Source organism: Phyllostomus hastatus, unplaced genomic scaffold (assembly GCF_019186645.2).
Source record: "Phyllostomus hastatus isolate PE091 unplaced genomic scaffold, TTU_PhHast_1.1 phas_contig_244, whole genome shotgun sequence".
In the NCBI taxonomy this organism is placed as follows: domain Eukaryota; kingdom Metazoa; phylum Chordata; class Mammalia; order Chiroptera; family Phyllostomidae; genus Phyllostomus; species Phyllostomus hastatus.
The window spans coordinates 2,227,123-2,295,880 of NW_025333796.1; the positions used below are offsets into that span (position 1 = coordinate 2,227,123).

The window sequence follows — 68,758 nt, forward strand, 5'->3', positions numbered from 1 at the left end:
GAGCGCAGACGCTGCTCCGCCCGCAGCCCCCACGCCCGCCCGCGCGGACGGGGCCGACCCCCCCCCCACGGCGGCCAGCGCAGCGCTGGGCGCCCGGATTCCTGGAAGGCATCTTCCCCGGAAGCGCGTCTCCTGGCTCGGGACAGGCTCGGGGCGGATCCATAACGCGAGCAAACACTCGCTCTGACGCAGGGAGAGCCGCAGGGGGCAGGGGGCAGGAGAGGTCGCGCCTGCTGGACACACGCGCACACACGCACGCACACGCGCGCGCGGCGCCGCCCTGCAGGCGGCCTGGGACCGGGCCGGAGCCCGCGGAGCAGTGGGCCTCCGGGGAGTCCCGCGCTCTGCTGTGGCGCATGCCCCTGGGAGAGAACGCAGATCGAGGCGGGGGGGGCGCTGCAGAGGGGAGAAAGGAGGGGCTTTGGGGGACACCGAGCTTGCCCCAGGGCTCCGCCAGCCGCCCCCTCCCCCCATGCTGCACGCCGCCCCCCCCCCGCCCCGGGCTCAGGACCGTTCCGAGAGCTGACGAGTTCGCTGGGGGCTGCACGGTGCACCGCGGGCCGCAGGTGCGCCCCTGCATGTGCACCTGGGCCGGTTTAATACCGGACGGCACTCCCAAGCTGAGAGTGGGCAGTGGACAGCGGCACGGCCCGGGTCGGCACCTGGACGTCAAGGCCAGCGCAGGCAGACTTCCGCACACTCACTGCTCAGGCCCTGGGTCAAAAAGTAGTTCCGGCCCTGGCGGGCGGCGCTCAGTGGATTGAGCACGGGCTGCGAACCAAAGTGTCGCAGGTTCGATTCCCAGTCAGGGCACATGCCTGGGTTGCAGGCCACGGCCCCCAGCAACCGCACATTGATGTTTCTCTCTCTCTCTCTCTCTCTCTCCCTCCCTTCCCTCTCTGAAAATAAATAAAATCTTTTTTAAAAAGTAGTTCTGACTTAAACACTTTTAATTTAAATATATAAAGATATCTATCTATACCTCCATCTGTGTACACACGTGGAACTCCTTCAAAGCCAAGAAGCGGGGTGGGGAGGAAGGGAAACAGATCTGTGGGGCCTCCCGATGTTTGAGGAAGCGGAAACTCGAAGGACGTGGTGAGTCAGGACCGGAACTCGGAGCCCCAGGACCTCGGGGCCCACCCGCCCGATGCCACACCCTTCGAAGGTCCCATATGCACACCCACTCTTAGTTCTGGACATGGAGAATGTTCCAGCAAGTGAGAGTCATACACGCGCTGCCTCGTGGACACGTTCAAGTGGGCGCCTGAGTGGGGGGGAGTGTGACCTTGCTCGTTTTCCGCTCTGTTAACAGAGGGGGGTGGATTCTAAGTGAATCAGGATGCCACTTCCTGGGCAGTAAGTTCACGCCTGACACTTATGAACAGAAAGGCTTAGAGCTTTTTGAGAGATGCTACGAGAAAGGACTATACTCAAGGAGCTGCCCAAGCCATGTCCCACAGGGGTGTCCGATCCGCGACACTACAGGGGTGCGCCAGGAGCTGCAGCCGCGGGGGGGGGGCGTGGCCCCGTATTGAGTAGACACAGGTACGGGCACAGGTACGCACTCGCTGGGGGCTGGCCAGGAATGCAGCACCCCAGGCCCCGCCTTCCCCCCCCCCCCGCCGCCCCCGGGGGAACCTGGGCATCAGAATCTGCATTTTCACAGGAAAAACCAGCTGCTGTTGGAGGCGCCGGGTCACCCTCGGCGCCCATCCTGAGCGAGCACTCAGGGCCGTCCGCCCGGTGCAGGCTGCTTAGACAAAGGAAGAATCCGCTTTTCCTTCTTGTATAGACCGAGGTCAGTCACAATGACCAGTGGCCGCCTGGCCACGCACGGGAGGAGGGAGAAAAGTCCTTCTCTGGAAAAGTCTCCGGAAGCTGCGGGGAATTTGAAGCTGAGGACAAGGGAGCTGTGGAAGGCGCACGTTGGCGGGGGGGAGGGGGGGTCCCTGGGAAACGTGCTCTCCCGGGAGAGGTGAGCTGTCACCCACGGGCCTCTGCACTCAGACGGGAGCGACGGGGAAGCTCGGAGGAGGGAAGTGAGGGGGCTGGGACCCCCCCTCGTGGGTCACCGGGCCTCCTCCGTCGGGTCAAGTCCAGGACGCAGTCGCCGGCCCAGGAAACGGAAACCGCTCCCGCAGTTGATTCCGCGGACCCCGAGGGGTTTGCTGCGCGAGGTCTGGAGAGAGGGCTCCCCCGCCCGCGTGGGGGCTGGGCTGGCGGGGGTCCGCCACCTGCGGGCCCGCCCCGGCCCTGGGCCGAAGAGCTGAGCCAGCAGTTTCTCGGGGATGCGGACCCACGGATCTTGTCGAGAGGACCCAGAGCAGCCGTGCGGAGCAGGAACCCACTTCACAGTAAACGCACCTAAGACACTCTCTTCAGCGAGAAAAACGCCCGCGCGCGTCTGTTCTATTATTCATGGCTTTCCCGGGGGCGGGCCCGGGACCCCCGCGTCTCTGAGAGCCCCCTCTCTCCGTTTGTGCGCGCACAGCGCTCTGGGCTTGTCTTCCGACAGACAAAAGTCGCTCCGAGGACTCCGCCGTCTGCCCGGCGCCGCGCCGGCGACTCAAAGGCCCGTGCGCCCCGGTTTACAAATAAAACGCGCCGACAGCAAGGATCTGGAAGCAGCCGGCAGCCTCATGAATAATGTTCCCAGTCACGTGCTCCTCTTCCGGCACGTGTTTCGGCGGCAGCTCGGGTCGATCGCGGCCCTTTCGGAGACGAGCCTGGCGGGCGGCTCCCTGGCGGGGCGGCAGCCGTGCCCTGACTGTGCGCTCGGGCATCCCCGGTTCAGTAAGAGGCACCAGCCCTGGCCGCAGCCTCCGGGACACCGGCGACACCATGCTGGAGCCACCTACGGACGGCAGGGCGGGGTGCCACCGGGCGAGGCACAGGCAAAACCCAGAGAGGGAAGCCCTGGCTGGCGTAGCTCAGTGGATTGAGCGCAGGCTGCGAACCAAAGCGTCGCAGGTTCGATTCCCAGTCAGGGCACATGCCTGGGTTGCAGGCCATGACCCCCAGCAACCGCACATTGATGTTTCTCTCTCTCTCTCTCTCTCTCTCCCTCCCTTCCCTCTCTAAAAATAAATAAATAAAATATTTTAAAAAAAAAGAGAGAGGGGCTGCGCATGCCTTCCTGTGTCCAGCAAGAAGCTGCAGACCCCGGCCAGCCCAGCCCCCACGGCGGGCGGGGGAGCCCTCCCTCCAGACGTCAGGCGGCGCGAATAAAAACGCTGCAACCCGTTCTGGGGCTCAGGCCTGTGCCGACCGAACACACGTAACAAGCAGCAGAGGCAAGGCGGGGGGGGGCGGGGGGTGAGTGGATATATCTTTTTTACAGTTGCGAAGTGTTCACATTTGCGTGAAATGATACAGTCATAACTCCAGACAGGGACAAGGGAAGGGTAGAGATTGCAACCCACGGGGCAAGCACTACAAGAAGGCAAAAAAAAAATAATAATAACAGCTATAGCTCCAAAAGACCATGGACAAATGAAATGGGAATTTGAAAAATGGACGAGCTCCAACCACAGGAAAGGAAGACAATAAGAAGACAAACAGGAGACAAAGAGCAACACTGTATCAGTGACTACGGTTAGTGCAGAGGGTCAGACTCCCCAGGGCAGGGCACAGTGGGTTTCAAAGAGCAGGACCCGGCCATGCGCTGCCAACAGGAGGCGCTCTTTAAACAGAAGAACACAGGGAAGCCACAGGCCCAGGTGGGTGGTGAGGAGGCGGGAGCCGCTGCCTTTACCTCGGATCAGAGACACCTGAAGACCAAGAATGTTACCAGAAATAAAGAGGGACATTTCCCAATAATCAAGAGGATCCATTTCTCCCGAAGCTGAGCAGTAATAAATCTGTACGCGCCTAATAACAGAGCTTCAAAATACGAGCGGCAACAGGGCCGCAGCCAAAGGGAACAGCTGCCCCGGCACACGCGTGTGCACCGTGTCACGCAGCTCGGAGCTCCGCGCTCCACGCCCCAGGCCAGCCAGGCCCTCTGCAGCGGGTCGCGCCCAGGCCCAGAGGAAACTCACAGGCAGGTTAGCGTTGTGGTTTGGGTTGGGCGAGGTTTTCCTGTTGTCAGCTGCTGCGTGGGTCGTGCAAGTGAGCCCACACCGACCCCGGTACGATGACGGGTCCCTCTGGAGACGGACGGTTCAGTGTCCCTCGGAGGAGAGGTCACCCGCTTCTCTGGTGGGGTCAGAGGGCATCGCAGGCCCAGACTCCTCACGGCTGCCTCCCTGTTGGGTGTGGCCCTCCGCCCAGAGGGGAGCGCAGGCCCTGGGTGTGGGCAAGGCCCACGCCCTTCTGTGTCCCCGACTCTGCGCACAGGGTCCCCTCTGCCGGCTGATGCCCCCTCTGCACGTCCAGCGCGGCGGACACGGCGGACACTCCCCGAGGGTTTGTGCTGTTTGGTTGCTTTTCACGGGGCTATGGGAGTGACGGGGGGCGGGGGGGCTTTGGTTAATACAATTACAGGGGCCTCGGGCGTTCAGTTCCGTGACACCCCATCCACTTGTTGCGCTGTGTTCTCCGCCACCCAAGTTCACGGCGGGTTCGTGGAGCTAAAACGAGGGAGGGAGGGAGGGTGGGGAAGTGGGCAGCGGCCTGAGGCTCAGCCAACAGAACTGGGGGGGCCGCTCTGACGCCCACTCTGTGCAAATCCCCTACCTCAGGGCCCGACGTCTCGGCCCGCTGACGCCTCTCTCGCAGGTGCTCTGGAGGACTGGACGACAGAGGCGGGTTGGGCGTTTCTGTTTTGCAGGGTAACCAGGGACAAGAGGGCTGGGAGGTGTCCCCCCTCCCCCGCCTGCACCCCGCCCCCCTCCCCCACTCTACACCCCACCCGCTAGAAATGCCGCGGCCCGAGGCGAGTGGGCCCACCGCCACCACCCCTCCCCGCGGGCTCCCACACGCCAGCCCGGGTGAAACCTGGCCCCCGTGCACACGGGGGCCCCGGCGGAGGCGGGAACCCTCCTTCTCCTGGGGCCTCAGTCCACCCCTCTGGAGGGTGCCCTGGGGCTGCTTCCAACCCACAGACACTCATTGTCTCAGCCGGAGTCTGCGACCCACGGCCGGGAAGTCAGCCTCACGCCCCCTCTGAGGGCTCCGGGGGGGTCAGCCTCACGCCCCCCTCCAGCTTCCGCGGGCTCCTGGACGTCCCTGACACCCCTCGGCTTGGGGACGGCCACTCCAATCTCTGTGTGCGTCATCGCGTGGCCTCTCCTGTGTCTCTGCCTCTTCTCCTGAAGTGACACAAGTCACACTGAAGGAAGGGCCGGTCCCACCCCACGGGGACCTCGTCCCGACTCATCACTGCGACAAAGACCCAGCGTCCGAATAAGGCTGGATTCTGAGGTTCCAGAATGTCTTGGACCTGGGGGAGGGGACACCATCCGACCTAGTGGACCCTGCTTGCCAAGGCCATCTGCTGTCCTCCCAGTCCCGCCTGCACTCCCTGGGGACACGGGCACCTGACACACAGCTCCTCCACACCCCGGCCCAGCCCAGACATGCCCTCCGGCAGCCCGGCCCCTGTGCCCCCTGACCCCACAGCCCTGGAGACGCCCCACGCCACTCCTGCCACCCAATCCCAGGGCCACTCCGTGGACTTTGTCACAGGCATCTGCTCTTGCCAGAAACCACGTGCCGATGAGTCCCCCCGGGTGACGCGAGTCTCCTCTCCGCCCCGTCACGCACCCAGGGACAAGTCTGTAGGGGCTGGGTTCCGCCACCGAGAGGGGCGCCGTGCCCTGTGTCCCCACAGGGGCACCTGGGTCCACTCCCTGCTGCACCCCCTCACCCCTGCGTGTCCTCGCCCACCAGCCATCGGCCCGTTCTCCTTCCCGTCCCTCTGGAACGCCGGCTCCCGAGGCCCCCGGACGTGGGCCTTCCCTGCCCGGGGCGCAGCACGAAGCCCCGCCCTGTGGGATCACGTCACCCACCACCACCAGGCCCTCAGCCCCGAGACACAAGCTGCCGTCCCTTCTGCTCAGCTTCGCCGTGGCCACACCCCTCCTCCTCCTGCAGCAGACTCGGAAACTCCCCGAGGGCCGACGCCGGGAGCCGGCCACCCGCCCGCCTGTCCCGGACAGGGGCAGCACCCTGGTCACCAGAAGCCCGCCGCTGGCCCCGGACCCCTGCCCTGAGCTGTCCTTTCTCAGTCTCTCTCCTTCCCCTGGAATCTCCCCTCGGGGCTTAAATGGGGCCTGCCCCTTCCATTTCAAGAACAGAAACTCCCTCCACGTCACATTGGCCCCCCCCAGTTTCCTATTTCTGTCCCCTTTGGTCTCCGTGTCCCATAGGCTGCAGACGCCCGGCTGCTTCCGGTCCGCAGGGCCCCATGGCCCCTGTCACCTGGGCCCTCAGCTGCCAACTCTCCTTTGGGGACGCACCTCTCTGGGTGCCGAGACCTGTACCTCTCCCCCCTTGGACCTTCCATCGGCTGCCCTTCCCCCTCAGGGCTCTCAGGGGCTCACGGGCCAGTCACCCCTGGACCTGGCCGTCGTCCAGCGGCTCTGGTCGCCACCTGCAGAGGTCTGTGCCCCTGAAATACAGAGCCACTCGGCACACAATCTCGCACAGCAAAAGGCTCACCTCTCAGCTAATTGTCACTCTCCTACACGCTTCCAGGGGTGGGCGTAGAAATGGACCACGTGACCCAGCGGGACCTGCAGGGCAGCCCGGGGCTCCTCCGCCCCGGGTTCTGATGTGCACTGGCTGCCAGCCGCACCAGGGTCAGCAGCGGGGTTAGGGCCTCAGGGAGAACCCAGACCAGCTGGAAACGAAAGGCATATCTCTCTTTTTCTTTCCCTGAAAGGGCCTGTCCTTTTTTCTTTCTATTTCCTTTTCTTTTAAGGTTTTATTTATTTTTAGACAGAGGGGAAGGGAGGGAGAAAGAAAGAGGGAGAGAAACATCCATGTGTGGTTGCCTCTTGTGCGCCCCCTACTGGGGACCTGGCCTGCAGCCCAGGCATGTGCCCTGACCGGGAATTGAACCAGTGGCCCTTTGCTTCGCAGGCCAGCGCTGGATCCACTGAGCCAAGCCAGCCGGGGCTGAAAGAACTGCTCTTGCAAGACGTGGTGGGTGCCCCTCCGCAGTCTGTCCGGAAGGCAGCCCCTGTGACCGGGCCACTGGGCATGTTTCCGTGAGCTGCCGTGGCCAGCTAGACGAGGCACGGCTCACATTCTCTTTTCCTCCTTCACCTCTTCCCTTCGATAGGGGGCTTAAGAGTTGGAAAGTTTTAGTTTAAGTAACAGCTAATCAGCGCAGTAATCTGGGCGAGTAAAAGCTTTGTTCCAGGAACTGAAGGTGGGACTCGCCCCGACTCCAGGAGACCACAAGCAGTCCCACCTTTGTCCCTCAGGAGGGCGGCCAGCAACTCGAGATGACATCTGAGCCGTTGTGTTCCGGGGGGGGGGGGGATGACCGCCACCTGGGGCTGCGCAGTGTAAGGCCACCTCCCAGGCCAGAACGCTGAAGTTGAGTTTTTTTTAATCCAATTAACTTTTCCCTGAATTCCGACCCCCTCACTTACACTTTATTCTCCTTTTAAAAGGGACCATTTTAAAGTGGAATTTCAGGCGGTCTGTTAGGGTATGGACCCCCATCTTCTCAGACCGCCGGCCCTCTGAATGAAGCGTCCCTAAAGACTCAGTTGCTGTCTCTGCTTGTTGGGCTTGGCAGTGACAGGCAGCCCCGAGTCACCTTTACTCTCACAGGGTGACAGTCACCAGCGAGTGAGGGAGCTCAGCCACGCCCCGAGGCACAGGAGCAGCACCCTGGAGCAAGCGGGGCGATGACCTAACCTCTCCACACCCCCGGGCTGACAGCGGTAAACAAACGGTAGCAGGTGTCGGTGAGGATCCGGGGAAACCCAAGCCTCCGCCGGTGGGAATGTCGACGGGGCGGCTGCCGGGACGACGGCCAGCGTCCGCGGAAGGTTAAGGACGGACTGGCGTGGCCCAGAGGGTTGAGTGTCGTCCCACAAGCCGAAAGGTCACCCGTTTCATTCCCCGTCAGGGCACAGGCCTGGGTCGCCAGCCAGGTCCCCTGGCTGGGGGCGTGCGAGGGACAACCTACCCATGTTTCTCTCTCCCTTCCCCCCAAATAAATACATTAAATCTTTAAAAAAAAAAGATTAAGGACTGAGCCACCACATTGGCTACCGAGTCCTCTCCTAGCCCCTCACCCAGAGGAGGGAAAACGTGTGTCCAGGCAGGGACTGACCGGTGAAGGTTCACAGAGACACGACTCATCACAGACCAAGGGCAAAACAAGGCGCTGAGCCAGGGGGCAGGGAGAAGCAAAGCGTGGCATTTCCTGGTGGCGAGACGCTATTCGTCCATGAACAGCGGTGAATGCTGACACCGGCTGCTGCGACGTGGATGAACTTTGAAACACTCTGCAAAATGAAAGGAGGAAGGAGGAAACCACACAGCCCTCATATTATAGGGTCCCGCTCCTGTGAAATTCCAGAGCAGGAGACGTGGATTAGTGTTGCTCAGTCCTGGGGCCCGGAGGCCCGGCGGGGCCGGGCGGGGGCCGGGCGGGGGCGGCTGGGGGGCGGCTGGGGGGATGGGGAGTGACAGCCAAGGCAGTTTCTTTGGGCCCGCTGATGAAAACGTTCTGGAACTGACCGGGGCCCTGGCCGCACAACTCCGAGGGCTGCTACACTTTCAGTGGGTGGCTGGCAAGGGTTGTGGATTGTGTCTCCATAAAACTGTTACAACGTGATGAGACCTCCACAGGGACTGACTTCAGAGGGTGGGCGAGGTCTGCGAAGATCCAGTCCCTCTCCGTGGGGAGTGTGACCCCACTTGCGTTTCTTGAACCACACCCACACTTAATGCCAAGGAAAACTGGTGGGAAACACACACCCCAAATGTTACAGAGAGTATCCGTGTCTAGGTGGTGGGGTTATGGGTGCTTGAATTTTTAAAAATTTATTGGTTTTTAGAGAGAGAAGGAAAGGGAGAGAAACATCAATTTGTTGTTGTAGTCATTCATACATTCATTGGGCAATCCTTGCATGTGCCCTGACCGGGGATCGAACCTGCAACCTTGGTGTACTGGGATGACCATCTAACCCCCTGAGCGACCCTGCCAGGGCTGGATTATGGATTTTCTAGAATATAATTTTCCCCACTTCCTGAATGCTTTACAACCAGCAAGCGATGTGTCAACTAAAAACAATATACACAGTCATCTACCCTATTTTTACAAATACTTACAGTAAATGGTTATTAATGTTTTCATAAAAGAGTAGCAGGGGCACAGACCAAGGGCAGTAGATTACTCACGACAGCAGGTCTCAAAGTCCTTAGGATTCCCCGCCCCCCCGAGCTCCCACCCCCACCCCCCACCACAACCCAGGATTCTTCTTGGCCCAAAGGAGCTACAGATATTTTTTGCTTTGGTTAGTGATCTGGGAGAAAGTATGGCGTCATGTCACTTTGTAACCAATGGTGAACGTTCCTTGAGGCCCTTGTGTAAGAGCGTGTCTACATGGACGAGTATAAAGTGGTGCCCGTAAGAACCAAATGGGCCCTGGCCAGGTGGCTCAGTGGGTTGGAGTGTCATCCCGTGCACCAAAAGGTTGGGGGTCCGATCCCTGGTCAGGGCACGTACCTGGGTTGCAGGTTTGATTCAGTCCTTGGTTGGAGTGCGTATGGGAGGCAACTGATGGATGCTTCTCTTTCTCCCTCTCTCTCCCCCCTTCTCTCTCTCTAAAGTCAATAATAATAGGCCCTGGCTGGTGTGGCTCAGTGGACTGTGCGTGGGCTTCAAGTCAAAGGGTCCCCGGTTCGGTTCCCAGTCAGGGCACATACTTGGGTTTCGGGCCAGGTCCCCAGTGGGGGCCATGTAAGAAGCAACCACACAGTGACGTTTCTCTCCCTTTCTTTCTCCCTCCCTTCCGTTCTGTCTAAAAATAAATATAAAAAATAAAATCTTTAACGTCAACAACAATAATAATAAAATATCCTCAAGTGTAGATTAAAAGAACTAAATGGTACCCTCGTGAATACATCCCCCAAATATTGAAGCCAGAGTAACTGGTGGGGCTGGTGGGGCTGGTGGGGCTGGGAGAACAGACCCCGGCGTGACTCAGCCGTGCGAGCCAGCACTGGGGAGAGAAACTACACCCACAACAGCGCCCCAGGAAACAGAGGTCAAAGTCTCAGAGTCTTTGAATGTGGTTTCTGATCCTGAGGTTGCAGTTTCCAAAACAGTACATTCAAGTTCCTCCGCCGTCCCCCCCCACCCCAGACTGGCTTTATTCACGGGACCAGACTCCACAGGGCAAACCACAGACCAAGTGCCGGGGAGTGGGGGCGGGCAGTGCAGGGACCCTAAGACCGAAGCCAGCTGACAGCCCACAGGTGTCCCTCCCAGTTCCCACAGGTCGACAGGGCCTCCCCCTGGCTCTCGAAGTCCGGAGCTGGTGCCACGGGGATGGGGAGTCGGAGAGGCGGGGCCGGAAAACGTGCGCAGACCCTAAGGCACCAACTAGCTAACAGAGCTCATGGAGCCTCCCAACCCGGGAGCCAGATAACTCGGGTCCCATCAAGTGTTTTCCCAACGTGCGCGCCTGGGCAGAAGCGTTACGACTGGAAGAGGGGCGGGGCCCGTCTGCGTGGCCAGGCAGCGCAGCGGCAGACAAAGGACCGGAGCTCCGCCTTAGATGCTGGGAGACAGGGGCACCAACCTCTGGGCCGCTGAGAGCCCCTGGACACAGCGGCTCAGGGGCTGAGCCGAGGGCTCGCACCTCTGCTCATTGGGCCTCCTGGACCCGAATCAACCTGTCTGTGCTGAAGAGAAGCCTCTTGTGGTTGCTGGTGTCTGCCTTATCTCAGGGTCACGGCCGAGATGTACACACCTCTCCGTGAGGTTCACAGCTTGACTTGTATACGTGCTTCTCAACCTGGGGGCGGGGTGTGGGGGGAGGGGGGAGTCCCAGCAGAGGCTTCTGAGGGCTGAAAAACCAAAGACTCTCGGCTACGAGGCCTTCCTTTGTAAGGACCTGCCATTGTTTATCCAGCTAGTTTCCCATCTGTTGACAGGTGAGCAGCCTTCTGTTTATTTTTTTTTTGCTATTACAAAGTTCCCGTGTTACAGTGACAGCAGATAGACAGATGGACACTCCGGGATCTACCTACGTACCTCCAGGCACTTACGCAAAGTGGAGCGGAGATAATGACCGAGATCCAGAGTACAATGTTTCTTCAGTCAAAACCGCTCTGAACCTTTGGGAACAGAGGATGTCGTCGTGGTGACCAAGGACTTAGAGAGGAGCCGAGAGAGAGAGGCTTGATTCTGCGAGAGCCTCCGGGGACAGGGGAGGGCAGTGGCCCTCCATCCCAGCCACGCCCACAGTCTGGCCTGAGCTCCAGACGTGGAAACAAGCCACATTATTAGACACACCGTACCTTGCTCGAACATAAGGGCTCGGGGGCAATTTTCAGTTACCGAGGACGGCGACGACACAGAGGCAGAAAAGACTGGGTCAGGTTCACGCCGGCGTGGCATCATGCGCTGGGCGTCAGAGACACACACAGCACCGACCCACGGCGTCCTGCCCGGGAGTTGGAGGTGGCAGCAGAGGGAAGCTGGGACTGAGGCTGGGCGGCAGTGACAAGGCACTGGGCGGCAAGTGTCTTCACACAGTCAGTGCTTTTCAAGTTCCCTCCGCTGCCGCATAGTCAGGAGCGCGGACACAGCCAGGTCCGCTTTCCTTTCCCTCGAAGCGTCCTGCCTTATCATGACACATGCACGTGAGCCCTGTGCCCCAGACAAATGACGTCTGAGAAAACCCAATATACCAGGAAGACCTTTTTTTTTATTTTAATCCTCACCTGAGGATATATTTATTGATTTTAGAGAGAACAGAAGGGGGGCGGTGGAGACAGAGAGAGAAACGTGGACATGAGGGAGAAACATCCATCGGTTGTCTCTCACGCGCACCCTCACTGGGGATTGAACCTGCAACCTGGGTTTGCACCTTGCTCTGGAATCCAACCAAGTGACTTTCCGGTCTATGGGACGACGCTGCAACCAACTGAGTCACCTGGCCAGGGCTTGTTTTGTGGGTTGTTTTTTTTTTTTCACCCTTAGCCACAGACCCGGATGCTTTAGACGAAACACACACGGCGTTGCATGCTGCCTGAGCTCCCGGTTGTCTGGGCTGAGGCGCTCTCTCTACCTCTGCTTATCTGGGGACAGCACATAGGACCAAAACCCTTTAAAAAAAAAAGATTTTATTTATTTATTTTTAGAGGGGAAGGGAGAAAGAGGGGGAGAGAAACATCCATGTGCGGTTGCCTCTTGTGTGCCCCCTGCTGGGGACCTGGCCCGCAACCCAGACATGTGCCCTGACTGGGAATTGAACCTGTGACCACCAACATGATCTTGCGGAACAAGAGATGGGTTCCAGACTGGGATGGGCCTGCCCCCCTATGTGGACGGTGCGGCCCACACAGCAAGCAAGATTCGTGGCCCACCAAGATGCAATCACGGGGCCCACCAACAAGACCGAACAGCATTTCACTCCTCCCTGAGAGGTGTCGTTGGTTTGCGCCCCAAACCTGAGGACAGGCAAGTGGAAACTGGAAGAGATCACTGTGTGCGAGGCATGTTCCCCATCTACACTTTCATAAAGGACGTCACCAAAGGCCTCTGAGCCACTCTGGTCGCCTGCAAACGGAAAGCACCTTGAACACTACGTGCATCCCCGCACGCATTCGCTTTCCAGGAGCAGGTGTGGTGGCCATCAGGAGCCTCAGGGCCTGCCGAAGAATCCAGGTCGAAGCACCATCAGCTGACCCAGCAGGTGCATTGACCACCTGTTAACAACAGAGTGGAGGACACAAGGTCAGAAAGAATGCTCATCCATGGGCCAAGTGTGGGTCACGGTCACGCTCTAGATTCCAGGGGTTGAGCCCTGGAGAACCGCGGCGGCGCGTTTCTCCAAGTGGTTCCCGCCCTGGAATCCGCGTGGCACCGCCTCCCACCGCGGGCGAGGGATGCGGCAGCACCGGGGCCGGGCGAGGGAGGCCCGCGGCGCCCGCGCTCCGCCAGCCCCTCGGTGCCCCGCGCCGCGCTTGTCGGTGCCCCCCCAGCCCGGTGAGGCCCCCCAGCCCGCGCGCCTGCTCGCGTCCGTCCGCGCTCCCGAGCCAGCTGGCCGGGGGTGGCGTGTGCCTACGTCATATGGGCCGCCCGCCTCCGATTGGCCGCGACCGCCTCACCAGACCGCGAGCGCTCGGGCGCGCGGGCGGGGCGGGGCGCGCGGAGGCCACGCCCCCAGGCACGCGAGCGGGGCGGCGGGCCGCTCTCGGGTCACGTGACCCAGGGCTCGTCTGCTTTCCTTATAAGCCTCGCGCCTCGCGCTGGGCGCCGCGGGCCCAATTCCTCGCGGTCCGGGCTGGGACCTTTCCGTGTCGCCTCCTCCGACACCTCCTCGGTCCGCGAGCCCGCGGGCGGGCGCCCCTCTGCCAGGTAGGCGGGGCGCGGTGGGGTCCTAGGAATGGGACCGCCGGCCTCTCCCCGGGTCTGTGACCCCGACCCCAGCCGGGGCAGGGGCTGCACCCCTGACCCCCGTGGGCCGGGCCACTGGTCCCCTCCTCCCGCGGGGACGCCAGTACCCTGTGCTGGCCGGCCTGCGAAAGCGCGGGGTCTCGGAAACTTTGGGGCCGGACGGGGCGTGCACGGGCTGCGTTCGGGCGGGAACGGAGCCGACTGTGCAGCCCGCGCCTGCGCCCCCACCCTCCGTCGTGCGCCCTGCGCCCTGGGCTCCGGGAGGGACAGTTTTCCTGGACATGACGGCGGGAAATGAGAGCACAGACTCCCCAGCGGGCCTCGCTGCCCCTGCCCTGCTCCGTGGAAATGAACTTGGTCGCGACTCCGCCTTCCCGATCCTCTTTTTCCCTCCAGGACAGCCCGTCAGTCCGGTGACTGATGCCCAGGCTGGACGACCACTTCTGGAGTTGTCCCTGTGCTCGCGGCGCCAGGCACCGAAGCTACTCGACAGCCCGCGCCGGCGCGCTGGCGGCCAAAGTCGGGGGCATGGTCACCTCCTCCGTGTCCGGCTCCGCGCTGCGGGCGGCCGGCGGGGCCCGGGACCCAGAGCCGGCTCGCAGGCCTGGGAGCCCTGGCGTGAGGGGTCAGGCCACCCTCTGGCACCCCCATCTGCTGCAGAGGGGCCTGGTGCTCTTCTCGGTCGGGGTGGTCCTCGCCCTGGTGCTCAACCTGCTGCAGGTGCAGAGGAATGTGACCCTATTCCCCGATGAGGTGATCGCCACCGTCTTCTCCTCCGCCTGGTGGGTGCCTCCCTGCTGTGGGACCGCGGCCGGTGAGTAGGAGTTTCAAACATTTTTTTTTTTTAAGTGTTTGGTGCACAACGTTTTGCAGACTCCGGGAAACACGGGTTTGAAAGGGGAGCCGTGCGGGGCGCGAGTGAGCCTCTCCAGGGCTGGCGGTCGGGGGTCTGCACCCCAGCCCCGGGCGCAGGGTGGTGGTGATGGAGACGAGACCTGGCGTGTGCACCGCCCGGGCACCTCCACCGGGCTGCCTGGTCCGGTCGCGGTTCTCGCGGTTTGGGACGCGGGCCGACACTCGGTCCGCCGCTGTGATTGGTCGCCGGAGAACTGGTGAGCGGAGGCCGCGGGCTGCCATTGGCTGCCGCGGCCACCACGCTACGGGCTGGGGGACTGAAAACAAACCGTCACGTGGGCGGCGGGCGGAGGCGGAGCCTGAGAGAGGCCTCCCCGCTTCCTTTTAGGGCCACCGGGGGCAGAGCCCGGCCCTGCCCCTGACCTAGGGAGGGTGACCCTGCGTCCAGAGGGTGGGTACCTGGCCGGAAACCACACGGGCTCAGTCCAGACTGTCGATGGGCAGCGGCCTCTGCGCAGATTTCTACTAGCTGCTTGGATGGGGAGGCTGAGTCGCCCCCTGTCCGGGCCACATGGTACTTCTGAGAAGTCACAGGGCATGCCTGGCAGCTGCTTCCCGTGGCCTCAACTCCGCCACGTGGAGACACGGAGGCGCAGGCGGGCCCTGTTCTGGGCTCCCACAAACTCCGGGCGCGGGCCCCGAGGAGGCGGCGGGCCCTGCTGCGTGTTTTGGCCGGCCCCTCCGGCCGCCGCCCTCGGCGCCAGCGCCACTCGCTTGGATGCCTCATTATGGGGCGCTTGGCTCCGCCCCACTGTGCAGAGGTGGACACCCAGTCTCGGGCTCAGCAGCCAGGTCCAGACGGGTGTCCTTAGCTGCATGCCGTCCCCCTGCAGTCTGGTGGGTCACACACTCCCTGAGGACAGCGGGAAGGCAGGAGGCTTGGAGTGGCCGTGGGGTGCGGGTGGGGGAAGCGGTAGTTTCTGAGCAGGGGCGGGGTGTGTTTGTCTTGGTCCTCAAAGGTAGGGTCCGGCCTTTAAATATACAACTGGGCTGGAGAAATGTCGCGTGAGAGTAGAGATTTCTACCTCAATAGGTGCGAATTCTGTTGTCCACACACATTTGGTGCAACGGCTTCATTCTTTGAATCCAAAACTTGATTTTAAAAGGGTTAGTTTAGGCTGTCTTTGTCAGGAAATACCAGGCATACTTGAAACAGTTCCTCATACCTTTTTTTTTTTTTTTTTCTGGTCTCAGCCAAGAGCATGCGAGCAACACCCCACAGCACATTTTCCCACTTGGCCTCTGACTTTGGAGGGTGAGGTCAAGTTCTAGTGCAGTGAGTTGCAGAGCTTCAGTTCTGTTTTTCAAAGCTCCAGAGTCGGGTGTGATAGAATTGAGCACGAAATTGAAACCAGAAACCGAAAGCCTTTGGCGTGAGCATTTGGCTAGAACTGCGTTTCTTGGTTTTCTGTCCCAGACCCTAAAGCAGTTTTCTGTCTTCCCTGGGACGCGAGGCAGAGCCTCTGCCTGGCTCTCGGGTCCCCCCCAGGGGGCCCCGGGCTGCACCCCAGCGGTCACCAGGCCCCTCACACCTTGCACCGGCTTCCCTCCTGGAATGCCACGCCTTCTCTTGTCCAAAGTCTCTCTCCCGTTCATGCTGTGCGGCTGTGTCTGCGAAGGTTCCTCGCTGCTCACATCCCAGCCAGCTCCTCCTCCTGTCTCTTTGTTACGTGATGTCACCCGCATCTTACACGGGAGGGCACGGACACGGGAGCAGGCCCACCAGCAAGCTGGGAATGGAGACCCAGTTCTGCGCCTGGACCACGGGCCTCTGCAGCTCAGGGCCTGGGCCCCGGGGACAGGAGCGTGCTTGGCCGGTGGCAGTGCGGCCCGGCCCAGCATGGTGCTCGGGGTGCCCGGGGTCTCCTAGAGTTCTGTCCCTGCTCACCAGCAAGTCCGGTGCCGCCACCTGGGCGTGGGTACGACCCACACATCAGCGTGGGAGCAGCACCAAGGTGCGGGCCGGGAGGACGTCAGAACCGGCGAGGGGACTCGTGTCTCAAGTACTCATGGGAGCTGCCCTGTCAGTGGCAGGACAGAAGTCCCATGGTGACTCGGGGAGAGAAAGCTGCCTCTGCAGGCTGCTCGGTGGTCTGCGCCCCAGGCCCCTGCGGCTACGTCTCTGCTCAGTTCATGCCTGTGTTGAGCTGAACCGAAGAGCAGTGGTTTTGCTTTCAGCTCCTCAAAACTGACGCACACGCGCGCGTGCGTGTGTGTGTGTGTGTGTACACTCCAGGAAATCGAAAACACAACGAGTCTGAACTTCCGTGATGTGTGCGAGCAGGCGCTTCCCGGAAAAGGGCTGGTTCGCGGAGCAGTTCGGTGCCGCGCCGCGCAGAAAGCGCGCGGTGCCGGGCTGCTGTCAATCATTACGCCGGGTACGTCGCTCAGCGCGCACTGACTCTGTTCTCTCCTCTCTCCCCACAGCGGTGGTCGGCCTCCTGTACCCCTGCATCGACAGCCACCTGGGCGAGCCCCACAAGTTTAAGCGGGAGTGGGCCAGCGTGATGCGCTGCGTGGCCGTGTTCGTGGGCATCAACCACGCCAGCGCTGTATCCTTCTGTGGGCGCCCCGAGCCCAGAGCGTGGTCCTGGGTCTCGGGTGGAAGCACTGGGTTACTTTGAATGAGGATGTGCTGCCTGGTGGGTGGGCAGGACGGTGCCCTTCCGGGTGCTTGACCTCTTGACCTGGTGCTTAGTTTCCACACAGCAGGAGTTTCGAACAGGGACAGTGCAGAATCCTTAAGTTCATTTCCGGAGACGGTGGAAAGGCCCCCCCGAGACCCAGGGGGCTGTTTTCCCTCCTCTGTCGGGCCGTATCTTGCTTCCTCGGGGCCCATTCTGTAAATTCTCGTTTTGACCCGACGGCCTTGGGTCGTGAGGACCTGGTTCCTGGGGCTCGGTGATGAGCAGTGCCAGGGCCGCTCCTCCTCGGGCGTCTCCCAGGAGGCTGGTGGTGACCACGCCGGTCCCCGAGCTGGTCCGAGCTCAGGGTCCTTAGCACCAGCTCCCTGATCTCCAGCGTCCCCGGGTGGGGCGCATCGCGCGGAACAGAAATGCATTTTGGGGAAGAAGGTCCATGTGTCCCGGGTCTAACTACACTCCTTCGGCGGCAGCAGACCCCATTTTCAAACCGCAGAGAAAGATAATCTCAGGGTGACCGGTTCCGGCACCTGCTCTGCCCCTGCCCGAACGGCGAGGAGGTCACGGAAGGACACAGCAGGCCATCTTGCCCCCACTCGGCCCGTGTCCCCCAGCTGACAAGCTGCGCTGTGGTGGAAGCCAGCCGGTGCCCACGTGGATTTGGGGGCGGCAGCAAGCACCGCCTGAGGAGGGCCTCACGCCAGCGCGGAGAGGGCCCCCGAGAGCAGGCTGCGGGTGACTTACAGCAGCACAGGCTGTTCTGTGGCCAACCTGCCCGCCGGACTCCATACGCGGCTGTCAGAGGTTGGCTCGTTGAGTCCAGTTTTTACCCAGGGACCCCAGAGAAGCTTCTGGATTGCGGGGCCCTTGTATCCGACCATCTCTGCTGCTCGCCGGCCGCTGTCCTGGGTGGAGGTTCACGTGCACGAGAGGAAAAGCGGTGCAGGTTCTGGGGTTCTCTGTGTTTTCACCTTTTTAAAAATCGCTGACTTTTCCTTAACTTCCGCCTCACCAGAAACTGGATTTTGCCAATAACGTCCAGCTCTCCTTGACACTGGCGGCCCTGTCCTTGGGCCTGTGGTGGACGTTTGACCGGTCGAGAAGCGGCCTCGGGCTGGGCATCACCATCGCCTTCCTCGCCACGCTGATCACGCAGCTGCTGGTGTACAACGGCGTCTACCAGTAAGCCGCGCCCGCGTGTGGCAGCCTGCCCACGGCCGCCGCTGCCGATTAAAAACACGCACGTAGCTGAGGGGGCCGAGTTCGATTTACACAGGCACACCATAGACTTAGGCATGGAATTCTCAGAGACGCTGCCTGTTGCTGATGGGCATGCTGAAGACACACCCCCACAATGCCATGTAAAGTGGGGTCCCGACCCCTGGGCCGCAGACCAGTACGAGTCCGTGGCCTGTGAGAACCAGGCCCGCCCAGCAGGAGGGGAGTGGCCAGGGGTCACTGCCTGCTTGCTGCCTCCTGTCCCCCAGCCCCCTGGTTGGTGAAAATACTGTTTTCCATGAAACTGGTCCCTGGTACCAAAAAGGTTGGGGACCCCTGGTGTAAAGGGAAGCCAGGCAGGAACAGGGACATCACGTTCCCGGTCAGCAGGGCTCCCGCGGGCATCGGCCCGGCCCTCACGCGCCCCCTCTTCCCGCAGGTACACGTCCCCGGACTTCCTCTACATCCGCTCCTGGCTGCCCTGCATCTTCTTCTCGGGGGGCGTGACCGTGGGGAACATCGGGCGACAGCTGGCCATGGTAGGTGAGACCGTCACACTCGCTCCTGGCCCTGGAGTCGCGCTGCAAGACAGAACCGCTTTACGGGGTACACTTTGCTCTGTGTTGACGAGTGTCTGGTGGAGACCCGCAGCAGCTGCTGTTGAGAAAAGCCACAGCACAGACACGGCGGGTGGGGCTGCCTGAGGTTCCCTGGTACCCGCTCGGCTCGCAGGACACGCTGAGCTGTGGCAGCGTGTGTTGTGATGTCCTGCCTCCTCCTGTGAGGGCAGGCCACTTGGGGACTGGGCGGCAGAGGCACACAGCCCCAGGCTGCCGACCCTGCGGGGGCCAGGTCAGGCCTGGGTCGGCATTGAGGGCAGACAGCCCGTCCTTCCTGAAAGAGCAAGAAGCCGACCCCCGACCCCCGCACCCCTGCCTGGGCCCAGTGCATCCTGGGAGCCGGCAGGAAGTGAAGTCAGGGTCCTGGGAACAGCTGTTCTCGGTAGTTAAGATTCTGAACACTTGACGGAAAGGAAACTCGGTGTGGGCATTTCGTTTGGTGTTGACTTTGACTCGAGGGCTTAAATAAAATGAGCTGAGAGCAGCAGCAGCTACTCTTGGAGGGACCATCGCTCTCAGATAAACCTGGGGCTTGCTCAGAAAACTTATCTTTACCCCTCGTCTGCTGTTTTTACGACAGGACGTTTTCTGTGCTGGCCGATGTCCCTGCCTTTTAGTTTCTCTTCCATTCCTCCCCCGTGTCTGTAAATACCCCCCGAGAGCCCTGCCTCCTGAGAAACGTGCATCCCAGCTCCCTGCTTTTCTCTCCTCCTCCAGGAAGCCCTCCATCTACCTCCGCCTGAAGGCAGGGTACCTGTCCTCAGGGTCGTGCCATTTTCTGGGCCCCAGAGAGCTCCTTTTTTTGTTTACTTGTTTTCCAAACTTTGGCCTTTTTAAAATTCAAGACTTGGATTGGGAGTGAAGGGAATTACTTTTGCTGCAGATGAAGTCGGGACTGAAGAATAAGCAGTACATCTATAATAAGGGTTGTCGCAGAAAGCAGTGACTCCCTGGAGCCTTGACTGCGCCCGCCTCACTGTCGTTTCTCCTGGCACCTCTTGTCCCGGGGACTTCTCCCCACCCCCTGAAACCACAGCCAGAGGTGGTGGTGCTCCTCCCCCCGCCCGACCCGGGCGTGGCTGCAGGTGGGCGACCGTGCCCAGGGTGGGGAGCAGCCTTTCACGTGCTGTGCTCTCACCACTTCCGGCTGGGACAGAGATTGGCCCCTGGCCCCAGACATCCGTCCCAGGCAGCGACTCTCTAGAAAGAGCAAGTGGCACATCTCCTTAGACGGAGACTTAGGGTAGGGGAGCTACATCCCTAGTGTTCCTTCAGAGAGAGGGAAAGACGAACAGCTTTCTCAGCTCCTTCCGTCTGTGAAGACAGGCATGCTCTGCTCGAAATCCAAACGCTCATGTAAACCCAAGAAACTGGTTGCGTCCTAGGAACAGACGCAGCACCCTGGCCTGGCCCTTTGCACTCACAGGGTGGCCTGAGGAGCAGACCCAGCTCCGAGTCTTCAGGGCCTGTCTGCTGCTCCCCTCCGGGGCCTCTCTGCTGCTCCCCTCCGCGTTTCCTGTCTCCATCACCCCTCCCTCTCTGGGTCCGCCTGGTGGCCGGTTGGTATGTGCGCCCTGAGCGCATTATTTGTGCCCTTCTCTGCTCGCAGGGCGTCCCCGAAAAGCCACACAGTGACTGAGTCTCGCGCCCGCTGCTTCTGAAAGGACAGCCAGACGTGGGACAGGACGCCAAGCGCCAGACTGCGACGGAGTCGTCTCTCCTCCGCGATCTGCTTTGTCGGGCCTGGCAGACACGCCGCTCCGGGGACAGCCCCGCCCACGAGCGGGTGGGCGCAGCCGGGCCGCCCGCCCGGAAACACGGCCGTGGCTGCCCTCGCCAGCGTCTGCCCCGCGGACCCTGGGTCTCCTGCCGGGGCAGGCGGGTGGCGGTGGCAGTTTCCACGTGTTTGATGCCATTTATGTCGCAAAATGCAAGTTGCCATATTTCAAAGCCTTGGACTGAAAGCACCAGCCCCAGCTCTCGGTTTGGGGCCACACCCGCGGGAGGGGGGAGCTTGAGGGCGCTCAGGCAAGGCGAGAAAAGGATTAGAAAAGGTATTCATCCAAAAGATTTTTAAAAATTGGGTTGTGTAAAACTACACGGAGCGGCGGGGCAAACGCTCTCGCGGCCGCACGTGCGTGTCCCGGAGGCGGTGGCGCCCCCCGCGGCGCTTGGCGCAGACAATCCGAGAGCAGAGGGCGGCTCCGTGCGCAGGGACAGAGTCCGCTCCGTCCCGCGCTTCAGCCCTCGTGAGCCGGCCCGTCGACCCGTCGGTACTCCAGCGTCCAGGTGACGGCGTCCCCCCGCCCAGCTGCAGCCCTACGGGATTCGCAATCCGGGATGGCCTTGCCCCCACGCTCCGCCTGCAGCGCCGCGGGTGCGCGGAGCCTCCGCTGCGCCAGGCAGTGGGTGAGCACAGCGCATGCGCGGGGCGGCGCAGGCCACGTCAGACCCGATTTGCAAGTGTTGGGTCGTTAACTTCAAGTGCAATGTGTACGAAAACCAATCTGAGCCTTGTATCCTCCTACGTATTTATTTTTTTTTTAAACGTGTGAGATGTTAGAGAGAGGGTTCCCCATCCATCCATTTCAGCACTGCATGGAGGCAGCATTCAGCAATAATTTCTTTCCAGTGGGAAGTCCCTTGGCGGGGCCCGCCACTGAGCCCTGGTCCTTCGAAATACTCCGGTTTCGTGGGTTTAAGTAAACATGTCGTTTTCACTTACAAAGTTGTCCTTTTTTTGTATTTTGAAATTTCGGTGTTTTCTGTTTAAATGCTGTGAAAGCAGCTTGGTGAGAAGATCCCCAGGACGGAGACCGGCAGCCTGACCGACTGGACCAGCGGGCCTGCCTGCGGCCGGGGCCGCGCGCGGGGCTCCTGGGACACTCGCTCCCTGCAGCGGCGGTTTCATTGTTGCGGGGAAATCTCTTCCCGTAGATGGCACGCTCCCCTGGCCAAGTTGTTATAGGGGGCTTTTGTTGAAAGGAAAAGGGGGTCGTTCCGAACTTGGCAATGACCCCTACACATTTTCTAAAAGCCAGTGATTAGAACACGCACAGGTATTTGGGTGGTGTGTCGGTATTTTATGAAAAACAACTTATTAGCTGAACACATTCATCAGGTCTTTCATTACACTTGCTGCATAAAGAACAAGTTTGTGTGTGTTTTTTGTGGGGGGGTTTTTTTTGTTTGTTTGTTCTGTTTTGTTTTGTTTTGTTTTTTGGTCTTCAGCTGGAAGTCAGTCTGTACCTGTTAGAAGTGACGTGGCCAAAAAGCGTGGATCGGCACACTTCCTTTGCCAATACTGTACAGCACGTGTGTGAACCAAAGCGATGCGAGTGTGAAAGTGTGACACGGTGTGAGGAGTTTGCACTACCCCAGGTGGAGCGGCCAGGGAGCTTCCCATTCTGTCTAGGTTTCCCGCGTTGTGTTCTTTTTGCATTTTTTTAAAAATTTCTATTAAAGGTTCAAAACCAACCATTGTATGGAGATGGGTTTTTCTTTGCAAGGCGGAGGCGTGTTTGCATGTGGAGTGGAAATAACTTGATGGCTCTTCAGACTTCGGCTTCCACGCGGCCTCTTGGGAAAACACCACGGGCGGGTGTTGCGTCCTGGTGACGGAGAGGGTGTCATCGTGACCACACTTTCACCGCCTCCTGTCCCCTCCCACCGACTGCCCTTGCCCAGGTGTGCTGTCCTCCGTCTTGGAGGGAGAGGCCCCTCCCCGTGGTCCAGATGGGGGTCTGGGGGTCTCCAGAGCCCCGGAGAGGGGCCGAGCACCAGAGCGGGCCGCCGCCAGCCCGAGTGGTGAGTGGTGTGCTCACCCGGGCGTCCGTTGGTAGACAGTCACCCCAGGTGGCCGGAGGGTCACCGCCGCCTCCGGCATCTCCCTGCCTTCTGAATCAGGCCTGTGAACGCCCACTCTGCTGGGCGCCGGGTTCCAGGTCGCAGACGAGGGTCCGAACTGGTCTCCCTCCAGGGCTCGGACACCCGGTGCCTTGGGGGCATAAACACACCTGAGCGGCAGTGACTGGGCGTGGTTGGCTGCCTCGAGCAGCCGGGCCCCAGGACACCGGGCGCGGCCCTGCGCTGCAGGGATCTGTCACAGAGCTGGCCTGACGTCCGGGAACCCAGGCTCCCCAGGGGTCGCTCCGGGAAGCACTTAGGAACCACCGGGCCTGGGACCTGGGACCTGACCCTGGCGGGGTGGGGGGGGCAGGGAGCTTTTTCAGAGAAAAGGACAGAGGGGCTGAGGCAGCAGGTGGGACTCCGCCCACACAGAGCTGGGGTCCCCTGCCCTGTCAACGCCGCCCAGGGAGGGGATCTTCCAGACAGCGGCGCCGTGGCCCCTCGGAACGGAAAAGGAAAAGAAGCCGTGGTCTGCCCCAACCCTCAGTTGCGTGTCACAGCTTTTGTAAAGTGTGTGTTAACTTGTGAAACGCATGTCAACGACAGCAGAGAGAAAAGTTCACCTTATTTTATACTCAACCCAACATGCTTCACCACCAGGGGCCCCTCCCACACGTGACCCCAAACTCCCAGACGACCTGGCAGGGAAGGCGGCAGAAGCGCCCCCGGTCCCAGGCGCCCGGAGATTCACCTGGGGTGTGCGCAGCTGACCCAGACGAGCCCCCGGCACCCCCAGCAGCAGCCCGCATCTGCATCTGGGGGGCCAAGTCGGGGAGTGGGGCCGTGCCGGGGGCGGTTCCAGTCCCCGGGCAGCAACTGATCTCAGCCCACCACAGGTGAGGCGCGCAGCCCACCGACTGGCCCCTCCATGCGAGGAGGCCCCAGAGGCAGGAGCTGGGGAGGGACACAGGGCATGGCGTCGGTTTGGCCAGTTCTCAGAGTCACCTGCAGCCTTCCCCCGGCCACGTTTCTGGCAGGTGGGAGACTTGAATCAGATGTAACCAAGCCGCCTGGCGCCCGCGTCCCCACTCAAGTTACAGATGTCCCCTTGGTCTCGGTGCCGAGACTCGCAGGGAGGCCTCCATGAAAGCCCCCGACGTGCGGTCGTGACCCCGCGGCGGCACACAGGCCCTGAGGGAGTTGCAGGGTCCCAGGAAGCAGATCCCAGCAGAGGTGGGTGGGGGCTCCTCTGGGCACAGCGGCTGTGCCAGTGCAGGCCGGGTTCCCCGCGACCTCGGTGTGCACCCCAAGGTCATGCCTGCCCAGGACGAGGGTCTGGGTCTGTGTGACCGAGTGGCCCCTGCACGGTCTCGTGCAAGGGACGTGGTCGGCACCTGGGTGTTCTCCCCAGCTGTGGGCTCACAGCCGTCCGCAGCCCCCGCCCCAGCGCCCTGGCGCCTCCCTCTGCTGCCCACGGCGGGCTGGGCCGCAGACGCCATGAGTGCCCGACCTCGGGGCACCTTTCCACCCAAGGGGTCGTCTTTTCGAGGCGCTGCTGCGCCCTCTGAGCCCTGACAGGCGCCTCTGGCTGCTTTCAGACCAGCGGAATCCCTCACAACCGGGGGCCTCCTGACCAGCGCCCTTGCCCCTGATTCCACGTCAGCTGCGTCCGTCGCAAAGACCCACCCAGGCCGAGCGAGTGGCAGCAGCTCGGGCCCAGACCGATTCCGAGGGGAGGGGAGGGGAGGGACACGAGGGGACCCCAGGTCAGCACGTTCTGCTCGCTGACGGCCCCCCCGATGCCTGGCCCTGCCGGCCACTCCCCAGGCCTGCCTGCTCCGAACCAGGGAGCACAGTGACGCCCTGTCTGAAGGTTTCTCACCAACAAAATCACTGCATTTCCCGAGACCCACATACGGACCAGTGTTCGTAATTGTACAATCAGCCATTCAAAAGCATCAGGGGAAAACGTGACCGGAGACCCCGTGTGCCCGGGGACCCCTCACTCCTGCCCTGGTGGCAGAGACCAAAGCCACTAGGGAGACACAGCTCTCCAGGGCCCCTGGTTTCTGTTTCCTCTCGGAAACCCCAATCCCCGTCCACAATACCGTATTTTGCCGTGTATAATGCGCACCCCCGTTTTTGTGCGTGTTATGCACAGGATCACTGCACCCATCGTTATACCCAGGGTATGTAATCATCACACCCATGCGTAACACGTATCCTTATTCCCCTGAAAAACCTGGGCAAACGAGTGCACGCTATACACGGTGAAATACGGTAGGCATTCCGCGGCAGGCAGTCAAACAGGTGGCAGGCATTATGAAACCAATCCTCGACTAGAAGCGGCCTCGGGTTTGAAAGGCAGCACCTGCACTTGGCACCTGGCTGTCCGTGAGGAGCAGTCAGATCACGGGCATCCGGGGGCCGGGCTGTCCAAGAAAAGCAGGGAGAAGCTTCCTTTCCCCAAATAGGGTTGCCTGTGGTTTGCACCCCAAGGCCGCTTCCGCCTGCAGCTGCTTCTCTGGGGTTCGCTGTTCCGCACCTGCAGTGCCACGGGCTACCTTGTGCCCGCCCCCCACAAGGAATGTGCGTGGAAGCCTTCGCCCAGCCCCTCCCAACGTGACCCCACCTGGAAACCGGGTCTCTGTGCCCGTGAGGTCTCCGGGTGGCCCTGATTCCACAGGACGGTGTCCTCGTCGAAGGACAGCCGCGGACACCGACGGCACACTGGAGAGGGCGTGAAGACGAGGACGGGAGGGAGGCGTCTGCGCGCCGAGGCCGTGGCGGAGGGAGGGGGCCCCCGCACTCCTGGTCCCCGGACTTCTCGTTTCCGGCCTCCAGAACCAGGAGACGAGACAGCTCAGTCGTGTGTGTGTGTGTGTTGCTTTGTGTCATGACAATTTTGCTTTTCTGGGAGCATAATATTGTGGCTCTAGCGGTCCCCTCTACCTGCCCTTCCCATCCAGACTTCTGGAGTTTCCCCGGTGGGGTCTACACTCCTTGCTTGTATTTAATTTTGAAGATCTTGCCCTGGTTGGTGTGGCTCAGTGGATTGAGCACCAGCCTGCAAGCCAAAGGGTCGCTGGTTTGATTCCCGGTCAGGGCACATACCTGGGTTGCAGACCAGGCCCCCAGTAGGGGGCGCACAAGAGGCAACCACACATGGATGTTTCTCCCTCTTCCTTCCCCCTTCCCCTCTCTCTCTAAAAATAAATAAAATCTTAAAAAAAAAAAAAAAGGTTGCTCTGGCTGGCGTAGCTCAGTGGATTGAGCCGGGCTGCGAACCAAAGTGTCGCAGGTTCGATTCCCAGTCTGGGCACATGCCTGGGTTGCAGGCCACGACCCCCAGCAACCGCACATTGATGTTTTTCTCTCTCTCTCTTTCTCCCTGTCTTCCCTCTCTAAAAATAAATAAATGAAATTAAAAAAAAAGGTTTGCTCCAGAATCTATTGTGGATTTCTGTCATTTGGAACATTCCCACATGGTCCAGTCTGTGTCCCTGGCAGGAGAAGAGCTGACGTGTCACTCCAGATCTTGGGAGACGGTGGGAAGGTGCCACCTGCACGTCACGTGGGCCGAGAAGCCTAGCACCGCTCTGTCAACAAGGAAGAGCTGCTGCTGTTTGTGTGACCGCGGTCGTCTCGGGTTAGAATCACTCACCAGGTGGATTTTCCACACGGAGAGCAGCTAATCTGCCGCTGACCCCGAGGGCCAGGGCTGAAAACAAAACAAACGGGGAAGGCCTGGGGCGGAGCCGCCCTCCCCGCCCTGCCCCCCAGGCGGGGGCGGGGGACCTCACCCAGGTGTGGCAGCCAGATCCCCTGACCCTACCCAGGGGGCCCGAAGCCGCTCCCAGGGGAAGGAGTGGCCGAGCCTTCCTCCTGCCCCCAACGAGGAACCCCAGCTGGGCACGGCGTCCAAAAACCACTTCCCACATCAGACCGGGGGCCTGAACTTGGCCCTGAAACATCCCCCGGGGCCGTCAGGGGTTCCCCCAGCTGGGGCCTTCTGGCACACGCCATGGCTGCATTTGCGGAGAAGGGAACTCTCGGCCAGGAATCTATTTCCATTCCTGCCAACCCTGCACACCACCCCGCAAATTTACAGTGAAATGCTTGCCCCGCGCCCCCTTTCCACTACGTTTACGTGTGCTTTTCCCTGAACGGTGCCGGCGCCCCCTGGTGGCCGCGGCCGCACCTGCACCTCCTCCAGGCACACCTCCCCCACCCGCGTCGTCGCAGATAAAGTGGGTTCTACAGACATTTTTTAAAGGCCAGTCTCAGCGGGGGTTTGCATGCTGGAAACAGTGTGTGCAGTTCAGCCTTTTTCTTTAGCTGCGTGTAAACGGGATCGAGCTTTGGGCAATTTATTCGCTGGCTGGGACTTGGGGGACTTGCCGACCAGATTGCTGAAAATGAGTGTTTAAGAAAGAAACGACGCATGAGCGGCCAGAGCGAACACTGCCGGAAGGTCAAGTGAATAATGCGGTGGAAATAGCCACCGGGTCCGTCCAGACCCCGTGCCCCGCCACCTGCCGGCTTTTTTTTTAAGATGTTATTTATTTTTTAGAGAGCGGAAGGGAGGGAGAAAGAGAGGGAGAGAAACATCACTGCGTGGTTGCCTCTCGCACGCCCCCTACTGGGGACCTGGCCTGTAACCCAGGCATGCGCCCTGGCTGGGAATTGAACCCTCGACCCTTTGATTTGCAGGTCAGCCCTCAATCTACTGAGCCACACCAGCCAGGGCTCAGTCTGCTGGCTTTTTTAAACCAGCCGCTCACACCTGTGAATGAGTGGTTACACGAAACTGCCTCTCCCTTCCCTGGGTTTCCTGGGACTCCTGATCAGCACCCCCCAAACGCTACCCCACCCCCCCGGGGGTTGCAGAAGGAAAGCAGGTTCTTGAGCCTGTTGAAGGGGAATCAGTTCCAGGGCTGAGGCAGGGCTCCGATGCAGGGGCGGGGGAGCCAGGTGAGCACACCTGCCTTCAGGTGTCTCCGCGGCCGAACGGCCTATTTGACCTGGTGGGGAGAAGCGCCTCCATGGGCCCCCAGCTGCTCCCGGCTGCTGTGGAGACCCGGGAAGGAGAGGCCACTCCTGCACAACCACCTGAAGCCAACAGGTGAGAGCCTCCGCCCCCGGGCCCAGGTGAAAAGCACTAACCGAAGCTGCCACCCAGGCCAGTGGGTGTCAAATGAGCCACTTGGTAGCAGGCGCATTAGTGAAGAAAAATGCTACACTTTTTTTTCTTTTTAATTTGTGGGGGTGAGTAGCTGGAAGCCCTATCAGCAAGGGAAACTGAGGAGACTGGGGACCCTCCCTGCACGCTGGGCTGGCTGGGAGGGGCCCTGCACGGAGGGAGGGGGAGGTGACGCTGCTGGCTCCAGCCCTGGGACACAGCGGCACCCCTCTCTGTCCCCACCCTGTCACTCCACAGATCTGCCTTTGCAGCCACGGACAGAGCCGGCTGAGGCCGGCACTCTTAGCCGTTTGGGGGCCATAGAAGGTGCCGGGAACAGAAGGTGAGCTCTCGGGGACAAGGCCCGAGGGTCCCCAAGCACTGCCCACCGGCTCTGGGGCCACCAAGGCCACCTGAGGTCTCCACAAGCCACACCACCCAGGGGGACCTGTGATGCAGGCGTAGCCGTGTGCCAGAGACACGGTGGCTCCAGATACAGAGTCTAAGGGGTGCAGAGGCCCAACCCTGGGGGTCCCCAACCCCGGGCCCAGCAGTGTGGGGCCGAAAAAAGACCCTTGCTAGGCTGAGAAGATGGGAAGGACCCCACCGGAGTGATAGTGCAGGGCGTCTCCCCTCCTCAAACTGCCCCCTTCCTGCCAGACGACGTTGGCTGACAACCTCACCTCTTTCTCCAGGTGGGGGTCAAGGCGGTGACCAGGCATCCCCGCCACTGGGGGCTCAGGTGCAAGACAGGGGCCCCACGCCTGGTGGCTCTGCCCCCCATGATGCTCCGGACGGTCCCCACAGCCGTCACACTCCGGGAACCTGCTGCCACGCCACGTGGGGTGCAGCTGCCTTTCTGCAGATGCCCAAGGATCCCAGGATTTGATCTCTGTCTTAGTTTATCGAATAATCATCGTTTGAAAAGGAACATAGTTTCTCTGGCTTCTGATACCCAGGAGCAGACCCCGCCCCTCCTTGCCCCTCTGCTGGCCGCCGGCTCAGCTGCTGCTTCCAGGCCCTTCTTGCACCGAGCATGGAGGGGGTGTCCCTGCCCCCGCAGGCGAGTCCTCCTCTGGAGTGGGCGCTTCTGCTCCCGCACGCACCCACTCAGCGCCTCTGCCCCTCCCTCCGACGCAGCGTCCTCCTCCTGAAGCGAACTGAGTGGCCCCAACGTTGCGACTGTGTAGCTACTGTTCACCGCTCAGCCCTGTAGCGCGTTAGGATGCTGCTTATTCTTGCTGTTTATTTTCCTGAGCGATGTTTTGTCGTCTCCCCCCACCCCAGGCGTTAATCACTGCCTTCCCCCAACTAGCTCAGCCTCTCCCTGACCCCACAGCCCCGATAGAGGGCACAGGCTCGTCCCGTCTGGGGCTCTCATCCTCCAGCTGTCTCCCCCCGCCTGGGCTGGCCGCTCCCCTGGCTCCTGCTCTGCACCCCCCCCCCACCTGGCTGAGTCTCCGCTCTTCCCTCGGCCCCGGATGCACACTCAGGGCCCCCCCCCCCGGGGCGCTGGGCATCATCTCCTCTTCGGGCATATTGTCACGAGTTTGTGCCTTTTCTGTTCTGCCCCTCATGAAGACCAAAATCACAAGGACTAATGAAACAGGTGGCGCATCTCTCTGTTAGGAAAGGTAACTTTGCAACGTAGTGAAACCCCTGTGGGCTGTCCCCCTGCCCATGCTCTGCCCCCGGGCCCCAACCTGGACGTCACCCTTGTTACAGCTTGAACCGTGTCCCCAAGACTGACAGGCCGACGCCCTAACCCCCAGCACCGCCCAGCGGGCGGGGCTTTATTTGGAAAGAGCGCAGTTGCAGAGGCAGGGAAATGAGAGCCCCCGGGGCGGGGCGGACACCAGCAGACAGATGCCCGCAGGCGAGGAGAAGCCTCGTGAGGGCTGCAGGTCGGACCCCACCCGCCGAGGCCCGGCGGGTCTTCAGGCTGCAGGACAAGCGGCAGGAGCGTGACGGGACGGGAAAGGCCAGCAGACGCCTCCCCCCAAGAGACCCTGGTCGCCACAAGGGCAGGCCTGAGGGAGCCAGGGCCCCGGACAGAGGAGGGGGGCCAGGTCGGGCCCGGGGCGGCCGGTCTGAGAACCCATGCCCCCCCCCGACCGACCTCCAGCACCTGCTGACTGCAGGGCCCGTGGCCACAGAAGGCTGGGTGCTGGGGTGCGGCCGGTGGCAGGGACGTCCCCGCAGAGGCCCCTGCTGGACGAATGCCCCCCCCCCGCGTGTCTGCTCCATGCAGTGTAATAAGTACCTGGCACCTCGGAGGCTGCGGCAGAAACCTTGCCTTGCCCCCTCCCCCCGGAAAGCCTTTCTTCCTTCTAGAACCTTCTAGAACCCCTGCGTTGCACCACCCCCCCCACCCCCCCGCGGGGATACCGTGGTTCCGGCAGGGTGGCAGGGGCATCTACAGGGGGGCGGCTTCAGCCTGGGCGCCCTGCTCTCTGCGGGGACCAGGACAGGGGCGGGAGGGAGCGTGCTGCTCAGGCCAGACCCTCAGCGAGCCCCGGGGGGGAACCTCCTAAAGGGGACCCTGCCCCGTGCGAGGGCGACAGGGGTCTGACCGCAGCGCTGGGGCGGAAGGGAGCCTTCTGCTGGGGCGGAGGGGGCGGGGCATGGGCGGGGCTTTTAATTCTACCGCGCGCACCTGCGAGCAGACTTCCAGCACAGCCGCGAGCCAAGGGCGCCGCTGCGCTCCCACGGAGTCGAACCGGCGGGCAGAGCAGGTGCGGCCTCGTCACGGAACACGCCTCTGCTTTGGGTCTGCTTCGCGCCTCTCCGGAGCCCCGGGGCCCTGGTCTCAGTGGTTTGAGACACCGGTCCCTGCCACACTCCTAACGGTTTCAAAGCGACGATGTAGCAGAAAGACTCCAGCACCGCCGCACTGCGGCTCTGAGCGCCCCCCCACAAAGCCTTCCGCCTGCAGCGGGACGCAGGGATTCCGTCTCTGAAAGATGCTGCCACGAAAATGACTTTCACACGGCCCTGGCCGGGAGGCTCTGCTGGTTTCAGCAGCAGCCCCAGACGCCAAGGCTGAGGGTTCAATTCCCAGTCCAGGCACATACAAGAGTCAGCCAATGAGTGCAAGGATGAGAGGAACAACAAAGTGATGTTTCTCTCTAAAATCAATCAATCAACCCTGGCTGGCTTAGCTCAGTGGATTGAGTGTCAGCCTGTGAACAAAACATCACAGGTTCGATTCCCAGTCAGGGTGCATACCTGGGTTGTGGGCCAGGCCCCAGTAGGGGGCGCACAAGAGGCAACCACACATTGATGGTTATTTCCCTCTCTCCCTCCCTTCCCCTCTCTCAAAAAAGAAATAAAATCTTTAAACAATAAAAATAAAACATTTAAAACAACATTAAAAGAAAAGAAGAAAACGAGAGTGATTTTCTCCAGGGCAAAGGTAGTCTTGCCCAGAGATGCTGGGAAGACGCCCAGCTGTGCACCTGAGCGCTCACCTGGGCAATGACCAGGAGCTGGCTGCATGCTCACACTGAGCCCCAAGAGCCCCACGGGTCGCCCCGCTGTGTTCTGGCCCGGCTGGCCTGGGGGGGGACACTGGCTGCGCCCCTCATCCTGACCCAACGGTTTGGTCAATGTGACGCCCCCGTCAGGGGCTGGCAGGAGACACTGGGTAGGAACTGTGGCCCCATCCCTGGAGCTGGGCGCAGCTCTGTCAAAGGGAGGGACGTGGCCCCGGTGACTGGGACTGGTGGGTTGGGAACGGGGGGGGGCAGTGGGATGGGATGGACAGATGGCCCCTACAGGGGACCCCTCAGCACCCCCAGAATTCCCTCACCACGGGCCACTTGGTGTGTATCTTAGGTAAAAGGCAATCCCCGATTTTATCAGATTTTCATGGAGACGATCCTGTTAAACACGCGGACGGCCCCTGGAGGGCGATGCTCTTGAAGAGCGGTGCGCAGAGGGAAAGAGCTCGGGGAAGCATACATCTCCCAAGTCCGCCCTCTGCAATGATCGCACGGTGCCCGCCGCCCTCCAAGGTCACGGGCTTGCCGTCCCTGCTCTGGGGGACCTCCTGCAGGACGCCCCGTAGCAACGTCGTGCCCGCGGGTGCCCGGGGGGATGCCTTCATGGTCTCTGAGCCAGGGGCCTGGAGCGGGGGTCGGGAGCACTCCAGTGAAGCTGCAACCCTTGTCCCCAAGCAGAGCTTTACAAACACTGCAAATGCCACCAACTCACGGCACCTTCCCTGCCCGGACCTGGCATTCCCTCAGACTCTGCTCTGTGGACCTCGAGGCCACGCCCCCCCATGGGGGACACCACTCTGCCCGGCACGGTGAGGGGCTGCCACACTGGGGGGTGCAGATGCTGGTGGGGGACCCCGTGTCACTCGAGTGCAGGTCCTGGCCGGGGTCGTAACGGACGCTCAAGAACTGCGTGTAATGTGGGTATTTTCACGTGATGACATTCTACGGCTTACGACTTATATAGCCTCGCTGGTGGGGCAGCTGCTTCTCGGCGATGGTGAAGGGGTCTGCTGGGGTCTGCAAACCCACACGCCAGAGCCAGGCCCCCCATGGGCTCTGGGAACCCCAGGGGGCATTCCGCTACCTGGACCCCTCCCCCTGCACTCCTCCCGGCCCCCTCCCCCCCAGAAGGACCGCCCCTGTGGCTTCAGTCCACCGGAACGATCAAGCTGGCCAGACCTACGCCGCTTACCCTGCCTGGCTTCCCTGCGAAAGCCCTCAGTGGTCCCCTCGCTGGGCCCCACCCCCCCAGTCTCCCTCTCCCGACCACCCTGTGTCTCCCCAGTGAGGTGTGCGGTGGCCGCCCTCCGCCTACCCTGTGGGCACAAGAAACGCCGTCTGCCTTCCTCCCCTGCTCGGTTCCCTCCGTCCCCTCTGGGCTGTGCCACGCGGCACCTGGCTCGGACACGCCAGAGCAGGGGCAGGCCGGGCGGGTGTCCTGGGTGGGGGCTGGGCGCTGGGGGGAGGAAAAGGCAGAGGGGGGGTCCGGCACCCTCACACCCTCGTCCCCCAGGCCTGGAGCTTACCTCCATCAGCAGGTGGGACGGACAGGCATCGCCGAGACCACGGTGACCTCGCGCCTCAGGGGTCCCTGACCTGGCTTCCTTGCACCTCAGCCACGGCCTCTGGCTCCCGAAGGTGCTGTTTCCCCAGGTGGTTCTGACCAAGTCCCACCCCCCGAGCGTCTGGAGCAGCGGAGTGAGCCCACCTCTGGCGTGGAGGCGGGAAGTCCAAGGCCAAGGCACAGGCAGGCGTGCTCCCTCCAAAACGTGCAGGAGGCTTCTTCCCGCCTCTGCCGGCTCCTGGGGGTGGCTGGCGGTCCTCCCGGGGTCCTCGGCTTGCGGGCGCGCCACCCCAGTTTCTGCCTCGCAGCACAGACACCGCTGGAGCGGGGTGGCGCACCTGCTCTGGTCTGGGGCACTCGCCGATGCTGTGTCCCTGGTCTCCGGACGCAGGCGCCGGGCGGGCCGCGCGCAGCCGGTGTTGGGCGGATGAAGACGGGTCCGCGTCACCTAGGAGCTGACCGGGGAGGGAGAGGCTGGGCCTTCACCCCCTGCTGCCCTCCCAAACGCCAGGTGTTGGGACTGTCCCCAGGACGCCGCGGTGAGGCTGCCCGGCGTCCACACGCGGGACAGAATCGTCCGGAACGGCCTGCCGCACACGGAGCTTCTGGGAAGGGGAGAGGCGCCCCGGCTTCGGAGAGCGGACAAGCAGCGACGCCCGTTCCCGCCCCCAGCACTTCCTGCTCGTCCCGCCAAGCTCCTGGGAGCGGCCGCGCCGCCAGTCAGCCGGGGGCTGTCAGTCCCAGCAGGCACCACGTGGGCACACGTGTGAAGCCGGACCCCGAGGATCCTGCAGACCCCAGCCGTCCCGGGGCCCTTCCCGGAGCTCCGGGCCCCGAGGCGAGGACGCACTGGGCGCCCAGGTCAGACTGCAGGCGCTCACCCCCACCCAGCCCGGCGCAGGCGTCCCCGCGTGCACGGCGCAGGCGGTGAACCGCGAGGGGCTTGTCCGCAGCTGCGCCGCTTCTCCGCCGCGAGCCTCGTGGCCAGTGGCCGGGCGGCACACGCCCCCTGGGAGGCCCTGGGCGCAGGCGCAGAGCCCAGGCGCCACGGAGACCCCTCCAGGCAGCCCTGGGCCCCCCACCCGTCAACACAGTCTTCATTCGCCGCTCAGATTCGGATTTGAGCAGCCCTGACGGGGGAGGGGCAGCAAGGCCGCCGCCCCCCAGACCTGCGGTCCTGGGGTCGCTCCGGGAGGAAGGGGACAGGGGAGAGGGCACCCCCCCCCCCGCCTCCAGACCTCAGCCAGACTGTCACACGGCCCCCAGCACCCCGGACCACAAGCTCCCCGCACCGGGCACCCTCGAAGGGTGGAAATCCACCTGCCACCTGCAGGGGGACGGGCGCTCAGCCCTCACAGGTCAGAGGCCCCAGGCAGCCCTGCAGGCGCCTTCCCTGCCCAGCGAGAGGGCGGCCGGCTGCCAGTCCCCTGGCATTGCCCGAGGCCAGGTGCAGTCCAGTCCTGGGCGGGGGGAGGGGGGTGTTCAGGACGGGCGTCGGAGGCCGGGGGGTGGCTGACCCCAGGGGCAGGAGGGCGGTAGTGACAGGAGCGAGCACACAGGGCCCAAAGGCAGACAGAGGGGGACCCCCCACCCACCCGCCTGCCCCCAGGGTTGGGGGTGAAGGAGACCCGGTTGAGACAGGTAATTCCCCTGGGCCTGCCTGTCACCTGGCGGGCTCTGAAGCTCTGAGACCTGAACTCTAAAGAACGGCAGTTTCACCCTGGCAGGTAGCTCAGTGGGTTAGAGCATCATCCCGATGCACCGAGGTTGTGGGTTCGATCCCCGGTCCGGGCACATACAAGACTCAATCAATGGATGCATCAGTAAGTGCAACAACAAACATGTTTCTGTCGCGCTCTCTCTCAAAGCAATAAATAAATAAAGAATTTTTAATCAGTTTTGTGTTATAGGCAACTAGGTGCTGCTGTCGAGCCGGGCGGGCGAGGTGGGTCCCCCCCCAACCAGGGCTGGGCCCTGAGGGGCAGGCGGGCCCTGTGCTGCATGCGGACCAATAGAACACCATGGAGGAGAGGTCCCCCTTAGCAGAGACGCAGGGACAGCGCCCCGACCTCAGTGGTCCACAGGGAGGCGGCAGGTCACACGGTGTCTGTGCACATCCGGGGAGGCAGGCGGGAAAGGACCCCACGGTCCGCGCTGAGTGACAGCGAGCCGTGCTGAGCTTCTCCGCCAGGGGGCCCTGGGTCTCTCCTCCCCCACCTGCGCCCGGGCCCTGGCGCCCCAACGGACATGCTGGCGCGCGGGCGGCGTGGAGCCCTGGGTCCTGCCGGGGCCTGCGGAGGGGCCCGGCGGGGAGCCGCCGTCAGGAGTGGGAGTGGAATCTAAGCAGTGAATCGTGCTCGCTCGCGTGTGGTCACAGCCGCCACCTGGAGGCTGTCATGGCGCCACCTGGAGGCAGGAGCAGGAAACTCAGAGAGGTCGGGGGCGTGCGCAAGGCTGGACTGGAAACCAGGCGTGGGGGGCGCCGGGCCTTGCTCCACGCCACCCCCACCCCCCCGGGCGGCGTCTCTGAAGGCCATCGTTCGGGTTACAAAGTCTCAGAGTGAAGAGCAGCAACCCCTTTGTTTCTCCAGGAGCGAGTGCTCCAGACGCCGAGTAAGAAAGCGTCTGGACTCTGGGTGCCATTGCACCCACCCGGGGGGGCCGCCCACGCCCTCCGCAACACGCCTCCGAACCCCTCTCTGCCGTGTGGCAAACACGCCTGACCTTCTCCCGGCGGGCCGGGGGACACCCGCCTAGGGGGCGGGGCCGGCCTGCTCCAGCTGTGTCTGTGCCGCCCGCGGGAAGGCGGCGGGTTCTCGGGAGCAGGCGTCACTGCTGGGAACAGGTGTTCAGGCCCGAGAACCCCAAAGAGGCCTGCGGGGCCGCCCGGGGAGCGGGGAGCCGGCGCAAACAGACGGACAGAGGCAGGTCGACAGCGGGATTAAGGCCCCTTAGATCAAAGCCCAGGCCGAGGCCGGAGGGGAGGAGCGTGGGGCTGGCATCTGGGGTCTCTCCCCGCAGGGCTGACGGCCAGCGGCAGGTGGGGCCAGCTGCGCCCTTTCATCTGGGAGGACTCGAGGTGTCCTTCATCACGCCCGCCCTCAGGGGTGGGGCCGAGGGGCTCTGAGGATTAACGCGGGGTCACACCCGTCCCAGGGGGCGGGGTGGGTGGACCTTCCTCTGCCCCTTCTCTGTCTGCATTTCTCCACGTGGGAGGGCAGGGCCCCTCCTCGGGCCGGCCACGTGTATCTTTGGGACAAGTAGCCCTGGGCGCGGCCAGACACGCTGGTGGCCCATCAAGGCTCCATCACATAGCAGGCGGTGTGCCTTTGGGCAAGTCACCAGACCTCGTGGCTTTCCATCTGTAAAGTGGGAAGCATCTGCCTCAGCTGGTGCGGCTCAGTGGATTGAGCTTCCGCCTGTGAACCAAAGGGTCACCGGTTCCATTCCCAGTCAGGGCACATGCCTGGGTTGTGGGCCAGGTCCCCAGTGGGGGATACACAAGAGAACCACACATTGATGTTTCTGTCCCTCTCTTTCTCCCTCCCTTCTCCTCTCTCTGGAAATAAATAAATAAAATCCTTTAAAAAATAAAGTGGGAAGCGTGGACTGGACCCTGTCTCTGGGCTCAGTGTGTCGCTGCGTCCACACAGTGGAACACAGGACTTGAGATCTGAGTGCGAGTTCCTGTGACTTTCTGCTGACCGGGCTCCGCCCCGCCCTCCCCCCCGCCTGGCCCTTGGTTGGCCATCCTCTCACAGTTCCTCGTCCAGTCTCCCTGGGTCTCCTGTCCCGATCTCTGCGGAGGACACAGTGCACAGGCAGCTGCCGACCCACAGCAAGGGTGGAGAGGAGCCATCTTCACTGCCACGGCCCCTTTCCCCACCGCAGCCGCCCCCCAGCGGCACCTGGGGAGGTGGGAGGGGGCCTTGTTTCCCAGGCCAGAGACGGTGGGTCAGTGGGTGTGGTCCCGAGGGGCCGGGCTCAGGCAGAGGGGACGGGGGAGCATGCAGGTAAATCCCCCTGGGGCCCACAGAGGCAGACCCCTGATGTCCTGGGGAAGGGTCGGTCTTCCTCAGGATGTGCCAGAGAGGAACCATCTTATGTGCGTACATCCATGTACACGCCCCCCCCGCCACCCAGACTACCACCGCTTCCCCTGTCACTCACCGGCCCGGGGGGGAAACGCTGACGCCCGGAGGCTCAGCCCCACCCAGCACCTAGCCCCGGCTGGTCCCCAGGTGGACACAGGTCAGGGGGCAACGAGACGAGGGAAGCTTTATTTCTGCTGCGGCGTGGGAGGGTCTAGATGGGCCTGCTGGAGCTCCATCTTGCTAAGCTGTGACTAGGAACCTGGGCTCAGGGGCCCCGTCCCTGAGTCAGAAACAGACTTTGGAGCAAGCCTGGGGTGGGGGGTGTCACCGCAGTGCCAACCCCTGTGCTGACACCTGTCACACCCCCAGAGAGCCCTAGCAGCTGCTTAACAAGACCCGGTGAGGGCGGGTCCCCAGCCATCCCGGATCCAGCGGTGTCTCTCCGGTGGGGCTCCCCTCCCGCACCCTCCCCCAGCCCTGTCCCCTGCCGTCTCAGCCCCGACTCAGGCCCTGAGCCAGGAGCTCCCACCCACATGCTCTGATCACGCCGCCACCACCACCAGAGCGCAGAACGCCCTGTCGCCCGAGGGGCAGGGCCACGGCAGCTGCCGCGGGAGGAGCCCCACGCGCACCGCAGCCCCGGGAGCCGGGGGGCACGCCACCCCCGGTCCGATCCCGCTCAGGGCCACCCTCACACACGTCCCCGTCGTCACACTAACCAGAGCCCTTCCGTCTGGCCTTCCCCGCACGATGGTGTCTCCCGGCCACCTTGCTTCTCACTTTTCATTTTCATCCCCCCCCCCAGGACCTGTGGACTGGTTTGAGGGAGAGAGAGAGAGGGGGGAAGGGAGAGAGGGAGAGAGAGAGAGAAACACGGATGTGAGAGAGAAGCACAGATTGGCTGCCTCCCACGCAAGCCTCCACCCGAGACTGAACCCCAAACCTTTCTGTGTCGGGGACGATGCTTCAGCCAGCTGAGCCACCCGGCCCTCCGCCAGGCTGGAGGCCGTCAGCCTGTCCAGGAGCCTGGGTGCAGAGCAGGCCCCATGGCGGGGGCGGGGCGGGGGGGGAGGGGGGTCTGCAGGGCAGGCCGCAGAGGTAGCAGCTCTAAGGCCAGATCTTGGTGGTCCGTTTCTGGCCACTGGCTGCGCAGCCCTGAGAAGGTCGTCGACCTCTTTGTGCCTCGGTTTCCTTGTGGCCACTACCGCGGAGACAAGAGAGGGACCGGTCCCCCGGAGTGGCGGGAAGGAGTCAGTGAAATCTTGCAGGCAGAGTGGGCAGGGGAGCCCCCAGATGGGCGGCACGTGCTGATGATGATGACTCTGGTGGCTGTTACCTACACAGGCATGGCTCCTTCCTCCCGTCACTATGCACCCTCCGCCTGGCGGCCAGCGCGGAAGCAGACTCCCCCTGAGGCTGCAGCGACTTTTCCCAGCCCCCCGCAGCCCCAGCTGCAGGCCCTATTTTGCACGGGCGAAGTATTTTTGCTAGGATTCTGCGAGGACCGCGGCAGGCCCAGGGGGACACGCCGAGGCTCGGAGGGGGTGGCCCTGTCCCACCCAAGAGGGTTCAGCCCCGCAGCCCCGAAACCCGCAGAGGGGCGCGGGGACCCCTTCCAGGCGGCGGCGACCCTGGCCGGCGAGCTTTCCGGCCTTTGTCGGCCGAACAAAGGCGCCTCCCCGCTCCCCGAGCCCGGGACCTGGATCAGAGCGAGCCAGGCTGCGAAGGGCCGAAGACGAAACAATCGGAGCCGCGGCTGCCGGCGGAGAGCGAAGGGACAACCCCCCTTTGTGTCTTCTGGCTCCGGGGCCGGGGCCGAGGACGCGAGCCAGGGGGACGGCAGATAGTGTGGGGTGGCCCGCTCCGCCCGCCGCTTCTCCGGGGCGAGCAAGCGGCACCGCGCGGGGCCTCGCTGGGCTCGACCTCTCCTCTGGGGCCTGGAGGTCGGCTGCGGGGGGGAGGCGGGGGGGAAGGTCTGCGGCCCTGCGCCGCCCGCCCGCCCGCCCTTTCCCGGGAGTCCCCAAAGGCCCTGAGCCCTCGCCGCTGCGATGCCAACTGCCCCGCGTCTCCGCCGCGCGTCTGGGCAAGCCTGGGCCTCTGCGTCCCGGCCTCCCCTTCCCGGGCGGGAGGCCCCCTCTCTGTGAGCACACGCAACCCAGAAGCAGGTTCCGGCGCGCGAGGAAGGTCAGACCCGGTGGGAACAGGGGCGCCTCCGCCACGCGAGGTCTCCTGGCACGCCCACGAGGTCCCCTCGCCTCTGGCTCTTCTCCTGGCCTTCCTGACTCCGGCGTTACCCTTGGAGGCCTGGACTCGGGCAGAACCAGACTACTTGTTCCGAGCTGATTCGGGAACATTCTAGGGAGAAGGGACGTCCGTCCCTGACCTTGGCCTGGAGCTGAGGGCAGGAGGGGCGTCAGGGTGGGCGAGTGGGGAAGAAAGTGCGCGCCAGGAACGAACTAGGTGCTCGCCTTGGGGGTGACCGGGCGAACCCGGCGGCGTCTCTCCCGATCCAGTGCGCGGGCACCGGAGCGGGGCCGCACCGCGCACGAAGGCAGCTGGGGTTCCAACGCCCTCCCCCCAGGCCCGTCCGCGGCTCCTCGGCCCGCCTTCCTCGCCTGGCGCGCTCCCGCACTCTGCGGACGTGCCTCGCGGTCAGGCAGAGGCCCCTCCGGGTGCAGGCCGTCCTTCGTAGCCCCCTTTTTCCTGGGTTGAAAAGCTCCAGCCTCCCTCCACCCCCATTGCAGCCTGGGGGCGGGCGGGGCTGGAGGGCGGCACCGCGGGGGCGCCCCAGCGCGCCCCCTGCCGACCGCACGCGGCGGGGGCAGCGCCACCTCCGCGGGGCAGGCCCAGTCCCCGCCGCCGCCGAGAGGAGGAAAGCCGGAGGAAAGCCCCGTGTGTCACCGGAGACCGCCCAGTGTTGGCACGAAATCTCCCGGAGTGAACCAAAAGCTAACCTGGTGGGAGCGAAGCGGGGTCCGTGTCCCTCTGAGGGACGTGTGGCCTGTCCGGGCGTCTTGCGCCGCACAGCGAGGCCCCTCTGGCGCCCTGCAAACCAGGCCTCCCCTGGAGTCTACTACTCGGACCGAACTGTGTTGTCCTGGGCGTCTGAACCACGAAAAACCTCAATGATGGCCAAAGCCAAAACTGGGTCTTCAGGCCGCCTGGGCTGCCCGCACGCACCGCGCGCAGGGCCGAGGGCCCGGCTCCCTACAAAGGCCTGCGGGGGACCGTGCACAGGGGATGGCACTGACCCTGCGGCCTGGCAGGCCGCCTTCCGGGGGCGGCCCCGAATCCCCCCGGCCTCTCTCTGGCTCCCGCAGCCCAGGCAGCCCCCGAGGGCCGCCCCCACCCCGGTGCTTTCCATCAGGCCCCCTGAACCACTCCTCCGCGCCCAGGCCTCGTCCCGCGACACAGCCCCTTCCCAGGGAAGAACTCCGGGGCCAAAAACGCTCAGGTTCACCGGCCTCTTGCCGCGCGTCCCGAGCCCCCGAACGGCCCCGAGCCCACCCGGCCTCTGCCGGTCCCCCGGAAAACGCCTGCGCCTCCGCAGTGCGCGCTCCGGGCGCCGGGCCCTCGGCCCTGGGCTCGGCTGCCCGAGAGGCCTGGGTTCCCCCGCTCACGGGTCCTCGCGGGCGTTTCAACACTCCGAACACACAGACTCATTTATTTATGTTTTTTTTTAATGTCGTAAATGGGCAGCTAAATGAATTGCAATTTGTAATTTTTATGGTTAATTTGAAATCTCGCTCTTGTGGGCTAATCCTGTTACTTGGTAGCAAAACAAGGAGAAACTCGTGTGGCGGCCGCAATAACTCTAATAGGCATTTGATGTTGAATTACGGCCACTGGCCAGAACAAAAGGCGCAGCCGGACGCCCGGGCCGAGTGGCCCTGGCGGATCGCGCAGCCTTCGGGAGGCCGGAGCGAGCGAACCGGCCGGAGTCCGCGTCTCCGCGCGCCCCAGCCCCAACTTCGAAATTAAGGAGCCCGGTGTGGCACCCGCTTGTGATCTGAAGGTCCCCCGTGCCCCAAATCCGCGCTCTGCGGTCTCTGAGACTCCCGGTCCTCGCCTGGGGCGCGCGCAGAGGCCCTTCTTCCTTCGCGTCTCCTCTCTCTTCCTCTCTCTCCGCCCTCTCTGCCTCTCGGTTCTGCATCCGCGCAGGTTCCCGTGGGAGCAAACTAGGGGGTGCAGCACTCGGGGGGCGACCTCCCCTTTTCTCCTTTCCTGACTCCCCTTCCCAGACCGCTGCTCCCCAAGGGGAAGCTTCCCGGACGGTTTTTTTTGTTTTGTTTTGTTTTTTTCCCCCCGGAGTCCCCCAGACTGAAGCGAGGGGCGCAGGGACCAGGGCGACTCTGTCCCGGGGCGACCCCGAGGGCCCCAGCTCCTTCTGCCAGCGGCGCGGGCCGCAGGGGACCCCGCGAGCACGGCGCATGTGGATGGGGGCGCTGGAGCGCGCGGCTGGGCTTGTTCGCGCGTTGTCGCCCGCGCCGTGTTCCTTGTCCCTGGCGCCTGCTCGGTGCCATCCCAGTGAGTTTGATTGAAACGTGGCTGCGAGAAGGTGTCGAGCAGGAACCGCGGCGCGCGAGGCGGGAGGGGCGAGGAAGGGGACTCGGCGGGAAGGGGACCCGGCGAGGGAAGAAGAACCGGATTGAGAGCGGGACTTGCAGAGAGGCCGGGGAGGGCGGCGGCGGCGGACCACCGCCTCGTGGCGCTGCTCGGGGACTGCTATTTTGAAATCGGGCGGCCGTCCCCTCCGGGGCGCAGGATGCAAGGGTCAAGTGTCACTTCCTCTGGCAGTCAATCTGCAATATTCCTTGTAATGTTTCTAAATGGACGAATTCATTACGCGGGGACACGTGAATGGGGAGAGGCCGCCGGCGCGCCGGGGCAACGGCGTCCACTACGGTTCACTCGGCAGGGCAGGGCCCGGCGAGCGCGGCGCGGGGAACCCACCGCGGAACCCAATCGCTGCCGTTTAATCCGCGCGCGCGTACAGGTCGTCTAGGGAAGGTGGGAACGTGCAGGTGCCCCGAGTCCTAATCGTCTCTCTACCGCCCCCGACCAGTTCCCCTGCGCTCCCGCGGTCTGGTTCCGAGACGCAGGCGGCGTTTCGGGGGACACAGGACACACCCACGCCCCGGGATCCACGCGCTGGCAGCAAGGGCAGCGCAGCGCGGCCCAATCTCTCAGCGGCGTCTCAGACGGCGTTGGGGTGGGGGCGGAGGTGGGGGTGGCTAGCGTTGCTTTTTCAAATACTGGGGTCCGGTTTGAAAGCTAACAGATAAGATCGCTGCCTCTCCTCCCCACTGTCTTTAAGAGGAAGCACTAAGTACAAATGACAGGGAAATGCCCCTTGTCCCTTCTCGCCCAAACCCCGAGATCCTGTCTCCACTCCGGCCAGGGCAGGAGAGGGGCGGGAGTGGGGTGCAGCAGGACTTGCTGTCTCCAGCAAAGCAGCCCAAGGCAGGGTGGGGGGAGGAGGTTCAGAATGACCCAGGAAGCTGGTGCCCAGAGAGGGAGGCTGCCGCAGCGCCGGGGCAGGCAGGGCCTCCCCAAAGTGGCCCTGGAGCTCAGCGAGAGGATGGTTCTCCCAGTGAACTTCCACCTGGCTGCGGGCTGTAGGTCACACGGTGGGACTAGCTACCAGGCGACCCCGGACACCCGGGAGCTGGCCCAGAGGAAGTGGCCTGGCCCTGAAAGCCCCGGCACCGCTGCCCATCTCGGGGAGAAGAAAGCCCTGCCTCCCGCCTCCCCTTCCCATCCTTTCCAGACTTCCCACCTCGGGGAGGAGGAGGCCAGGGGGACCCCCTGCAACCTGGGAGGCTCTGGCTACAGGTGACCTCCTTCCTACCTGTGGGTGCCGTCAAGGGCGGGGCCCCACGCACACCCCGAGAGTCTGAAGAGTGAAGCAAGCAGTTCAAGTCCCTCCCGGAGGGGAGGGAGGGCAGACATTGGCTTTGGGGAGTCCAGGCCAAGTTCAGGGGGAGAGAGGGCCCGCGGTGGGGGTTTCACACCACAGAGCTTTCTGGTTGTGTTGTGCTGGGGGCCGTTGGAGACCCCCACGCGGGCAGGGGGCATCTTGCCTCCCTCCAGGCACTCGGGCATCAAGCGGAGAGGCAGCGAACGGAGTGGGCACAATGGGTGCTCGGTTGCTGGGGTCCTCGTTTCTCATCTCCCCGAGTTTCAGATGCACCGACTCCCCCCAAACGTGCATGTTTAAACAGTCAGATGTGAGGACGGCTGAAACAGCAATTCCTGATCACGGATCACATCTCGGTTCGTGGTCGAAGGGTGTCTTTTCACCACCGTACTCGAGTCGTAGCGTGAACCCCGTGTTCTGAACTGCCTGCAGTTTGATTCACCTGGAAGCGAACCAAAGCAGGCAGGGTGTTCCCCAGCCCCATTCCCAGCGGGGTGCGGGCTGGGTGCGAGGGCATCCCCAAACCCTCCCTGCCCTCTGCCCCTCGGCTGCATTCGGCGGACGGAAGGAGCGGGTTGCTTAATTTGGGAAAGTGGCTGTGCGACAGGGGAGGGCAAAATAATGCCGCAAAGCGATAAAAATAGTTGACAACCTGAACCTTGAAGTTCTCTGCAGAACCCTAAATCTTAGGTTGTACATTCAACCTCCAATTGTCACGTGGAAAAGGAGAACTGTTGGAGGGGCCTTTGGTGCCAATATTTTCCAGAAAGCAAGCTCTTTGGCCAGCCCCCCCCCCAACACATCCTTTCATTTAGACCTGTCTGTAAGTGGGTTGCAGACAATAATAAGAATCGTGTTCGGAGGGGCCGCCCCCTCTCAGCCTCTGTACCAAAACGGGCTGAGGTCACACCCTTGCCTTTTATTGCCACGAGCCGAAATGTGTTCTAGGAGCGGGGTTTCCCAGCGCCGTGTCTGGGTGGGAGGCAGCGCTGGCCCCCAGCGAGGTTCTGATCGCAGCCCCCACGCTACAGCAGAAAGATTCATTTCTGTTCGTTCCTATATTTGAGCCAGGAAATTAAAAACAAATATTTGACCTCCCAATTTGGAGTGCGGGCTGGCACCGGACTGGGGAACTTTCACCATGCATACGCAATGAGTTCAACGGCTCCTCCGCCTCCGCGGGGCTCAAATGCAAGTGTACATCATCGCAAGGGTCAGCCGAACGTGGGGAAGCCCAGGGAGGAGCTGGTGTGCGTGAACTTGGCCGAGAGACAACTTTTGGACTTTCCTCCGTGTAGGGGTTTTAAGATCTAGGGTAAAATAAAGCTCTATTTAGAGAAGACAACTATTAAATAAATACGTCCACTTAGGATACCAATAATCTTGCTTTGTTTTCTTCCAAAGCCGCTCCCACAGCCAGCCCCTGGGGCTGAGCTGGCCCTTCCTGGTCTCTCATCCCGATGTGGTGGCCTTCCAACGCCCCCCACCCCCCCCTTTCCGCCTGGGGTCCTCCTCTGATGGCGGGGTTTGTGGCTGTGGCCGATTTCCCGGAACCAGGCTGGCGGTGGGGAGCCGGCGTGGGGCTGCCTGCACCTCTTTGCCTCTCCAGTGCTTCGCCCATCGTTGGAGCTTCTTGCAAGGAGGGCGGTTGGTCATCATGTGGGGCCACCTGCAGTGTGTGCCCCCCGCCCCCCAGCAGACCTAACGCGACTGCCTTCCCCGTTCCAGTACGCACCTGGCCGGGCTTCCTCACCATCTGGCTTCGCTGGCCTCCCGGGCTCTGGGGCCAAATTCTTCCCAAGTGTCTCCTACGCTCGCCCGCGCACGTTCCCATCCCCAAACCCCTCTCCTAGCAAAAACGAAAGCATGGGAAGCCGTAGGGCCTGACCCAGGGCGAGGGCCTTTGCAGACCAGGGCCGCTTCGCCGCCTGGCGCCCCCAGCCCGCTCAGTCACAGTGCGCTCCGAGCGCCTGGAAGCAACTCCCGCTCCCCCCGGAGCCCTGGCGCAGCCGGCGGCCGGGCCCAGCGTCCAGACTCGGGCCGGATCATCGGAGCGGGGCGCGCGCGCGGCCGGGCCCAGACCTCCAGGTGCCCGTACAGGGCCTCTGCGGTGCTGCCGATTGTTTGTGGCGTCTGCGGGTTAGAGACCGGGGCAGGGGCTGCAGACTGAAGGGCTGGCTGCAAGGACGAGGCCAGGCCCCTGGGTGTCTCCTGCATCCCCTCTGTAAGGAAAACCCCTTCCTCCCGCTGCCTCCCGCTCAGAACGCACGGGCAGGGCAGAGTTTCGCCCTTTCCGTCTCCGCTCCGGGAGCTGCCGCGGATACTCCTTCCTCTCGGAGGACGGCTCGCCTCCACGTTCAATTTCTAACTACACGAACGGTGCTATTAATAGCATTGTCTGCGCCTGATAAAGCCGTCTGCCCGCGAGAGCACGCCTGGGGAGGCCCGCGGAGGGATACACACCCCAGGCCCAAACCCACGCACATTCTGATGTTTTCTCCACGTTGGGTCAATTCACTGCCGCTCTGGAACCCCCCCCCCCGCCCCACCGTCCCCAGGCCAGCTCCCCATGGGGACTTGGGTCACTGTGCCTCAGTCTGGGGACATATTAAGCTCAGGGTTCCAGCAAAATGAGCCAGAGGAGGAAGGCAGGGTGCAGGTGAGGAGGAACCAGGTGTGCTGGGTCACACACACCTACCCCAGTCTCAGGCACGGGGCGGGGGATCCCTGGGAAAATGAAACCCCACGAATGGATATGGTCTCAAGTCCGGGAGAACCCCTAAAGATGGGGAGTGGAGCGGCAGAGAGGTCAGACCCCACTCCCCAGGCCTCTAGGACTTTGGAAGTGAAGGGTACCCAGCACCCAGAACGGAGTTGAAACCAAAGGGAGTTGAGACCCCCCCCGCCCCCGAGCCGACCCCCGCGGGGAGAAAGTGCCAGGTTCTCAGGCCCCACAGCCTTAGTTGCTGATCATTTTGAGAAGCAGCTCTGGCGCGTGGACTCAAACACCACGCCGACACCCCACCAGCACCAGCGAGGCCTACGGTATTTATGGAGGAGGAGGAGAGCATTTAAACATAAACAAAACCCTGCCCCTCCTTGCGCCTCAGTAAGCAAGACGGACTCCGGAATTGGAGGCGTCCTGCGCTGGCCTGGCCCTCCGCGGAGACGGCGAGAGGGAGGCGCCTTCGGCCGGGGTGCGGGGAGCGGCCTGGCGGCCGGGGGTCAGGGCACACTTCCCTCCCAGCTCCCGCGGCAGGAGGCCGCCCGCGTGTCCCCCGGGGGCTGACAGGGCCCCTCTCGGGCAGACAGGCGTCACCGCAGCCTTCCCAGAGTTCTCACCCTGCCCCATTCTTCCGGGGACACCCACCTCTGTCTGCGGAAATGGGGGTTCCAGAGCCAGGCCGACCACCTTCCGCAGAGCCTGCAGTGGAAGAAGCTGAACCCCCACACCCACTGCCAGCATCCCCCACCGGGGACACTGGCGTCCAGCGTAACTTTCTCCCTTTCACCCCGAGTTTCTGCAAATGTCTCGCTCTCGGCCGAACCTTAAAGACCTTTGGAACCGCCTCGGTGCCCTCGGGCTTTCTGCGGGCAGCGCGTCCTGGAGCGGGCCCCCAGAAAGGCCAGGGACAACGCGACTCGAGCATTTATTTCGCAGGGGTGGCCACCCCGGGAACCGCAGCCCTCTGCCCCCCGAAGTTCATTGCCAAAGGATGATCCACAGTGATAACGTCTCCCTGGTCTCACACCCCCCCCCAAAAAAATAATCAGGTTAAGACACACACCAGCCTGATCAACACATTTCGACCACATTGGCCTGTGGCAAACTGCATGTGTTTTTTTTTTTTCCCGTAGTCTATAAACCACCGGTTTCTGCCATCAAACTTTCCTCTCTTGTCGAATGATGTATACCCCCCTCCTCCCCTGTTCTTAGGTGTTTAAAACGCCAGCTTTGGGTATGTAAACACGGTGAACCTCGCCGCCGGCTCCCCGCTGCCTGGGGGTGGGGGGAAGGGGTCGCCCGCCCCCTCCGCGGCGGCGCGGGGTGTGCTTCCAGCAAAGCGACGCCAGGGGGCAAGAGGCGTTAACGAAGGGCGCGCAGCCCGGCGGGCGCCCGCCGGTGCGTGTCCCAGGGTACAAGGCGAAATGTCATTCTGCGAGGTGATCCGTCTCCAGTTCCCCGCACGGCCTTATCGCTCCGCATTTACCTCTCGGGCTGCGAACAAACAGCCTCTTTAAATAAAACCAGGGGAGGGAAACGTACACCTTCGCACAATTAAACCCCGCGGAGGGCTGCCAAAAGGTACTGAACCCTGCGGGTAATCCGACTTACCTTGCTGATACTCTGGCCTAATCCTATTTTCTCCCCGCATTAGGATGGTTCTGCAAGGCCCTTTTTGTTCTTCCGGAGGACGCTCCCGTGGCCAATGGGCTGGGGGGGGCGGTGCGCAGGGGCCCGAGTCCGAGGCGGGGAGCGGCCCTGGGGCCGGCGCGCCGCCGGGGGTCCCGGCCCGCGGCCTGCTCAGCGAGACAGAAAGCAAACGAAACCACTCAAGGGAAACTTCGCCGGAGACAAAACACATTCAATTTCCTGGCTCCTCCGCTCTCTCTCCCGGAATTATTTGCTTTTGCAGAGACACATGAAACACGGAACATGGGACCCCCTCGGCTCCCCGGCTCAGAAAACCGTGTTTTTGTTTTAAGGGCAGAGGGACAACGATGCTACAAAGGAAAGACGACGATAACATTGTAGCTCTGGAAAATAAACTCATTTTTGTCACCGAAAGCCCTGCTGGCAAAGTCTTATCTCACAGGGCGGTGGGGACAATGGGCGTCTGTGCTAATGGCTGATACTGATCGGCTGATAATAGTCCCCGAGACCCCTGGGGGGGGCACCTTTTCACACCTTCACCTTGCAAATAGCAGCCCCCCCCCCCCACCGCTGCCCCAGGTCCTGACTTTACCGGCCTGGCTCCCGCGTCCCAGTCTGCACGGGCGTGCAGGGGGGCCGAGGGGCACCCCGGTGAAACAGTCCCATATGATCTCGCTGTTCTAGGGTTTTGTTTCTCCGGCCCACCCCCCCTCCCCGCCCCACCCCCCTCCCACTATCACTTCTCTTTGAAATGTCATGAACTTGGCGCTTTCAAACCCCACCGCCGGGCTCAGGCCCCAGACAATGGGGTTGTCAGAGGGCCGGCGCGCAGCTTTTTCTGCGTGCTCACCGGGCGTTAAGCTTTTCTCCCACAGACCGCCTCTGTCTGACCGGGCCAGACAAAAGCCAACTTCCATCTTCCGCCTCCGAGGGGCTCTGGGCAAAGCCGGGGTACGGGGCTGGGCTGCCCCCTGGGGCAGGGGCTGGGGGGAGGTGCGGGGGTCCCAGCCGCCCCCCCACCGGCACCCTCCCACCCCACCCCGCCGGCCTCACCCTGCCGTTCCTACTGCCTTGTCTCCCCGGACGCCCTCGTTCCTGCACCACCCCCCCCAGGCCCCCGGCTGCTGCCTCGCCGCCAGCCCCAGGGTCTGCGGCCGGCCTGCCCTTCAGGCCCCTGTGCCTGCTCTGGGCGACGCCTGCCCCCAAGGGGCTGCGGACCCTCCTTCCGCATCTCCCAAGGCTCGGCCCCTGTGGTTCGGTGAGTGTGTGCAAGTGTGTCAGTGCGAGTGTGAGTGTGCGAGTGTCTGTGTGTGCAGGGCGTGGCAGGGTGACTCCCACAGGAACAGGGGAGCCTGCATGGCTCCTGGGGACAGCCACAGGGGGCAGTGAGTGCCCGGGCACCGCTCTCCGGCCGCCCCAGCCCTGCGCCTTCCCCAGTGGTGGTGGGGGGTGAGGATAGGGTGGGCTGCTGCCTCCGTCCCCGCCTGGCCCCAGCCCTGCTCTGGCCGCCCACTCCACCCACGCGACCGGAGGGACAGGAGATCCTGTGGGTTGCTCCTGGTTCATGGTCAAGGGCTCCAAGCGGGGCAAGCTGGACTGGACCGGGCATGGGGTGGGGAGAGGGGAACCCAGAGACCCTGCAACCTGCACTGTCCATGCCAGAGCCATGCCTTTGGCTCCCTGCCGTGAGCAGGAAGGGCCGGCAGCAGGCAGGCCTCAGGGGCAGAGTTCTGGGCAGTGAGGAGGCAGGGAACAGCGGGGGTGGGGGTCAGCCGTCCTCCACCTGGGAATTGAGTTTCTGCAGTGGGGGAGGGGACGTGTGGGCTAGGAACGCAGCCCCCACCCTCTGCCGTCACAGCGGTGGCAGGGCAGGAGGGACAGGGGGCACCCAGGTGTCCTGGACATGAGGGGCAGTGCTGGGGCCTGGTTCCATCCCAGGAGGGTCCCCGGACCTGGAGCTGGTGGCTGGAGGGAGGATGAGCCATGGCACGGAATGGCGGGGCAGGGTGGGGGGGCTGTGGAGTATCGGGAGGGGTGGGAGGCAGGGACAGATGCACCTCCCTGACCTCACTCTGTCGGAACTGCCCTGTGACCTTGAGTGTGACCTTGCACACGTCCTCTCAGCATTTCAGGCCTCCTTTGGGAACGAGCATTCTGTGGGAAGGCCCACCCGTGCCCTCAGGGTGGGCACAGGTCAGGTCAGCTGTGTTGACCTTGGGGAAGTCCCCGCACGTCCCCAGGGGCCTGGGGTGCTCGCGTGGGCGGGGGAAGGGCGACATAGGAAATGACCTTACGTGGGAATTAAGACATGACCAAGCAAAGCCATTAAAACAACATTATCTGTGCCCCAGCTGGCATGGCTCAGTGGGTTGAGCACCAGCCTGTGAACCAAAGGGTCGCCAGTTCGATTCCCAGTCAGGGCACATGCCTGGGTTGCGGGCTGGGTCCCCAGTAGGGGGCGCATGAGAGGTAACCACAGGTGGATGGTTCTCTCCTTCTTTAGCCCTTCCTTTCCCCTCTCTAAAAACAAATAAATACAATACAAGAAGAACTTCTTAAAGAGACAGCAGATGCTGATTCGCTCACAGGTCTGGGGATGGGGGCCGGAAAGCAGCTGTGGGCAGAGACTCCCTGGCCCCTCCCCACTCCGGGGGCAGCTGCGGACCCTCCCCGTCCTGTGGCGGCCCTCGGCTCGTGGCTGCGGCCCATCAGCCCTGTGCCCACCCCCGTCCCGCGTCACACGGCCACCTTCTCCCAGAGTCTTCCCCCAGTGTCTCCCCCCAGCCCCCTCGGGCCGGGTCGGAAGGCAGAACCCAGAGGAAACCCATCTGGCCGGAGGCTAGCGGCACTGGTGGCCAGAGAGGAGGCCCCCAAGCGGGGGAGGGAGCCGGGCGGCGAGGGTAGGGGTTGCCCAGGTGTGGGGGCAAGGCAGGAGCCCCGTGAAAGTGTGGTCTCGTCCGGGGTCTGAGGGGTGGCAGGGACCAGGCCACCAGCCCTCAGGGCCCCGGCAGGCCAAGAGCGGGGAAATAACCCCTCATTGCCCTCCTGCATCTGACCCCTGTGGGCCCTCCCCACGGCTCAGCCCATCAGTGTGTCCAAAGAATGCCTCCCAGTGGGTGGGAACAGGTGGGCGGGGCCCAGTGGGGTGACAGGGGCTGACTCAGCCCAGAGGCTGGGGGACCATCGCTGGGAGCGGGAAGGTCTATCACCTGACCGGCCTTGGCCCTCGCCACACAAACGGGGTAAGTCCTGGAGGCCACCTGCTGGCCTGAGAGTGACCTTCTGCACAGACAGGCCGTCGGTGACTTGCTCAGAGAAGACAACCCGGTGGCCCGGGCCCCGTCCACCCACGTCTGTCCGGACTGGTCTTTGCCGTTGGCGTGGGCTCTGACGACCTCCGTGACCCTGCTGCCAGGGACAAGCAGGGGTGCCCAGAGGCAGGCGAGGGTCCTGCCCACACAGCGCCTTCTGCTGGTCCCTGTGATCGGTCAGCAAAGTCAAGGTGACAAGGACAGGGCCCCGCTCACCACCACGTCGGCCCCTGAAGGGAGACAGACACACCCTCCGGAACTGGGCCCGAGGGGGTGGGGGGGAGGGGCAGGCTCCACAGTCACCTCTGGGCGTTTCCGTCTTTCTTGCAATAACGCGTCCTCCGCAAATGCGGGGCCAGTGCGGGGGACACAGGCAAAGACAGAGGTGCCCAGGGGGGTGGGCAGAGAGACGCGGCTAAACCCCTTGCCAGTCAGAGCTGGTCTCTGTGTGCGTACGCACCAGGGACAGAGTCTGGGGGTTGTGGGGATGGGGGCGGGGGGCGGCCTAATCAGTGCAGGGACTCACGACACTCAAGAGCAAACAAACTCACCACCGATTCGTAAGATGGTGTGGGGTGGGGGGGCAGAGCATCCTCCCCAATCCGGCATATCGGAGTGGGGAAATAGTTAGCTGTAGAAACCCGCCGCATGGTACGTCTTGGGAAATGTCGCAGAATGAAGGGCACAGAGCGTGTGTTTTCCAGTCTCACTAGAGTGTGTGTGGGACACCCCCGTGTGCGAGGGTGGCGTGCCGACCTGCCGCGGGCCGCGCTGAGCGCCCCTGGTCCCCACCCACCCACCCAGGCTCCTGCCTTCTGTGAGGGGCCCACGGCTGATGGAGTCCTGGACACGACACAGGGCGGGGCTCAGTTTGCCCGCTGGGGACACGGGGTTGACGAGGCTTTGTGCCTCGCCCCCAGGGTCCTAAAGCGGCCGCCAGGGCGGCCCCGGAAGCCAGCACGTGGCCGGGAGCCCGGAGCCAGACGGCCAGACCGCGCACGGGGCCCGAGCCGAAGGGGGCGCCTCGGCACAGCCACAGGCTGTTCGGAAACCCAGACACCGCCCTGCATCCCCGTTTCTCTGTTGGATGGCAGACCTGGTGGCGCGTGGCGGTCGTGAAGGGGCCGGGACGGTTTTAGGGGGGACCCAGACACTTGTTAGTGTGGTAACATGAAGGAAGGCTCGGGTGCCCTCTCACAGGCCCTCCCTGGGCACTGGCCTCGGGGCGCCCCCTGGGACCCGCTCCTGGGGGAGGGCGGGGTGTCCGGGTGTGGAGGGAGGTGGGCCCGGGGTGGGGGGGGCAGGATGGGGGGACGCGGAGAGTTCTCCAAGGACAGGAGAAGCTCCGACCGAAGGCTGGAGAGTCGAGGGTTCCTTGAAGGGCTCTGGAGACAGGAGACCCGGCCCAAGGCGGTTTCGGCAGGCTGGGGGATTTCCATCATGAACATTGGAGAGAAGTGTGAAAACGCAGCAACATTCAAAACAGAAATGCATGTTAAAGTAAAGAAAGAAAAGAACCATCCATCACTACTCAAAACACAGAATATAAAACAATCGTGTTTTTTTTTTTTTGAGAAAGTACCCAAAATAAAACAGCCCCGAACCAGCTCTGTGTGGGTTCCAGAACCGGGCTAGACTTTTCTCTTTTTATAAAAAAGATTTTATTTATTTTCAGAGAGAGGGAGAAAGAGAGGGAGAGAAACATCCATGTGTGGCTGCCTCTCACACGCCCCCTGCTGGGGACCCAGCATGTGCTCTGACTGGGAATTGAACCCGTGACCCTGTGGTTCGCAGGCCGGCACGCAATCCACTGAGTCACACCAGCCAGGGCGAGACCTGGGCTGGACTTAGAAAGCTGGGACACATCAGGACGCCACCCTGAAGGAGTCCCTGGGGGTCGCTTCGGGGACAGAAGTCCGGGCAGCCATTGAGGGTGGCTGCCTGATTCTCAGCTCTTGGGGACGGACGCGCCAGGTGGCGGAGCCCGGTGCTCAGGGGACCCCGTGAGGTCCTGCTTCTGCCTGCCACCAAGTCGCTGCGACCGTAGCCAAGGCACGTCACTGCGCCGCTCAGTCCCCGCCCCTGCAGGGGACCAGGGGGTGCCGACCTCCTGCGGCGGCTGGGAGGTGGCAGGGTTAAATACTGGCGCAGTGAGAACACACTCGGGGAGGCCGGGGGCCTGGCCGGGGAAGGCAGGCTCCTACCCAAGGAACCGGCCCCGAAGACGGAAACTCCAGGAGCAGTGGCACCGCGGCAGCTGCCACCGGGGAGGGCAGGGTCCCCGCCTCCCCGCTCTCGGGCCCTGGGAGACGGCCCCACCCCAGTGTCCAGGCCGGGGGTGTGCGGGGTGGGCACGACGGACTGCGAAGGGCAGGAGCCCCCCCGGGCGGCCAGGAGCGGCCACGTCGTGACCGTGGTGGGGAGTGGGCGGGTGTGTCCGAGTCGCGAAGGGGTGTGCGCAGCCTCTGCTCCGGTCACGGCGTCAGGGCACTCCTCACTGACAGAGGTCGGGGGTCCACCCCAGGGCTCCGGGGGCTGGGTGAGGGGTCGGACCCCTTCCAACACAGGGGCTTCGTTTGAAAAGATCAAGGAAGAAGCGTGGCTGGTGCGGCTCAGTGGATGGAGCACCAGCCTGTGAACTGAAGGGTCACCGGTTCGATTCCCAGTCACGGCACCAGCCTGCATTGCCGGCCAGGTCCCCAGTGGGGGGCACAGGAGAGGCAACCGCACACTGATGTTGCTCTCCCTCCCTTTCTCCCTCCCTTCCCCTCTCTCTAAAAATAAATTTTAAAATCTCTTTTTAATAAAAAAGATAACATCAAGAAAGCAGCCCAGGCAGCCCCCACGCGGGGGCTTTGGGCACGGCGCCTGGGCGAAGGCACTGGGGCTCAAAGGTCCGAGCTGGTTTGGGGATGGGCCGGCGCATGTGTGTGCCTGTGTGCGTGCACATGTGTGTGCTTGCATGACTGTGTGTGTGCACGTGTGTATGCGTGTGTGCGTGTGAGTGTGTGCGTGGAGGGTGAGTCCTCAGCCTGAGAACAGCCCCCTCTGATCCCTGCCTCCTGGCCAACCCCAAGCCCGGCGCTGGGGGCTCCATGGGTGCAGGAGGGTCCTCGAAGCCCTGCCCTGGGCTGGCTCTGCCCTGCTGATCTCCGGCCCAAACCTGAGTCTCGGCCCTGCGTGAAGCGCGGCGGGCAGTCCACTGACTTGGCCACCCTTTCAGACTTCCCCCTCTACTCTCCATGTCCCACCGGCCTTGTCGAGGTGCTCAGGTGAGCCCCGGGCTCTGGCATCCGGACTCCTCTCCATGGGGGACCCCAGGGCCGCACGCCGGGCTCCCTGCCACCCTGCGAGGGCTGGAGGGCCGTTCCCGCCCCAGAGGCCCAGTGAGAACGCCGGGCCTGGGCAGTCCCGGAGCGCAGAGCCCACCCCCCCCACCCCCCACCCCCCGGCCGGAACAGAGCGGCAGGCTGAGGAAATTGCTCAGATAACATCTCCCCTGGAGTCCAAGCCTGGCACCGGTGACCTGCCCACCTGCGGTGACCTGCCCACCTGCGGTGACCTGCCCACCTGCGTGGCCCTCTTCCGGAGGCCTTGGGGGAGGTCACGGGCCTCCCCTGGGTCCTTCCTCTCTTTGGAATTAGCAGGAGGAGAAACCTCCTCCAAGCCCTGCGGGGAGGTACAGCGGAAACAGTTACAGTTCCGTTCCGTTCGTTTCTGGTTCCCGCTGTAACGAGTTCCTGGCCCGAAACACTGCGATGATGATGCTCTTCAGTCTCCAGCTCTGCAGGTCAGAGGTCAGACACGGTCTCGTTGCACCACAGTCCAGGGCGCGCCAGGCTGAGCCCTCAGGAGGCTCCAGGGGATGGATGGGTCCCTGGCCTCTTCCAGCTTCCAGGGGCGCCCCCGCTCACTCCTTGGGTGCTGGCCCTTCCTCCGACCTTGACCCCAGTCCCTGGTCACATTCCCTCTGACTGTAACCAGGAAAGACTCTGCAGGGGGCACTCTCCCATCCAGGGCCCTTGACCACATCTGCCAAGCCCCCTCTCCCACGTGAGGTAACAGCTCCAGGACCTGGGGACCCAGCTGTGGACGTCTTGGGGACACTGTCCTCCCGACCGCCTCCTCTTGCGCAGACCCCAGAGACTCCCAGACAGGTCTCCACGAGCCGGATTCGATCCCTGCTTTACTCAGGCACCCCTGTCCCTGGGACGGACCTCGCCTGCAGGGGGGACAGGGAAGGCGGGCCCCAGGCACTGGGGACCCTCGGCACCCTGGGACGGACCCTGGTGTGGACCCACGACACAGGACGGAAGGTGGGAGTGGTGCGCCCCCGTGCCGCTGGGCTGGGGGCAGAGGGGAGCCCACCGAGGAGGTCCTCTGAGTCGAGCTGGGGCAGGTGAGTGGGGCGCCTGGTCCCCACTCGGAGTCCCCAGGGTGGGAGCACGCGGGAGCTCAGCAGCCGATCTGCCTCCCAGGGCAGCCCCGCCTCCGGGCGGGATGGAGCACAGAAGGCCCAGGTGTGGCCCCAGGTGGGCCCCCAGGTGTGGCCCCAGGTGTGGCCCCAGGTGTGGCCCCAGGTGTGACTGTGCGTCCTCCGGGATGCGGGGGCGCCTCCCAGGCGGGAGCAGGGGCCCTCAGCCACTCACGACGTCCGTTTATTCACAAGTGGGGGTGCGTGCCGACCACCTGCCGGCCCCGTGACAGGTGCGAGGTCACGGGCTGCCCTCGCTGGCCCGCTGGGTGAAGCGATGAGCCATCGACACTAGGTACTGTCCGCAGAACTCCGCCTCACTCATGTATTTGGTATTCATTCATTCGTTCGTTCGTTCGTTCGTTCGTTCGTTCCTTCCTAGGACAGGGGTTTCGAAAGCCCCTCTCTCCGGGGCACTAGGGACACAGCAGCGAACAGAGAGAACCATCCGCCCGGGGCTTGAACCCCGCGACGGCGGCGGCGACGCGGGTTGTCACAACCAGCGTTCCGCTGTGTCTTCTCCCAGCCGCCGCAGGTACGAATCTATGCCTGACTTGGAAATGAAAAAAAAAGAAAAGACACCAATTAGCCGCCTAATTAGCTCCGGAGAACGCCCGCCCAGTCACGGGTGACGCCGAGGCCCGCACGACACGCAGGCGCCGAGCGGTGGCTGCAAACGCACCGCGCTCCTCGCCCCTCCCCCGCCCGCAGGGCCGTGCTCTCGAAGATTGCAGCAACCACCGCCGCGGTGGGCTTCGCGAGGTTCTGACTTGGGCATTCCCAGCGCGGGCTGGCTCCGCAGTGCGTCTGGGTCTCTAGTCCCACAAAACTAGGTTTCAAACCCCGGCGCCGGGAGGGTCTCGGGGCGAAAAGCCGGCGTCCTGTTAACGGAGGGCAGCCCGACGTCATGGGAAGGGACAAGTGTGTGCCTGTGCCCGGGGCCTCGTCGCTCCTCCCGGGGAAGGGGGGGGCACACGGCTCAGCCCTCCTCTGCCGGGGACACGTGGCAGGCCCACTCCAGCCGGAGAGGACACTGGCCGCTTGGAGGTCGGGAGCAGTGAGAACCCACCCAGAGGCCAGACACGGCGGAACAGCCCACCACACGCCCCCGCCGGCCAGCGCCCACCCTCCCCTACTCCCATCCACCCGATGCGGCCGCCTGAAGGGTGGGCCTTGGGTCCGGCCCTGTGTCTGCAGTGGGCTGTCACCCACTCCCCCCACCCGCGGCCTCCGGCACGTCCTCTGGGGTAACTTGCGTGTAGTGGGACTCTGCCTCGGAGGACACGCGTGCTTCTCCGTGTCTGGTTAGAAGGGCCAGATCACTGCCCCCCCGAAACCACAAGGCTCGGGCCCCACACGTAGCAGAGCACCCAGCACCTGCCTGCCCGCCGGCCCTGCATGGGGCTCTTTCCTCTCATCTAAACTCTTTTTTTTTTTAAGATTTTATTTATTTATTTATTTTCAGAGAGGGAAGGGAGGGAGAAAGAGAGAGAGAGAAACATCAATATGCGGTTGCTGGGGGTTATGGCCTGCAACCCAGGCATGTGCCCTGATTGGGAATCGAACCTGCGACACTATCTCTTGTCTAAACTCTCACTGAGGGCAATCTCACACACACCCCAAAGTCCGGGGACTAGACCAGCAAGCCTTCGTGTGCTCAGCCCTGGTTTGCGGCGTTACCGACGCTTCACGGACGGAGTTCCATCTCTCTGCCTCCATCTTGGGGGCTGGAATGCAGTTAGAACAAATCTCAGCTATTAAGGCATGTCCCCCACATATGTCCTCATGTATTTGGCATAGAAAAAGACCTTTCAGCAACATAAGTACTGTCCCCAAAGTAACATTAACCCCTATAGATGCAGTATGGCTCTGCGTACCGGGTGTCCGTCAGTCCGTCAGCTGGCACCTCCGCATTGTCTGTCTGTGATCGCTGGGGGCGGGGTGGGGCCGCTTCGCCTGCTGGCTTTGATCCAGTTCCCTCTCCCGTGAAATCACCTGTGCACATCCTTCCCTCCGAGTCCCCTGTCGATTTTCCTTTTGTTGATGTATAAGTACTCTTTATATAGGAAGGCTCATTACTATACTAAAGTGCACAGTCAGGAGAGGAAAGGCCTCTGGGGGTCCTTCCTGCCGCCCCTGCTCAGGACTCTCCTCCTGGCCACACACACTTACAAGGGGTCCGGCCTGCGGACGTGGCTGGAAGCAGTGTGGGAGGGGGGAGCCCAGGCGAAGGCACAGCCAGACCAAGCCTGGCCACCCCTCGGGGCTCTGGGCCAGAGCGGCCTGTTCCAGGTGCTGGCAGGTGGGCCCTTGTCCCAACACAAGCAGTCACTGGCCGTGGCCACCTCAGGAAAGGTGTACGGTTGACATCAACATGGAGGAGGGGACAGGTGGAGGAGGTGGCAGGTGAGGAGGTGGCAGGTGGAGGAGGGGGCAGGTGGAGGGGGTGGCAGGTGGAGGAGGGGGCAGGTGGAGGAGGGGACAGGTGGAGGGGGTGGCAGGTGGAGGAGGGGGCAGGTGGAGGAGGGGGCAGGTGGAGGAGGGGGCAGGTGGAGGGGGTGGCAGGTGGAGGGGGGGCAGGTGGAGGAGGGGGCAGGTGGAGGGGGGGCAGGTGGAGGAGGGGACAGGTGGAGGGGGTGGCAGGTGGAGGTGTCTGCCGGTGCAGCCTGGCAGCAGGCCCTCCCAGAAATGGGGAACGGGTGCGTGTGGGGGGGGGGCATCTCCTTGCCCTGCTCACCCAGGGGCCTCTGCTGAGACCAGGCCATCTTGCGAACTCTCTCCTCCTCCCGAGAGCAAGTCTTTGGGCTGCCGCTGCCCCCGGCCTCGGGCACCTGGAGAGTCCGCTGGAGCCCCTGGGCTGCCCTCTGGGAGGGGCTGGGCGCTGCCCTCTTTCTTCGGCCCCTCGGGGCTGCGGGGTCGGCCCCTCCTGGTCTCTGTTAGCGCCCGCGATCTCTGAGGCCGCCGAGGAGCGGGGCTGCCAGACACTATTGCTGGCCGGAGGCCTGCTCCTTCTCCCAACTCTGCGGCGAGAGCCGTGGCCGGGGCAGTCCTCTGACTGGTCTTGGCTTGGATTTCCTCCTCGGACTGGACGGGCCGGCTCGGTGGCCCGAGGCAGAGGTGTCGAACTCACCTTCACCGGGGGCCACATCCTCCTCAAGGCTGCCTTCAAAGGGCCCAGTGTCATTTTAGGGCCACGTGTAAATGCAACTAGTCCTTAACTAGGGGCGAGGAGCTCGGCGCTGCCGCCGGGTAGAAACAAGGTGCCGGGCTGGATAAAACAAGGTGGAGGGCCAGGTTCGGCCCGCAGGCCCTGTGTTTGCCGCCTGTGCCCTAGAGGGTTGACCTCGTCTCTTCCTGTGCAGAGGACAAGGGGCCGCTATCTTCCAAAGCAAGGATGACGGTGAGGGGGGTCTGCGAGGCTCTCTGATGGGTGGCAGCCCCTCCGCCACCTTAGAGGCCCACCCTGGGGCCAGGCTCCCAAGCTCCAGTTGGGAAAACCTTCCTCAAATGCCACCCGCTGGCCCATGCCGTTTCGGGGGAAGGGGGAAGGCGGGGGTGGGCCGAGTATGCAGGGTAGCAGGGCTGATCCCACACGGCCCCTTCCCCCAGCCCCCACCCCTCTCGCTGGGGTCTGAGCCACACGGCACGTGTACACACACACCTGACGCACCGTGCACACACACGCAACAACCCACACGTGCACGCCTACACACTCACACACACACACGTTGCAATGCTCCAAGCTGCAAACCAGCACAGCAACCCAACAGAAAATTGGAAGGTAGAGTCCAGACACCTGCGTCCTCACGCCACTTAAATCCGTTCCGCCGCGAGGACTTCCGGAGGCCGGGGGCCGCAGGGAGCTGGGACTTACCGCCCCGGGTGCCTTTCTGGGTCAGCAACTCAGCAAATCAGCACAGTGGACGTTTTTAAAGGAGTTTTGCTGCATTTAAAAGAAGATCCCTTTTCCCTGTACGGCTCCCAGTTTAATAACACCCAGGGCTTCCCCTCTGAGGCACCAGGGCTCAGCACTAAGGACTTGCGTTCCCACTTGCCACTCACCTGGCAAGCGGCCTGCGTCTGCGCTGGAGCTGATGGATTCATCAAGGCTGCACTGCTGGGCGGCCAGGCCGGGGCGGGCGGGGGTGGGGGGCGGCTCTGGGAGCCGGGAGGAGACACGGAGAGGTGGGAGCATGAGCAGCCCCACAGCGGCTGCCTCGCAGGAAACCGGGCGGAGGGAGGCTTTGGAAACAGCCCCTAGGGAAGGCAAGTCCTCTGGTTACGGTGGAGACAGGCAGAGCCCAGGCCGGCTTTCCAACACGGCCCAGGCCCACTCCTCAGAGAGGCAGCCGCCTGGGGGTGCCTGGCGGTGCCCCGCCCACTGCACCTGCTTCAGGTGAGACCAGGGTGAGTCCTGGTTCCAGGACCGGGACCTCCAAGGCCTCACAGCTCCTGTCCCCGCGTCACCAGCAGTTCAGGCCCCCGGAGGTGGAGAGAGACATCGTTCCCCGTGGCCCTGGGCACAGAGACCCCAAGGCACCCTGTCCCCAGCTGCCACCCCCACCCTTCCTGACAACCTTGACTTTGAACAGAGCGCCCCAGGGTGCATCTCAGAACCGCCCTGGGGCCGCACCCAGCCCTCGGGGCTCCCCTCGGCCCCTTGGCTACCCCGGCTGTCCTCCTGCTCACACCTCCCCCTCCCCCTCCCAGCCAGGCCGGGGACCCACCGCTGCTGGCGGCCCGCCGCCCATTGTCTTGGGTTGAAATCATGGTTCTCTTGGCACCTCTTTCGAGCGTTTGTCCCTCCCACCGCCCTGTCCCCCCCTCCCCCCCACCACAAGGTTCCTCCGTTGACTCCTAACCCCCAAGCTGCTGTGTCAAGAGGTGGGACCTGGGGGCGGTGGCAAGGTCATGAGCTTAGCCCCTATGAACGGAACTTGGTCCTGATTAAAGGGACCCCAGAGAGCGTCCTCGCCCCTTCCACCACGCGAGGACACCGTGAGAAGATGGCCATTGGCGGCCCTGGCTGGCGTAGCTCAGTGGATGGAGCGCGGGCTGGGAACCAAAGTGTCCCAGGTTCGATTCCCAGCCAGGGTACATGCCTGGGTTGCAGGCCATAACCCCCAGCAACCGCACATTGATGTTTCTCTCTCTCTCTCTCTCTCTCTCTCTCCCTTCCCTCTCTAAAAATAAATAAATAAAATCTTTAAAAAGAAGATGGCCGTTGGCAGCCCCCAGCAGACCCCGGCCTCCCGGCCCCCAGACGGGGAGGAACGAACCCCTGTCGGTTATGAGCCCCTCCCCCATCTGCGGGGCTAAGCAGCAGCCTCCTGCAGGACAAAGGGAGACCCCGCCCAATGAGGCTCCCCCAGCCTCTCCATCCTGCCGGCCTCGCACGAGCGGTGGACCGGGGATGGGCGTCGGACTCGGAGGCTGGAGGCCGCGCACTGAAGCCACGATGTCTCTCGTGGGAGCGAGAAACTCAGTTCTGCGTTTAGCTTCCAGCGGCTTTGCGGGAAACAGCAGGGACCCCAGCGGCTGGGGTCCTTCGCGGTGAGCCGGGAGCCGCGGCCTCATCGGCCAGTCCAGGGCCTGGTGGTGTCCTGCGGTCACCGGGACGGACTATTTCCTCCTCCGCAGACTGGGAACATCAGCAGAGGGACCACGAGGGCCTAGCCCACAGCCCTGTCCGTTCGGACCCCACGGCGCCGCCACCCCCAAGCCTGTCCCCCGGCAGCTGCCCAGGGGGCGGGGCCGGGACTCCCCAGGTTGTCCTGGCCGTGCCCACCCCGCCTTCCCGCGTCTCCTTTCGTCAGGGCACCCGCGGTGCCTGCGCCAGCCGGACGGCAGCCGACCAGCAGCTGCCCGCGGCGCGCCCCAGACGGAAAGTCAATTGCATTCGAAGCGGCGGGTGCTGCGGCTCCGTCCACGCGCCGCCCCGAACCTCCACCCGACGTTTACGTCCTGGGTCCTGGGCGGCGCCTCCGAGCAGAACGACATGCACCCCAAGAAGACGGGCCCGAGCGTGCGGCGAGACGGCGTGCGCCCGCGCGCGCGCGCGCAGATCCGGCTGCAGGAACTAGGTCAGACACGCGGCGGCCGCCCCGCGCCCGCCCGGGAGAACGCCGCGGCGGCTGAATTATTCATGCCGCTCGGCTGCACCGCTTTAAACTAGACAATTGAACGTTGGTTTGGAAGGTCATTAACACCCAGGAAAAATGCAAATGGCTTCTCCGTCTTTTTAATTGTCGCTGTGGCGGGAGCCGCGCCACCACCTGGAAATGAGATGGAAGCGGGTCCCCTCCCCCGTGGGGCTGGGGGTGGGCGCAGCTCCCACGCCAGACTCTTCTCCATGCGACTGCGGGAGGCCCCCAAGGGCCCGGCCGCTCCACCGAGGCCCGGCCGGTTGGGTGAGGAAGCAAATTGAGGTTCTATTTAAAGCCGTGTTCTCATCCGCGGGTGATCCGGAGCCTCTTCTCCGAGAGGGGGGAACTGGGGGCGAGGCTCAATTAGCCCAGAAAGTACCCCCTCCGCCGCCACCTGGGGGAGGGAGGGTTCCCGGAGGTGGGGGTGGGGGGACTCTTCCCAAACCTGCATCCCCGGGGGGCCCCCAGAGGACGGGGGACGCGCCCACGGCGGCTGGGCTGCTTTGAGACCGTCCTCACCACAGTCCCTCCCGGACCCCCGGCCTGTGCCCGAGGGGGAGGCCGGCTGGAAGGGCTGGTGGGTGCAGAGCCGGTCACACCCCCCGAAGTAAGTGGGCGGTTTTCTCCCCGGCATTCCCGTCGCTGGGGGAGGCCCTGAATACTCCTCAGGGTCAGCTTTGCTTCTGCATCCGCTCTCGTCTGGGGGTGTCGTGGGTGCCCCAGACTGGCCAGCGAGGTGGGGTGCAGCCCCCAGGGGTGGGGGTAGCACGATCCTTCACCAAGCCTCTGCCAGGGGCCATGGCCGTGGGCAGAGTGGAAAAGACCCTTCACTTCTGGGGCCCCGTGGTCTAGTAGGAGACCAGCCGCCCATGCAGGTCATGGGGTGGGGGGACGGGGTGCTCATGGGTGCCCAGGCAGCCCACGTACAGGGTGGCCGGCAGCCTGGCCGGTTGCTGCTTTGCTGGTACACAATTCCTTGTGTCTAGAAGATCTTCACAGGCGTGAGAAAGACCTGCAGGCCTTGCTAAAACTGCAGATGGCCGGGCCCCACCCTGGACGGGGAGCGGGGCGTCTGGCTCAGTGGGTCTCTGGGGGCCCTACGGCTGTGCGTTTCAGACAGCGGCGCAGGCGAGCCTGCAGCGTGAGAAACGCCGGCCTGGAGCACGTCGGGGCCCACGTCTGGGGACGGAGGAGTGCACGTGGCTGCCGGACCCGGTGATAGAATGGATGTCTGGCCCCAGCCGGCCTGCTGTGTCAGCCGGAGAGATGCCCGAGTTCCCATCCCCGGCCCCTGCCAAGGTGCTGCTGCTGTGGACTGAGCACAGGCGGACTTGCTCCTCCGACCAGAAGCAAGGGCCGCTGAGTGTGTCCCGGGGCAGGTGGGCCATGGTCCGGGGCCGTGGAGGTCGGGGGCAGGGCTGCTGGGTGTGCAGAGGCGCCCGGGGGTGGGGGCCGGGCCCTGGCCAGGCCGCGGCTGGGAGCCCGGCCTGTGAACGCCGACGCCTTCCGACCGGTCTGTCCTCATCAGAGGAGGAACAGACGGAGAGACATGGGAAAGCGGCCATGGGGCCCTGGAGGTGAGGACCGAGGGGTGTGGCTGCAGGCCAGGGGAGGACGAGGGTGCAGGGGCACCAGAAGCTGGGAGGCACTGGAAGGATCCGCCGGAGGCTGCGCAGGAGCACGACCCTGGACTTCCGGCCCCAGAGAACAAACGTGTTGTTTTCCGTCCCCAGGTGGTGGGACCTAGAGCCGGCAGCCACGGGCCACGGAAGCCACCCCCTGCACCCCACCTTGAGAAGCACGCCCACAAACCTGCTCTCACCGCCCACTTAGCGGCCATCCCAGGGTCTCCCTGCCAGCCTCCCCCTCTCTGCCGTTGCCTGGGGTTCAGTTTCAACGTTTCCCTCCCCCTCCTCCTTCCCTGACGGGCTCCGACCGGTTCTCCCGGGCCCCAGAGCGGCCCCCAGGAGACCAAATGTCCCCACGGTGCCCTTGTAAGTGTGCTCGTCCTCACAGAGGGAAACTGAAAAGGAAGGGGAAATTAGTTATCATGATATAGTTCAGTGAGCCTGACATTGCGACGATGTTATTTTAATGTGGGACCAGCGTTCTCAGCCACAGGACGTTTGACCGTGTTTCCGGCCCTCGGTCTTTAGATTCCGGCGGGTGTTTCACATCAAGAGCAAACCTCACGCTTGCACAGACGTCCGAGTCTCCATCAGGAGCGCCTGATGCGCAGGCACCATGGACACGGGGTGCACTTCACACGTGTTCACACATGCAAGTTGTTCCTGATGTGTGGGGGCGTGTCTTAAGAGCCGAGCTGGAAATCATCTCTCTCTCTCTTTTTAAAAGCTTTTATTTATTTATTTGCAGAGAGAGGGGAAGGGAGGGAGGAAGAAAGAAACATCAACGTGTGGTTGTCTCTCACGGGCCCCCTACTGGGAACCTGGCCCACAACCCAGGCAAGTGCCATGACTGGGAATCAAACTGGCAACCCTTTAGTTTGCAGGCCAGAACTCAGTTCACTGAGCTACACCAGCCAGGGCTGGAAATCATCTTTTTAAACTGACATTCCAGTTCACTAAAATTAAAAATTGCATGCTTCGGCCCCTCTAGCTGAATGGGGAGGGCCCGGTGCCGCATCTGGCTGGGAGGGTGCAGGTCCACACCCCCTCTGGGGTCACCATTCCCAACACTGTGCCCACCCTCTCCTCCCACCAGCCTGTCCTCCAAGGACGCCAGTGGGACAGGGTCACTGAGGGCATTGAGGCAAGGCCCACGGGCCGCACAGCTCCACTCTGGCCTCACCCGGTGGGCACCCCCTGAGGACCCGGCGGGGGGTACAAGGAGCTTGGGAAGCACAGGGGAGGGCGAGGGGGATCTGCGAAGGGGGGGGGCAGGGCAGACGAGGATGTTGTGGAGTTCCTCAGGTAGGTAGGTGTGGGGGGTACTCTAGATGGAAGGAACACTTTTTATCTTTAAACTCCCTCAAAGATATATTGTTACTGATTTTTAGCCAGAGAAGGAGGAGAGAGACGGAAAGAGAAACATCCACCAGCCGCCTCTCCGACACGCCCCGAGTGGAGGTCCATCGAACCGCAGCCTTTTGGTGCACAGGACGATGCTCCAACCCACGGAGCCACACGGCCGGGCCAGAAAGGAACATTTTCCAAGTCTGGAACCTGGTGCCACTTCGCACCCGCTAGGATGGCTGCTGTAAACAGAAACGAAACAGAAAATAGTCAGTGGTGTCACGGATGTGGAGAAACGGGAGCCCCGGTGCACCGCTGGTGGGCACGCGGGGTGGTGCGGCTGGGGGGCGGGGGGTGGTGGAAGACAGCGGGGCGCAGCTTCAGCCAATCGTAGACGGACCACCCAAAGGGTCCCGCACTCTCGCCGCGGGGCACGGCCCCGGGGGCATTGAGAACAGGGCCTCGGAGAAATAGCTGCTCGTCCAGGTTCCCGGCGGCCCAGAGGCGGACTCACCCCGAGCACTGGTTGAAGGACACGTGGGCGCAGCGAAGGCAGAGCGCGCACAGAGTGGGATGTTATTCCGCCTGAGAACGGAAGGGAACTCCGCCCCAGGCGGCAGCGCGGGTGAACCCTGGGGCCGTGATGCTGAGTGGAACACGCCTGTGGAGAAAGGACAGAGGCTGTGTGGTCACGTTTACACGGGGGCAGGCGGCGTACTGGCGGGCGCCAGGAGCTGGGGGCCGGCGGCGGGGGCGATGCGTACAGTTTCACGGGGCCAGGGTCTCCGTGTGGGAAGATAAAGTTCCGGGGGAGGAGGCGGCGATGCGTGCACAGCGGTGACCCTGTGGTTCACGCCCCGGGCCGCTGCTGTAAACATGATCAAGGCGATAACTTTATGTTTCATAATTAAAAAATTAACCTCAGTTCAATAATCCATGACATCAATTCTTTTTTCAATCAGACACACCCAACAATGTTCACTATTTAAAGCTTTTTCCTAGCCACATATCGAATGAAATGTATATCCTCTTTAACACTTTGAACAGCAGAACCATCTTCCAAGCCGTATCGGACACCCAGAGCTCAAATTAGACAAGAAGCAAAATTCCCTTTTCCATCTCAGAGTTGACCTTTTTCCAAAGCCCTGGTGGAACTTGGGTTCTCGTGGATGGTGGGGGGTGGGGCGGGGGGCATCTGGAAGCTGGAGGGGGCCGGGTGCCTTCAGGAGTCAGATGGCGAGGAACCCTGCAGGCAGAGTGGGTGGGGAGCACCCTGGCTGGAGAGGCCGTGGGGGCAGTCCCGGACCCGCGCCAGGCCAGGCCGCCATCAGGAAGGACGGACTGCGGAGGGCAGGGCGGGCCCGGCGCTGGGTCCCTCTCCTCTGCCACCCCCACTCGGACCTCCAGCTGGTGGCACTGACCCCCTGTGGCCCACGGCACCTGCGAGGCGGAGATAAAGGTAGCGATCCACCATTCCCAAGTCCAGGTGCTTTCGACACTGACAGCCGCTCTCAAGTCTCACTCCTTGGCAAAGCTCGCGCCGAACCACGGAGGTGCCGTCCCTGCGCCATCCCGGTGGGGACGTCAGTGTCCCTGATTCTGGCGCGGTCAGCACCCCTGGGGCCAGGCCACGCACGGTAGGTGCCCTGAGGTCCCTTTCCAAAATCAAGGGGGTGCTGGAGCACGTCAGCAGGGGGCTAAGGGTCGGTGGGCCTGCAGGGTCCACCTCAGGAGACTGTCACAAAATCCATTCGTTCATTCGCAAAATGTTGTTCAGTGCAGCAGTTCTCAAAATGCAGTCTGCAGGTCCTGGGGGGCTCCCGAGGCCCCGAATTTCAGGGGGTCCACAGGCGGGTCTTTGCAGCCGCGCTGAGCCCTTACTCACTGCTGTCGCTGCTCCATCATTGCCCCCCACCTGCGAAACCACCCGCAGGCAGAAGGGCTGGTGCCACCCACGGGGGTGGCCTTGTCACGGTGGGACCCACACTCGTGGGGACAGAACTCGGCACCTCTGTTCTCCTAGGTCTCTGCCTCTTACCTGCACCCCCCCCCACCCCCAGATCCTGTGCCCTCTGCTCCCTCTTCCATTTCGGACCTTGACGTCATGGACCAGGGGCCAACGCCCTCCCCCCAAATCCAGGTTTTATTAAAGATGGCCCACACCTTGCTTCAGTGATTCCCGGCCCCTGAGGATGAGAGGGGTCACTGAGCCCAGCCGTAATCCCTCCTAACCTCTGACCTCTCTGTCCTTCCCTTTAAGCAAGTTCCCCGCCCCCACCGCGCCCCAGCCTCCCCTCCCCCCTCTCCGCTCCACAGAAAAACAGCGCAGGCTGGTCAAGCGCGGGTGGGGGAGTTTTAGGAGACCGCACCTCTCCAACGCGCGCGCTTCAGGACCGCAGCGGGAGTCTTTCTCTGCGGGGAGGGGGGTGGCGGTGCGCAGACGGGGTGGTGGGCCTTGCTGAGGGCTCCTCCAAGACCTGCTCTGGGGGCGTGGGGACAGGTGGGAAGGTGCCGCTCCTTCCCCGGGCTCATACGTGGGGGCCGGTCCCCACACACCGGGAACAGCGGGGAGACGACGAAGGACGTGAATTTTAAAAGGGGCCACGGGAGAGCTTCTGGACCAACACAGCTACACGGTCTTGGAGACCCACGCGGCCGCGTCCTGGGCTCGACGATCGCGCCCAGGGGCTCGGGGACGCCAAGGACGCGCGCTGGGGTCCAGGCGGCCGGAAGCTCAGGGTCACTGCGGATCTGCCCGCCTGGGGGGGCGTTCCGGTGGGGAGGGGGCGGGGAACGCGGTTTCCGATCCAGCCCCTCGCCCCCGGAGGGCCACCCTTTCACTGAGCCGGTAGGAGCGGCTTTGAAGTCCCCGCCGCGCTCGGCCCCCTCCGGCGCTCCCGCCCGCGCGGCGCGGGCCCGCGTCCCCGGCCGAGCCCCGCTTTGTCGCTGAGCGCTGCCCGCCGCGGCTCAGTGGACCACGGCGGCCGGCGGGGCGGCCTCTGATCTGTGGGCTGCGAAGAGCTCAGCGGCTCATTGACGACGCGCGCCCTGCGGGCCGGCGCTCCCCGGGCCTGCGCCTCCCGCGCGCGCTCGGGGGTGGGGGGCCCGGGCTCTCACTTCGGAGGGAAAGCCCACCCCACCAGGAGTCCGCCTCGTGGATCCCAGCTGTGAGCCCGGGCCCTTTCTGCTGACGAAAGAGTCTGGACCGGGCCGCGGCCCCCTCCTCGCCGGAGGACGGCAGCTCGTCCAGGGCGCATCCCCGGGGGCCCGCTCCCAGCCAGGGCCCGCGAGGGTAGACCCTCCCTGCCTGCCTCCCGGGAGCCGCAGCGCCCCCACCCTCCCTCTCGGGGCGCCGCGGGGTGCCCGGCGAGTCCGAGGAGTCGCCCTGAACCCTCACGTACTCGGGCGTTTGCAAAGCAGAGAGACCCTGGGAGGAAACCTGCCGCGGGCCCCCTGGGGGGCCCTCGCCCAACCCGCTGCAGCCGAGAGACCCGGAGGAGAGTCCCTGGAGGGGCAGAGGGGCCGCGCCCCGGCCGAGGCTGCCAGTTCTGGAAGAAAGAGACAGGGTCACAACCTAGCGAGCAAAGGCCGGGACCCTCACTCACCCCGCGGGCACACGGCCCGCTCCCGCCCGCGTGCGCGCTCCGCCGGGCCGGCGCACCCAGAGCGAGGCATCGAGGGGCTTCCCCTCCGCCTGCAGCGTAGAGACCACAGCTCCTGAGCTCGCTCTGGCCACAGACACCCCCCAGGCCGCTCCTGGGTGACCAGGGGAGAGCTGGGGCCTCTCCCCACTCCCAGCAGAGCGGACAGGACCGAGGGGAATGTGCCTCTCCCTCTCCCCAGACCCGACCAAGGCCCACCGCGCCCCCTCCAGCCGGGGAGCCGGAGAAAGCGAGTCGCCTCGGTTCCCAGAGAGGCCCTTCGCCTCGCGCCCGTGCGCAGGCGGGCGTCCCCGCGACATCTTTTCGTTGGACTTTGTGTTTTCTCGTTTTCCACGGCGGAGGAGAGATTCCCGCCGGGGCAGGGAGGCGGAGGCCTGCGTCCGGCCCAGTCCCGGCCTGGCCGACGCTCGCCTCTCGGGCGATCTCAACACCGAAGCCGTTCCGGCCGCCTGCCCGCGGCGTGCGGAGCGAGGTTTCCAGCCTGGGTTTCCGCATCCGATTCCCCAGGCTGAGCTTCTCGCGGCCGCTCTTGCACGGGGGGGCAGTTGAGCTTGCATCTGCGGATCAGACAGACACTCCAAGGGTCGCGAAAGTGTGTCGTTTGCTGGGGGAACCCACGCCACCCGGCCCTCGGGGCGCTGCCGAGTCTTGGCACCAACACTTCCGGTCCCGGCGAGCGGCCTCAGTGCCCCCTCCCAGGCGCGGAGCGTCCCCCGACGTCAGGGCCCCCCACCCCCCAGGCTGCGCCGCTGGGGAAGTTTTAGC

General features: G+C 63.3%; 1 protein-coding gene across 1 annotated transcript; it reads left to right on the forward strand.

The window, feature by feature from the left end:
* The first annotated feature begins 13,351 nt into the window (after positions 1-13,351).
* Positions 13,352-22,415, forward strand: INSIG1 (insulin induced gene 1). The gene is made up of 6 exons (XM_045837813.1): positions 13,352-13,504; positions 13,940-14,357; positions 16,886-17,010; positions 18,116-18,282; positions 18,758-18,857; positions 20,548-22,415. The coding sequence occupies exons 2-6, from the start codon at positions 13,964-13,966 to the stop codon at positions 20,575-20,577; spliced, it is 816 nt and encodes a 271-aa protein (XP_045693769.1). The 5' UTR covers positions 13,352-13,504; positions 13,940-13,963; the 3' UTR covers positions 20,578-22,415.
* The last annotated feature ends 46,343 nt before the right edge of the window (positions 22,416-68,758 follow it).

What these genes read in the sequence shown, in the direction of transcription:
- INSIG1 (XM_045837813.1), top strand. Translation starts at nt 13,964, where the DNA reads ATGCCCAGGCTGGACGACCACTTCTGGAGTTGTCCCTGTGCTCGCGGC. An exon ending in CTGCTGTGGGACCGCGGCCG is followed by an intron (nt 14,358 to 16,885) that starts GTGAGTAGGAGT and finishes CTCTCCCCACAG; the next exon opens with CGGTGGTCGGCCTCCTGTAC. An exon ending in GCATCAACCACGCCAGCGCT is followed by an intron (nt 17,011 to 18,115) that starts GTATCCTTCTGT and finishes CCGCCTCACCAG; the next exon opens with AAACTGGATTTTGCCAATAA.